The 61,121-nt window shown below is 64.8% G+C and overlaps 1 protein-coding gene across 5 annotated transcripts; it reads left to right on the forward strand.

Moving 5' to 3' along the window:
- Positions 1–19,975: 19,975 nt before the first annotated feature.
- On the forward strand, positions 19,976–60,089 carry SLC12A7 (solute carrier family 12 member 7). 5 transcript variants are annotated; one of them, XM_081522239.1, is made up of 25 exons: positions 20,634–20,850; positions 35,768–35,862; positions 36,203–36,325; positions 38,433–38,579; positions 39,961–40,015; positions 41,408–41,538; positions 41,805–42,046; positions 42,565–42,776; positions 43,463–43,630; positions 45,036–45,134; positions 45,672–45,729; positions 46,000–46,174; positions 46,651–46,769; positions 46,917–47,015; positions 47,351–47,470; positions 48,145–48,249; positions 48,582–48,750; positions 52,391–52,586; positions 52,754–52,923; positions 53,167–53,298; positions 53,781–53,888; positions 54,261–54,439; positions 54,975–54,989; positions 57,963–58,096; positions 58,369–60,089. In XM_081522239.1, the coding sequence occupies exons 1-25, from the start codon at positions 20,727–20,729 to the stop codon at positions 58,458–58,460; spliced, it is 3,267 nt and encodes a 1,088-aa protein (XP_081378365.1). In that variant the 5' UTR covers positions 20,634–20,726; the 3' UTR covers positions 58,461–60,089. The 5 variants fall into 5 exon arrangements, with proteins under 5 accessions (XP_081378369.1, XP_081378365.1, XP_081378366.1 ...); XM_081522243.1 differs by lacking the exons at positions 20,634–20,850; positions 54,975–54,989 and adding an exon at positions 19,976–20,255; XM_081522240.1 differs by lacking the exon at positions 54,975–54,989.
- The last annotated feature ends 1,032 nt before the right edge of the window (positions 60,090–61,121 follow it).

Here is a 61,121-nt window from a genome sequence, read left to right on the forward strand (position 1 = left end):
TGTGTAGGAAGGGCACTGCCCAGCGTCCTCGATGCTGCAGAGGGGAGAAAGGGGACCCCCGACCCCAGGACTGCGCCCACCCACCTCTTCTTGTGGGGCAGCTGTCTGGGCTCAGGCTCTCCTCCCCACCGTGCTGGGGTTTGGACCACCCCGCCCGTTCAGCGTCCAGCCCTCGGGGGTGGAAACCGCGCTGAGCCCGGGGCCACTGCCTGGCCGATGGACAGCCAGGCTCCAGTGGTGCGGGAGTTCACGGGCACAGCGCCTGCCGAGGATCAATGCAACGATTTTCTGTCGTTCCCACTGGAGGAGAACAAAGGCCCTATTATTTGACGCTGCCATTAAGAAGACAACGCAAACTAAGTGAAAACGGCAAGTGCGGGTCTCACCGGTGTGCCCGAGGCCGGAGCCAGGAAGTGCGGAGGGCACCTGTCCTGAGCCGCCCTTCGCCCACAGGTGGTGGGGTGACCCACGGGCGCCTCCTCACGGTAGGGCCCGGGCCCAGGCTGTGTCGGGACCCCTCCCTGGCCTCCTGGCCACTGAAGCCAGAGGAGCCACTGGCCGGTCCGGTCACTGACTTGGCCCCGCACGCAGGGCGGGGGAGGCGGCCACGCAGCTCGTCCGGGAGGGGCTGGCTGGCAGCAAGCAAGGGGACTTCCGGGAGACGGGTGCCGCGGAGAGACCCCGGGGCAGGCCCTCTAGGTTTCCCGGCCCCCCGCCCCCCACCCTCCTCTGCGTGTCCCCACCCTGAGGGCCACACCACTCAGAGGTCATGCCTCTCAGAGACCAGACTGCCCCTCGGCCACCTCCGTGTCTCTGTGGCCTGGGGCAGGCTGCCCTCGAAACAGGCCCTGTGCGGAAGGTTCCAGAAGCGGGGGCCAGCCCCTGCCTCTCAGGGCCAGTGGACAGCGGCCTGTCACTGCCGTCACTTCCAGGAGGGGCCTCCCCTGGGCTGGCAGGGCCTGCCTGGCCAAGGGGACTTGAGGACCACCCTCCAGCCTGTAATCTGGGCAGCGGGAGCTGACGGACGTGGCCTGGTCGGGCCCACCCCGGGCCTGGGGAGGCGGGCACCGCAGTGTCAGCCGCACGGCTGCCCTGGGAGGAGGTGGGTGAGGGCGTGGCAAGGCCTCTGCCGGGGTCTCAGCGGTGCCCATGCGCGGGCTCGGCCTCTGCCTGCCTGCTCTGGGCCCCTGGCCCTCCTGCTGCTGGCCTGGGCGGGTGTGCAGGCCTGGGGGTGGGAGGTGCACAGGGGCCTGAGGCTGAGGGGCTCCGGGGAGGTCAGCCCCCTTGTCCGCTCCCCTCGTGGGTGGCTCTGCCCTGTGCCCTTGGAGAGGCTGGGGTGGGGCGAGGAGACTGGCTTTCCCGGTCAGGGGACCGTCCCCCCAGCATCGCCCCACCTCCAGCCTGATTGGGGGTGTGGCCCTCCGGGTCCTTTTGGAGCCAGGGTTGTTATGCTGGTGGGACCCAAGTCCTGCAGGCACCCAGGGTTACGCCTGGAGGAGTGTAGTGCAGGCCTCTCACTCTGAACACTCGAGGGAGTGTGTTTTGTGCTGTTTCTGTGTGTGTGTGTGTGTGTCTGTGTATTCATGCATATCTCATATTTGTGTGTGTCAGTGTCTGTGTGTGTCTGTGTATCAGTGTGTGTCTAACGTCTATGTGTGTGTTTGAGTGTGTCTAGTGTGTGTGTGTGTATCTGAGTATGTCTAGTGTGTGTGTGTTTTGTCTGTGTGTCTGAGGATGTCTAGTGTGTGTCTGTCTAGTGTGTGTGTGTTGTCTGTGTGTGCGTCGTCTAGTGTGTGTGTGTGTGTGTGTGTCGTGTGTGTGTGTCGTGTGTGTGTGTGTGGCTCAGTGTCCACTAATGAGAAGGTGAGGGCTGGGCACCTGCCTTGGGAGTGACTCCGGCTGGAGGACAGTCGTGCGCGTGAAGGCACGGCTTGGGGCGCAGAGCGGAAGGCCTGATGCTCCAGCGTGAGCTGGGACCAGGGCGCCCAGTGGCAGGAGGGGTACAGGGCGGAGCTGAGGTTGGGCTCCGCCCGCCCCGCCCCCTCTCCAGGTGCCGACGTGCGACGTGTGTAGGGGGCTGGCCCCCCGTCACCCTCTGTAGCGGGCGGAGCCCCCGCCTGCCTGACACACGCCTGTGCCTCTACGTGGCTGTGTGTGGGGCTCACGCCTTCGTGCGGGAAGTCAGCGTAGTCTCTGCTTGAGGTCGCGCGTCTCTGGCTGAATCGGGGCTTTCCTGGGGGGCGTGAGGCTCTGGGCTCCTGCCCGGGTGGGAGGCGGGCGCTGCCCCCCAGGACAGAGGCAGCGGGTGTGGGGGAGCCCGCGGCTGACAGGCACGCTCCACCCCCCGCCCCTTAACCGGCTCCCGGAGTGGCAGCCGTGTGTAAGCGTGTAAGTGCCCGGCGCCCAGGCTCGCAGGTGTGCAGTTGTGTGTGTCGTCTCTGTGTGTGTGTTGTGTGTGGGCCCCTGTGGGAGCTGGGGGAGATTCCCGCTGTGGCTTAAACCACCCCAGGTGCGTCCCTGGCTTCCCTTCTTAGCTACTGAACATTCGTCTTGGCTTCTTTTCCGGGAGTGGGGCTGAGGAGGGGCATTGTGGGTTCTGAGGCACCCGCTCCCTTTACACATCAAACTTTTCTTTAAATAGAAGCTTAAGCTCCGGAGAGCCAGGGCCTGGTGTCAGGCGGCAGGCCGGTGCCTTGGCCCCCGACGCCCTGGGTGGGTCCTCGCTGCCCTCCCGGCATGTGCTGGTTCACGCTGCAAATAAGCACCTGGGGGTCCCTGGCAGCGGCCACGCAACGCCCTTCACCCACTGGAGGCTGCGAGCACAGGCCAGCTCCCCAGGCTGCCCTCCTGCGCCCCGTGGGCAGTGCCCCTGGCCTCTGTCCCTGTGAGCAGGGCTGTGGCTGCAAACAGGCCTGGGCTGGCACTCCAGAGGTGTGTCCATGGGGTTGACTCTTGGACCAGTATAGTGATTAAAGGGGTAACTGTGAACACAGGGCATCAAAGGACACTGTCGAAAGACAACCCATAGATGGGTGGAAATGATTGCAACACATACATCTGATGAGGGATTAATATCCACAATACATAAAGAATTCCCACAACTCAACAACAGCAACAAAATCCAACCATTAAAAAATGGGCAAAGTCTGAAATAGTCATCTCTCCGAAGAAGACATATGAATGGCCAGTAAGCATGTGGAAAGATGCTCAGCTGCACTGGTTATCAGGGAAACATAAATCAAAACCACAAGAGATGCCACTTCTTACCCATCTGAATGGCTGTTAAAAAAAAACCCAGACAATCACAAGTGTTGGCGAGGATGTGGAAACAGCAGCACTTGTGCACTGCTGATGAAAACGGAAAATGTGCAGCCCTTGTGGAAAACAGCCTGGCGATTCCTCAACAAATTAAACAGAGCGGCTGCCTGGCTCAGAGGTTCCACTCCTGGCTGTGGACCCAAAGGAACTGAAAGCAGAAACCTGAACAGGCATCTGGGCACCTGCATTCACAGTGGCATCGTGGAAACAGCCCAGGTGCCATCGCCGGACGAGCGGGTCCACAGACCATGGTGTGCACGTGGGAGAGAGTGTGATTCCACCTTAAGCGGGAGGGACGCTCTGACCTCTGTGACAGCGTGGGTGAGCCTTGAGGACTTTGTGCTCAGTGCACTGAGCCAGACATAAAAGGGCACCTCCTGCCGGATTCTGCTTCTGTGAGGTCCCCAGAGCAGTCCGTACCCGGAGGCAGAAAGCAGCAAGGTGGGCCGGGGGCTGCAGGGGGAGAGAGGAGTCAGCGATGGTGAGGACAGAGTTTCCCTTGGGAAGACAGAGTTCTGGGGGTGGTGGCGCGGGGTCCACACAACAGTGTTGGTGTCCTTAACGCTGCTGAGCTGTGCATTTTAAAATGGCTGAAAATGTTGTTTTACGCCGTATAGATTTTACCACAATACAAAAAAAATCACCCCAAAATGGAAACACAGGAGAAGGGCCGGGCAGACAGGAAAACAAGTTCTTCCCCGGGCTCCAAGTTCCACCCACAGAACCCTGGTCTCCCGTCTTCCATCTTCCGGGAGAGGCCCGATTGGTTAAATCAATTCACACCGCAAGGCCCTCCCAGGAGTGGTCCTTTTTAATCTAAATTGCTCTCTGCAGGTGTGGGTTCAGGCCTCTCACAAAAGTGTGTTTGTCCATGGGCCTTCCTGTCTCAAAGGACTACCTGTGAGGCCCTTCCCATCCTGGAGGGGCGGGCACAGGTCAGCATGGCCCTGGCGCTGCCCGTGGCCCGAGCCACCCAGCAGGAAGGGGCGGTGTCCCCCCGAGCCTCCCTGCCCACCCAGGGCCCTCCTCTCTGGATGTGCAGGGATCTTGACACCGCCCCTAGCCGGGGGCACAGATCGGACTCCCCCTCCCCGCACCCTCACCCCCGCCAGCTGTCCCCAACCACAGACGGGGCGGGAGGTCAGATCTGTCAGAGGGAAGGGGGGGCGGCCACTGGGCGCTCATGGCCTCTCGGCTTCTGCGCCCGTCCTCGCAGCCTCTGCTGGCGTCTGTCCTCTGCTCAGAGTGGGGCGGGGTGGGGCCTGGTCCAGAAACGGGGAAGGCGCAGCCGCCTGCACTTCCGCCCTGGACGCAGCAAACCTCCCGGGTCAGAGCCGGCCTGAGGGGTGGGCTGAGCCTCGCGCCCTAAAGGGGCCTGGGTGCAGGCGCTCAAGATGGGACCCAGCAGGCAGACAGGGCCCAGCGCTGACCTCTGTGCTGTGTCTTGGCCACAGGCAGGGAGTGTGCCTGGGTGTGTGCTTGGGTGTGCACCTTTGTGTGCACACACATCTGTGTGTGCCTGTGTGTCTGTGTGCACATGTGTGCATGTGCGTGTACATCTGTGTGTGCGTGTGCACTGTGTGTGTGCACTGCATCTGTGTGCACATGTCTGTGGGCACATGCGTCTCTGTGCATGTGTCCGTGTGTGCACATGTGTGTGGCAGCCAGGGCTCTGTGATGGGCTCGGAGACAGGCAGCCTTCCCCTCCCGCCGTCCGGCCACCCTCTGTCCTGCTGTCTGTGGGGCTGACGCGGGAGTGTGGTGCCAGCCTCCCTGACTCCCTGCCCTGAGCTCAGGGAGCAGGGGGGCCCTAGGGTAGAACAGCAGGACCTGGACGAGAGTCGGGGAGGTTCACACACCACACAGCTCAGGGCTTCTCTGGCTTTGAGGGGGTGCCGGGACGTTCTGGGGTCCTGTGGGCTCACCTCCTGGGCTGTGCGGTCCGCCCCCTTCCAGAGGGACTTCTTGGGGTCTGGAGGCTCCCCAGCCCTGCCCCTGCACAGGCGGGTCACATCCCCAGGCCTCAGGGGAGCCAGCACAGAGCCACAGCCTCCTCGGACCCAGTTGGCCTCGCAAGCAAGCGCCCAGGACCCGGCGGCCACCCGCCATGGGGGGAATGGGCGGGTAAAGTCCATTCTCCTGTCTCGTCATTCAGCTGGTTTGTCTGCACTGAGCTCCACACACATCCAAAGGGCAGAGTGTGGGCTGTGGAGGGAGGGGGCTCGTGGGGGTGGGGGACAGAGAGAGAGAGACGGAGAGAAACAGGAAGATAGAGAGACAGGGAGATGCGGACAGAGAGGGGGGGTGGGGAAGGTGCCCGCTGACCACTTGAAATGTGGCTGGTGCAACCCAGGAACAGGATTTAGTTTTTAAAATTTTAATTAGTTTAACTTGAAACTTAACTGACCGCGTGTGCTCCGAACGGCCCGGGTGCAGGGGGCACAGTGGGGGAGGGACCAGGCAGGGCCCGGGGCGACAGGCGGAGGAGCGGGCGGCGGACACACCGGGACTCTGTGATGACGGACGACCGTGCTGGCCTGTCTGGTGTCTCTAGCGTTCCTCCACCCGGGTCCTGACGCCCCAGGACCTCAGAACGTGACAGCCTTTGGAGACAGGCCTGAAACAGGCGATCAAGGTGGATGCGGTCACTAGGGTGGCCTTCGTCCCAACTGTCCTTATGAGAAGGGGAGCTCGGGACGCAGACACACAGGGGCGACCTCCCCGCGGACCCTGCACGTGCCCCCGGCTCTGCGGCGCCCTCAGCCCCCAGGCGGCCCCCCACTTCCCGACAGGACACTCTGGCGGCCACAGGGAGCGGGGTCACCGCGGCCAGGTGTCCATGGACCGCCTCACCTGCACCGAGGCTCCCGCCCCTCCCCCCGGCCACCTGAGCCCTCCCTGGGCCGGGTCCTGTCCTCGTTGCCTGGAGACCCGCGCGCTCCTGTCCCCCTGGATTAACTGGAGACCCGCGCGCTCCTGTCCCCCTGGATTAACGAGCAGAGCAGGCGGCGCTGTGACGCTGAGCTGGGCTGTGCTGGGCACACCAGGCCCGCGCCCCCTCTTTACAGAAGGACGCCTCCCTGGGGGTGCGGGGGGGCCATGGAGCCTGCAGGTCATGCCAGTCACCCGCCTCCAGCCCGACTGCCTGTGCCCACCTGCCCAGGGCTGTTAGTGAGCTGACGGCGACCACCCACAGATGTGGCCGCTACCTAGACGGCGTTCAGGGGGGCCCCAGTGCTGGGGGAGCCGGCCAACGCCAGGGCCGCCTTCCTCAGGGAGCCCCGTCCGGGCCTGCGCAACTCGGGGGCTGCAGGGTCCTAGGGGCCTGGGTCCCACCCTGCAGCCTGCACGAGGAGCGACCCCGCCCTCCCATGGACAAGGGCCCTCCACTGGCCTGCAGGGAGAGGGCCCCAGGCCCCTGGATCCTGCTCCACCGCACACCCTGCTTGGAGTCCTGGCCTGCGAACCTGGCCTGGGCCTCGTGGCCCTACAGCGTTTCTCAGTCTGACGGGCGTGGGGGCCCCGTGGGTCTTGGGAGGGTGCTGACCACCGCAGGGGAGCCATGAGGCCCTCAGCCTGAACCAGCCTGGCTGTGGGGGGCGGTCTGTGCCCACCGACCACGATGCACCGAGGCGAGGACATTCCGGGCCACAGTGCAGCATCTGGAGGCCTGGAGCGTGCATCCAGCTGCCCCTGGAAATGCTGTTTTAGGGCAAGCTGTGAGGGCATCAGAACATGGGGGGCTAGGACGACGGGGTGGGAGGCTCACGGACGTTCGTAAGACACGCAGGCCTGGAGTCGGGTTGCAGAGGTGGAGCCTGGCTGCCCAGGCGTCCGGCAAGGCCACGTGGCCCGTCTGGGAGGAAGACCACCTCGCGGGGCAGCCTCGTCTGCCGGGTGGGCCAGGCCTCGCCGTGCAGGGCCTCCGCGGGCTGTGTGTCCTTGGTGGGGGGCTGGGGGCTGGGGGCTCGGGGCGCCGTGTCCTGCACTGCCCACCCCGCATGCGTGGCCCGCAGCCCCTGCTCTGGTCGTGTGGTGGTGGTGGGGGCCCAGGTTTGATGCCACTAGTGGGCTGAATGGTGATCCCCAAAGATACATCTGTGCGCTGACCCCCGGTACCTTACTGGGAAAAGGCTCTCTGCGGACATGATTCAGGGTCTGGAGATTACGAGGTTGTCCTGGCTTCGCTGAGGGTGCTGGCTCCAAGATGAGTATCCTGAAGAGACAGGCACACGGAAGATGGAGGCAGAGGCTGCCCGCCTGCAGCCTCAGAAGCTGGTCAAGGCAGGACGCACGCTCCCCCGAGCCCCTGGAAGGAGCGGCCCGGCCCCACGCGGGCCTCCAGCCCCAGAGCTGAGCGGACCAGTTTCTGAGTCAGGCCACCCGCCCGTGGTTACAGGTCTCAGCACCCACAGGACCCCCACTCAGGCTCTCGAGGGGCGCCGGTGGGGCCGGGTGGGTTTGTCTGGAGGTGCCCCCTGGCCCTGGAGGGTGGGTGCAGAGGAGACTGGGTGCACGACACCGGCCTCGCTGGTCCCGCCAGGGCCTCCCCGCCGGACGGCATCATCGGGGCCGCCCCCCTGGAGGTCTTACGGCGTGCCGCGGTTCAGTACGCGTGGCTGGGCCTGGGGGGCACCACCCACTGCAAGTACAGGGCTGGAGGGTCCCGTGGGGCAGCAGGCCCAGCCCAGACCCCGTCCCCGTCCCCTCCTGAGCACCCACTTGCTGCCCAGGAGCCCGCATGTCCTCTCCGGACCCGCCTTCCCTGGGGCTTCACAGCGTGGTCCCAGCGTTACCCCAAAACCAGGTCCACCTCTTGGTGTTCAGGTCAGTTCAGTCACTCAGTCGTGTCCGACTCTTTGTGACCTCATGGACTGCAGCACGCCAGGCCTCCCTGTCCATCACCAACTCCCAGAGCTTGCTCAAACTCATGTCCATCAAGTTGGTGATGCCATCCAACCATCTCATCCTCTGTGGTCCCCTTCTCCTCCCACCCTCAATCTTTCCCAGCATCAGGGTCTTTTCAAATGAGTCAGCTCTTCACATCAGGTGGCCAAAGTATTGGAGTTTCAGCTTCAACATCAGTCCTTCCAATGAACACCCAGGGCTGATCTCCTTTAGGATGGACTGGTTGGATCTCCTTGCAGTCCAAGGGACTCTCAAGAGTCTTCTCCAAACCACAGTTCAAAAGCATCAGTTCTTCAGCGCTCAGCTTTCTTTATAGTCCAACTCTCACATCCATACATGACCACTGGAAAAACCATAGCTTTGACTAGATGGACATTTATCAGTAAAGTAATGTCTCTGCTTTTTAATATTCTGTCTAGGTTGGTCATAGCTTTTCTTCCAAGGAGCAAGCATCTTTTAATTTCATGACAGCTTTCACCATCTGCAGTGATTCTGGAGCCCCCCAAAATAAAGTCTGTCACTGTTTCCATTGTTTCCCCATCTATTTGCCATGAAGTGATGGGACTGGATGCCATGATCTTTGTTTTCTGAATGTTGAGCTTTAAGCCAACTTTTTCACTCTCCTCTTTCACTTTCATCAAGAGGCTCTTTAGTTCTTCTTCACTTTCTGCCGTAAGGGTGGTGTCATCTACATATCTGAGGTTACTGATACAGCCGGCATTTTGCGTGATGTACTCTGCATATAAGCTAAGTAAGCAAGGTGACAATATACAGCCTTGACATACTCCTTTCCCTATTTGGAACCAGTCTGTTTTTCCATGTCCAGTTCTAACTGTTGATTATTGATCTGCATACAGATTTGTCAGGAGGCAGGTCAGGTGGTCTGGTATTCCCATCTCTTGAAGAATTTTCCACAGTTAGTTGTGATCCCCAGTCAAAGGCTTTGGCACAGTCAATAAAGCAGAAGTGTTTTTTTCTGGAACTCTCTTGCTTTTTCTATGATCCAATGGATGTTGGCAATTTGCTGTCCGGTTCCTCTGCCTTTTCTAAATCCAACTTGAACATCTGGAACCTCTTGGTGGGTGTGAGCCAAAAGTCACAGGGCGGGAGAGGAAGGATATAGTGTTACAGCAAGTGAGGAGAACCCCAGGGGTCTCCCCGAAACAACAAGACTGGGGGTGCTTTAAACTAAGGGCACAGGCACGTTCATGAAGGGGCCCGAGCAGAGGACTCATCCTAGAACTGGGGCAGAGTCCACAGAACCCAGGCTGGAGCTGACTGAAGTCACCAGCGGCAACACCGCGCTTCCCTCCCCGCTGGGTGGGCCCTCGGGAGGGTCTCGGCTTTAGGCTGAACCATTGTTTCTTTCCTTTGTTCTATTCTCTCACTTCCCAGAAGAGCACTGAATACTGAGACCCGCCCAAGGGCAAGACCACCTTCAGGTTTCTATGACAAAGGAGCTCAGGCCCAGAATGGCTCCTCTTCTGTCACTAGAGCCTGGTTCTCTGTCTCTGGGGACCCCTCCCACCCTACCCACTTAACCCAGGAGGAGACCTGCGCCAAGTGGCCCTGGACCCCCGCGGAGGGGATGGCCGTGTCCTGTTGTGGACTGAGGGGTGACCAAGGAGCCCACGGAAACGGGGACCTGAATCGGGACCCGCCGCCCGGAGCAGACCTGACTCCAGAGTGTGGGCCGTGAGTGGCTGGGCTCCTCCCCTCCACCACCCCTGCTCCCGTGGGGCTAGGGGCTGGTTGTAGGAGAGCCCCCCTTGAAGGCCCTCGAATCAAGAGAACCCCGCACGAGAGAGTGGCCCTGCTGCAGCTTGCAGGCCTCGAGGGGCCCCACACATCCAGGAGCTGGTGATGGACAGGGAGGCCTGGTGCGCTGCAGTCCGTGGGGTCACAAAGAGGCAGACATGACTCAGCAACTGAACTGAACTGGTTGACCCTGGGGACGATGTCACTGGCCCCAGAGGCCGGGAGGGGTCACTGAAGGTCCAAAGGGGTCAGGCAGGACCAGGGGACACGAGCAAGGTGGGCGAGGGTGGCAGGAGCGCCTCGGACTGGCCAAGGCAGCAGAGGTGCCCAGCACCACGGAGCCACCACGCGGAGAAGGGCACCCCGGCTTCTCCCCGGAGCGGTGTCTGCCTGGACCTCATAAGCCTCAACCTGGGGATCATCCCGACCTAAAGGCGGGGCGGGTGATGTGAGGGGTGGGAAATGTTGCTGGTCTCAGAAATGTGGCCGGGGGTGGGTTGCCTACTGTGTGCGGGGTCCTGGTTCAGGCGCGGGGGCCACGACTCAGATCTCAGGGCCCGGCCGCCTCTCCCTGCCCCAGACCGGGGGTCCTGAGGATGCTCTCGAAAGGATGGGGGTGGGAGGCGGGGCTTGGCTGCAAGGGCCGCTTGCAGGAAGAGGGGCCTCGGCGGCCACTGTCCACCAAACACAGCGGTGCAGAGGCCTTGCTGTGGACAGGACTGAGGACCTCCCGGGGGCGAGGGGGTCGGCCCCGCCGTGGCACTCCTTTGGGAGGCTGGGAGGGGAGAGGTCACCCCAGCTGAGGGGGGCGCAGGTGTCCTGACCGAGCTGCAGCTGGGGAAACCAAGGGGGCTGGGAGGGGGCGTCCCCCCAGGTTGGCGAGAGGAGCTCTGGGCCCCCTGTGGTTGGTCCTGAGCTGGAAGGCGCATCACTGACTGTCGGGGCCTGTCGCTGCTGAGCTGTGGTTTGGCATCTGGGCTGGCAGCGGCAGAGGCCATGGACCGAGCATCCGTGGTCGCCTGTGAGCTGGCCACCCTGCCCTCGGTGTCTCCGGGCTGGTGATGGGGCTCCATGCAGAGCGGGACTGGAATGTTTCAGTTGTTGGCTTGTTTTTAGGTTTCCGGAGGGGAGCACGTGGCCCCCACAGCTGTGTGGGGTGGACAGCCCCGTGGTAGAGGCAGAGTGAGCTCCACGGTGGCCTAGGAGGATGGAACCTCATGGTGACCCGGGGACAGTCTCTGGCCCCACTGAGTGGCACTTAGTCCAGAGCAAAGTCCCCGCAGCTGCAGGCACCGGGGCAGGAGCTGCAGGGTGACGCCTAGGCCTGGGGTGTCAGCCCCCGTGGGAGACCCCACCTAACAGAGAGCAAGGGAGCCAGGCCGGCCGCCAGCCCTGTGGCCACACGCGGGCTTCTCACCCAGCAGACCCGACCCCTTCCTGCCTCTGTATATGAGGCTTGCTTCCTGTTTGTGCTGAGATGCACGCGACCCGGCGTTTACCACCCGAGATGTGCTCAGCGCACAGCCCAGTCACATCACCCTCCGTGTGACTCTGCGTCCTGTGAGGCTGGAGCACTGTCCCCGTGAGCACTGACTCCCTGCCCCCGCCCCCCGTCCTCCGGGAGCCCGACTCCTCTGGGTCCCCGTGTGAGCGAGTCCCGCAGCGTCTGTCCTCCCGTGACTTGTGCACATCGCTGAGCACCGGGTCCTCAAAGCTCACTCATGTGTGTGAGCTGGTGTGTGTCCTGGGCCTGGCGAGAGGGGGAGTGAGTTTCCAGAACCTTCCACGTGTGGGGCCAACACTGGCCTCCTCTTCAGTCCTCCAGTGGGGCCGCGGCGCTGGAGGGCAGCGTCCAGGCCCCGTGGCCTCCCAGTGACTGTCGGGCAAGTAACAGACAGCCAGTAGGGGCGGGGAGGACACCGAGGGGGCCCCAGGCTGTACCCGGTCCTGCTGCCCCAGCTCTGCCTCCGGCCCATGTCCTCAGGAGCTGCCTTGTCCGTGGGCCTCCTGGGCCTCTGCCCAGCGTGCCAGGCTCTGCCGCTCATCCTGGCTCCTCTCAGATCCTGCCAGGGGGCCAGAAGGCAGAGGAGTTCCAGGAGGTTCCAACCCCTCTGCGCACCCTCACGCCCCAGACCCATCTGGCTGGCCCCCGCTCAGCTCAGGGTGTGTCCCCACTTCCACGTCAGTGCCCTGCACCTGCCCTGCCCCCCAGACCACCCTCCCTGGACAGATTTCCTCCAGGTCCGTGGCGCCTGCCCTCAGGCTCCCTCGGCTGCCCCCGTCAGACTGGCCTGGGGGCTCCCCTTGGTTCGGGGTCCTTCTGAGCTCCGCCCCGCCCCAAGGCTGAGCCGCAAGCCCCCTCCTGTCCCCTCCCCAGCCTCCTCCCCAGGGGCCTCTGCTGTCTGAGGTCCACTTGTGTCGGAGGCTGCAGCTTCGGGGCAAGTGGAAGTTCTCCCCTCCTCCCACCTGACTCGGGGGCACCAGGCAGAAGGCTGGGTAGGTTTGGGGCCAGGCGTGTCCGCTCCTGGGTGTGGGAGCCCTGAGCGGAGCCCTCCCGACCTCCCTCTCCCCCCCACCCCCTCTCCTACCCCGTGAAGCTCCCCCGGCGCCCACTCTGGTGCTCGGTGAGGGGGCACCTCCCGCAGTCAGCCTCGCCCAGAGGCCCTGCCGGTCACCTAGCTGGAGCCAGCGCCGGGGCCTCTGCAGGGTTCTGGAGCTGCTGCATTGGCCACCTCGGTGGGGCAGCAAAGAGTCACCAGACGAGACTCCTGTAAACCAAACTGGTGCACTTTTGAGTGACTTTCACTCTATTTTCTGAATCACATCTGGAAAGGAAGTCATGAAGTAACACCAGAGGCTTCTTGGGTTTATAACACCCATTTTCAGGGGAGAGCGGAGTCCTGTGCCCTGGGCTGCCCCAGTGAGCACGTCCTTCCCCGGCGGAGGGCTGAGCCCCGCCCGCAGGCCCACAGCCCAGGGGTCGGGTGACAGGGTGCAGCCCAGGTCCCCGACCTCTGACGACAGCAGCTGGCGTCTTTGCCTCTGAATCACCTGGTTTCAGGGCAGAGGAATAATGCAGGCCTTGGAAGCAGGTGTCCCTGGCTTCTGTGAGTGTAATGCCAGCCGACATCCTTTATTTCCTTGCAGCTTCATCACGTCAGTCCCACCCCACCCGTCAGGCTGTAACTTTCCCCGAGACAGTGACTGCTGGGTCTGCGCGTTTATTCCCTTTATTCAGTAGCGTGTCTGTTAATCCTCAGCTCCTGATGTATCCCTACCCCCTTTCCCCTCTGGTAACCGTCAGTTTGTTTCCTTTGGAGGAGGGGAGTTGTCTTTCTGTTTCGTAAATAAGTTCATTTGTGTCTTTTTTTTAGATTCACAGGTAAGGGATATATTTTCTCTTACTTCCTACACTAGTATGATCATCTCTAGGTCCGTCCGCGTTGCTGCAAATGGCATTATTTCGTCTGCTTTTACGGCTGAGCAATATTCCATTGTATTACGGGCCACATCTTGATCCATTCTTCTGTCGACAGACACTTAGGTTCTTTCCATGTCTGGCTGCTGTGGGCAGCGCTGCAGTGAACACTGGGGCGTGAGCAGCTTTCCTTTTTGATGTCCGTGCTTGCTGGCGTGGGAGCCCGGAGGAGCTGCTGTCCTTGGGTGCCTGAAACTCCCTTTCCATCCGCTCTGGCCTCTCCCCTTGTGTGACCCCGTCCCCTCCGGTCTGGCCCCTCCCGTGACCCCTCCCAAGCTGAAGTCACGCGGCTTTTCTGGTTCTGCTTTCCTGACGTGCGTCCCTGTTCTCCTAGGGGAGCCGAGTGTAGCCATTAGACAGTCTGGTTCTGGGTTTGGTTTTCCTCTGGGCTCGGCGTTCGTTCGTATCACAGGGTCTGACCCGCCGAGCTCGTCTCTCAAAGGACCTGGCTCTTGTGTTGGGGCACAGCCTGAGCTGGTGGATTCTGAGTCTGAGGCCCGTGTGACCTTGGCAAACTTCAGCAGCAATCAGAGCTTATTTTTAAAATGTATTTTTAACTCATTGCCGTGAGAAAATAGAAATTAATGGCTTGCAGTTTGTATACAAAAAGCCGTTCTCTGTAGACAGAGGCGGGGTGTACGTGCTGGCACAGCCCTCTCCGTGCTCACGTGATTCGAGCCCCATGTTTAAGGTTTGAATGAGGTCATTAAGCCGAGAGATAGCCGTCCAACCCAGAGACTGTGCATCAAACACACTTCCCTTCTCTCTCTCCTCATGGAATCAAAGAAAGCCAAGAAGAGAGGTGGGTTTGGTTCAATTTGCCAAAGCAGATTTGAAGTTTAGAACTCGGGGTGACGGCTCAGCCCGTGTGGGGAACGTTTAGTAGAATTGGCCACAGCCGGGTCTGTGTGTGTCCCCGCCCCTGTGACACTCACAAGTGTCCCTCAGAGGTTCACGCCCGGAGTCTCAGCCGGAGCCACGTGCGGCCCCAGCCTGGGTGCAGACCTCTCCCTGGGCCCCGGGACGGATGGCATGACCTTGGGGCAGGTCCTGGTCTCACTATCTGTGCTGTGGGTAATAATAGGGTAGAAATCACCACCCTAGGCACTCGAGGGTGGCCCGCTTATCTGCGGGCTGCAGCAGCTGTTTCGTTTAAAAGATTGTGAAGTATTTTTGTCTCCACTAGGCTGGCACGTGTCACCAGACGTAGCAGGTCCAGAGAAGCATCCCATGGAGAGTTGGTACCCCCGTCTGTCGGTCAGAGTCGCCCATGAGATGCCTCCTGTCTCCTCCCAGGGGGTAGGTGTGCACCTCTGCGTGATTCCTTACACGCGGGGGTGTGCACGTGTGTGCACGTCTGTGTGACTCCTCACCCACGGGCAGCATAGTTTAAATGCTCATGTTTCTTGCTTGATAGAGACCCTGGAAAGTGTTCCCCACAACTCTGTACAGGGGAACACGGAGTAAAGTGAGTGATTAAGATGTGGAAGGAACCCAGGTGTCCATCAATGGCTGATGGATAAACACAATGCGGTCCATCCAGACGATGGAATGGGATTCCGCCTTCAAAGGAAGGACGTCTGAGGCTTCCCTGGTGGTCCAGTAACTGAGACTCTGAGCTCCCAATGCAGGGGGCCTGGGTTTGATCCCTGGTCGGGGAACTAGATCCCATATACTGCAGCTAAGACCCAGAGCAGCCAAATAAATAGATAAATATTATTTTTTAAAAAGGCCCCAGCATGGAAGGCTCTCAAGGCTCTGCTTTCAGGGAAGGACAGACACGGAGCGAGTCTCCGTGTAAAGGCCTGGATGGTCAGATCCACAGGGGTGGAGTCTAGGGTGGTGGGTCCCTGGGTGAGTCTCCCATGAGGGCCTGGAGGGTCAGACTCACAGAGCCTAGGGCGGTGGGTCCCTGGGGGCAGGGAAGGGGGTGGGGACTTCATGTTTAAGGGGAACAAGTTTCAGTTTTGCAGTATGACAAAGTCCCAGATATGGAGGTGGTTGTAGTGGCTGCTTAACCACGAGTTTATGTGAATGAACACGGCAGAGTATTTGTGGGTGCCCTGCCCAGCCGGGGGCTTCCCTGGTGGCTCAGATGGTAAAGAGTCTGATGGTCTTTCTCCGGTGAGGGCTGCTCACCCCAGTCCACGCCTGGAGCCCCATCCAGCCCCGTCCAGCTCAAGGAGCCGCTCCTGTTTGCCTGTTGCTGTTGGCGGGCTCATGCGTTGCTTGCAGTGGGCCGACCCACAGCATTCTGAGGGGTGAGACGGAGCCTGGCCACCGCGTCCACAGAGGGGTCCCCAGGGGACCGCAGTGCCGTGCGTGGAACCCGACGACCTTTAGGAGGACTGCAGGGCTGGGATCCGCCTGCATGCGGTGGCCAGGGTGGACAGGGCTTCAGAGGGAGGACCGAGCAGCAAAGGGGAGCCGTTGGGCCTGAAGGGAGGTCAGGGGCTCCAGAGTGTGAAGCTGACACTCCTGTCAACCCAGCCTTGCACCCCGTCCTGGCCCAGGAGGCTGCTGCGGGCCCACCCAGGAACTCCCCGGGAAGCCCAGTGGGGGTGGCCGTGCCTGCCCACACACTGAGCCATCCCAGGCCTGGGCTGGGGGTGGGTGGGAGTGCAGGGGCTGGGGGCTGCCTGGAGATGGCAGTGGGGGGCAGAGTGGGCGAGAGACTGGGCTGTGAGCCCTGGCCCTGAGCGTTGCGTCGGTTCCTGGCTGCCTGGCTGCTGGGCACTTGGCCAAGGATGAGACGAGACGGGAGCATGCGGACAGGAGTGGACGGGAGGCGGGACACACAGGCATGGCCGAGGGCGGGGGGGGGCTCCCAGGGTCTCTGCGGGGCTGACAGCCCTCAGGGGGTCGGGGTCGGGGTAATGAGGGCCCCAGGACAGGGTTGGGAGGGGCCTGCAGTGACCGCAGGACTGGCCTTTGCACCCCGGGGTCCTGCTGCTTGAAAAACGCAGTGTTGTCAGAGGTGTGTCCCTCAGCGTCGGAGGTGAGACTTGGAGCATCCTGTGGATCAGGGGAGGACTTCTCCCAGCTTGCCTGGGACGTCTTAGCTCCTGTATGCGGTCTGAGGTCTAGACCAGCATCTGTGCTTTCCCAGGGTGGGTCTCACGGGCCGGATCTGGTTTCACAAAAGTGCGGGGGCCTCCCTGCTGGACCAGGTGTTACGTGCGGCCCCGCCCTCCCGGGACCCTCCCTCAGGCGGGCAGGGCTGGGTACCCCCTCTGAGAACGCTGTGGCCACTCTCCTTTCTGGAGAATTACAGCCGTGGGGGCCATGGTCCCTGGGGCTCCAGGCAGCTGCGCCCCCTCTCTTCCTGCCCTTCCTACAGATCTGGGCCCTGACCCTCTTCCTGATAAACCCGCTGGAACGACCCCCAGAAACGTCGGTGTCTTCGGGGGTTTCAGCTCAGTTCAGCCCCTCCCTGGCCTGTTCTGGGCCATGTCCGCCCGGTCCCACCTCCACCCAGGCCCACCCTCCCTCTCCCGGTGGGGCGAACCCCGTCTCAGGGTCCGTCACGCCCAGAGCGGCCTTCCTCGGCCCTGGCTGGCAGCTGAGCTTGTCCAGTCGTCCAAACGTCCTGTGGGCCGAGGGCCAAGAATCCAGCGGGGCCCGGCTGGTTCCAGTGTTTCTCTTCGCCGCCCCCGATCCCTTCTCTGCAGGGTTTGGAAAGCTCTTTGCAAAGTCCTCAGATTACAGGGCCGAGTTTCTCAGGGGGTGGACGCCGCTCTCTCATCAGGGGCTCTGGGTCCTCCTGGTGGAACTTGGGCAGGAAACGGGAACCGAGGCTGTGCCCTCCCCTCCCCCCGGGAGAATCTGAACCATTCGGACGCCAGTGAGGACTGTTCCCATAGCTGACAGCGAACGTTTGTTCGAGCTTCATTGAAAAGAGGTTACTTGTGAAGGTAGAGGGCAGGATGTGTCTCGAACTTTAAAGCGAGGGGGAAGCCCTCGGTTGTTCTAACTCGGGAGTCCTGGGGGTGAGGGCGCAATACGGGCCCCCTGGCCTCGGGGGCGGGGGCTGAGACGCCCAGCCAGCCCAGCGGGGTCTCCCGGTCTGCCCTGCGACTGGCTCCCAGCCCTCCAGCGCTCAGGCCCTGGGCTCGCTCAGCCTGTGTTCTTTTGATGTCGCTTCCTTTCCTCAGCCCTGCCAGCTCTTGGGGGTCTGCTGGTCTTCAGCACCACCCGACAGGGACTTTGCAGGGAGGTGCCGCCCACTCCTGTGTGTGCCCTGCTGCCGGAGGCTGAGGGGCAGGGTGGGCGGGCCTGGGACATCCAGGCACCAGGATGAGCTGGCCACTCAGCCAGCAGGCAGCTGACGTCCTCAGCTGGGACAGGCGGGCCGGGCCTCCCCGGGGAGCACAGAGGGTGTGGAGACAGCGTCCAAGATACTGCGGAGCGGCTCAGAAAAGAGGCACTTCTGTTGTTTGTTCTGTTCTTTCACTTGACATCTAGCTGATTTACAAAGTCATGTTGGTTTCAGGTGTCCAGCAAAGTGATTCAGTTACACGTACACATTCTTTCTCAGATTTTTTCCATTATAGTGTATTAAGAGACGCTGAGCAGAGTTCCCTGCGCTATATAAGTAGGTCCTTGATGTTTGTCTCTTTTATATATAGTGAAAAAAGGAAATTTATTTACCTAGAGCTATAAAACGTTTTTAATTTGAAAAATCCCAAAACTACAGGAAAGTGCAAGGACCCGCATGTCCCCTACGGAGTCCTTGCCTGCTGCACCCCCCCCCCCCCCGCCCTTTCACCTGGAAAGGGCTGGGTTTTGTTTGCTTCTCAGGTGGCAACGACGTGATTCAGGAGCCAGGCATTGTTCCACGGGACCCAGAGCCAGCTGAGGCCTGGGCGGGCGGCCTGGCTTCAACCTGCAGGGCTCCTGAGTGGGCAGGACTTGGGTTCCTAAGGGGGAGCCCCTGGGTGGGGGGCCTGGACTTGGGGTCAAAGTGTGTGTGGGGGGCTGGATGCAGGGTCAGCAACAAAGGCTTCTGCAGACTCAGCACCGACTGCCACCCTGAGTTACTGCCGCCTGTGGGCGCGGTTGGGAGGGAGGTTTATTGGCAGGGCCCTGAGGGCAGGAGGGCCGCCAGCCTCCTCAGCCCGGGCGGGTCTCAGCTCCTGGTGGCCCCGGGAGCTTGCCAGGAGGTCCACCCCTCGGCTTTGCAGATGAGGAAACTGGAGCCAGAGGTGAAGGGTCGCTGGCAGGGGCTGGGGTCGGCCCTTGGCTTTGCTGCTCTCTGCGGGCTGGGGGCTTGCTGTATGGAGGAGGCCCCGGGCTGGCTTGTGTGTGTGTTGGGGGGGGGGGTCCCAGGCCTGGGGCAGGGGCGACAGCCCCTCTCTGAGCCGTGGCGTGTGGGGTCCTTGTGGGTGACAGGAGAGGGTCTCTGCCCCCACCCCTCAGCCCCGCATCCGTGGTGTCATTTTCCCCAGGGAGCTGGCCCTTCCCAGAGAATGTCTGGGGCCCTCCCCGACCTGTAGAGGGGTGGACAGCCACCCAGCACCATCCGCAGCCCAGAGCTTGAGCCTCGGCCTGGCTTTTTCATGGTGAATCCTTTCCTTCTCCTCGATCGCTAAATACTTCGAAGGCCACCTCTAGGAGTTAACGGCCTTTGTGTTTGGAGGCGTCATTGTAACTGAGTGTTTGCCTAGATTCAGAGGCAGACTGGCTGACCGTATTGTCCCAGTAGGGACTGATCCTGGGAGCAGAGAGGAACGAGGAAGTGCATTTAGAAGCCAGTTGACACTGAGAAAGGCCAACCTCTGCCATCTGACACACCGGCCCTTCCACAGGCCTGCAGAGCCCCCTCCGCACAGGCTGGGCTGCGGGGGTGGCCCGGGCCAGCTGCACCCTCTCCCCAGAAGGCTGGTGCCGAGTAGGGGTGGGAGACAGGGGAGCCTTTCTGGTGGGCCCAGGAATCCGGGGCCGGATGGGAGTCTAGACTGCCTCACTGCTTCTTTTGTCAGTTTTTCTGGGCCTGGCTCTCTGCGGTTTGGTTGCTGACAAGAACCCAAGGCAGGGGAATCCACGGCCAGATCCCTGAACAGGGATCAAGATAAAGCCTCCTGCCTAAGGCCCGTAGCAACCCCAGGCCCAGACAGTAAACAATCAGCCTGCAGTGCAGGAGACCCACATTCAACCCCAGGGTCAGAAGGTCCCCTGCAGGAGGGCATGGCAACCCACCCCGGCCTGGAGGAGAATCCCGGAGGAGAATCCCGTAAGGTCCGTAAGGTCCGTAGCAAAGAGTCAGAGAAGACTGAGGGGCTAACACTTTCACTTTCCTGCCCGAGGCCAGGAGCAACCCCAGGCCTTTCCAAACGGGATCTGGGCCTGCTGGTCCCACTGCAGTGCCCTGACCTCGCTGCCCACACCACCTACGGTTCACCTCATTTTTATAAAAACGTTTCCTGGGTGACCCACTGCACCCAGCTGCTGCAACTCTTTGAACTCATTTCTCTTGGATGGACTTTCGGCCGTTGCCAGATTTCCTGTGTCTTTAAGAGACTCCGGGGTGCTTGGAGGCCGCCTGGCAGGTGGCACCCTGGCTCTGGTGGCCCACTTGTGCCTTCCATGGTCTAGCTCCCCTTTCCCAGGGGCCTCCCCAGACCAGACCGACAGGGTGGGGCAGGGCGGGCTCCCTGAGCCGTCAGGGATGGGCCTAGGGGCCCCGGTGGGCGGGGGCCCAGTGGCAGACCGCCTGGCTATCTGTCCGGCTTCTGTCCCTTGAGGACTGAGCCCTCAGCTCGCTGGAGAAGCGCTTCCCTAAACCGAGCTCCGGGTGAGTCGGGCAGGGGGAGGGGAGACGCGAGGGGTGGGCAGTCGCCCTCTCGCCCTCTCGGGTGAGGGGGCAGTGAGGCCGGAAGGGGTCCAGTTGCGGGCAGCGGGCTGGCAGTGAGGGCGCTGAGCGGGCAGAGGCCTGCGCCGGACATTGGCAGAGCGGGCAGCGCCGGAACCGAAAGTCAGCCGCTGGGGCGGGGCGGGCCGGGGGTCCGGAGGCGGCGGCGGCCCCGGCGCGGGCCGGGGGAGGATCCTCGGCGGAAGGCGCTCGGCGCGGCCCCGGGCGCACAAACTTCGCCCGGGCCGGCGGGGCCGGCAGGTGCGGTCACGTGGGGCGGGCGGGCCGGGGGCGGGCCGCGCGGACCCCGCCCCTGCGCCCTGGTCCGGCCGCGTCGGCGGGAGCGGGCGGAGCCGCGCCCGGGCGCGCGGAGCCGAGCGGGGAACACAGAGTGGCCGGCGCTCTGGGCTCGCCATGCCCACCAACTTCACCGTGGTGCCCGTGGAGGCGCGGGCGGACGGCGGCCAGGAGGAGGCGGCGGAGCCGAGCGGGGCGCCAGGCCCGCCCGAGGGCGGCGAGCCCGACCGCCCGAGCCTGGGTGAGCGCGGCCGCACCTGCCCGCGGGACAAAGGCGGAGGCCCGGCTGCGCGGGGCGGCGGGCGGGTCGGGGAGGCCGGGGCCGGAGGGGAGGGCGCCTCGGGAGGAGGGGGCGGCCGCGGGGCGGGGAGGCGGACGGCGCGCCGAGAAGGGCTGTGGGGCTGCTCTCCGCCCCCCTGCCGGCCCCGCCGGTTCCTCTCACTGCTCGCTAGTTCCACCACTTTGCCCGCCCCTGCGGCTCCCCTCTCGCCACCCCGTCTCCTGCCTGCCGCGGCGCCCTCCCGGAGCTTCGTGGTGGGGGCGCAGAGCGAAGGCTTCAGGGGCGGTGGGCTGGCATATGCTGCGCCCCCATGTCCCTCACCCCCCCGCCGCCCCACCTCGGGACCCAGGAAGCACCTTTCCCCAACTCGGGGTGGGGTCGTGGGGAGGTGCGAGTCGCCCTGGGTAGCTATGGAGACGGAGGAGGGCCTCTCCGAGAGCGTCCTAGGCCCCCCAGGTAACCTGGGGTGACCTCCACCCCCGGAGAGGCCGAGGGGGGCGGAGTGCCTGCTTACTTCCTTCCCGGCCGCCTCTGCTCCAGTGCGCTCTGCTCCACTCGCTTTGGGGCAAAGGGCCGCCAAGCAGATAAGTTGCCTGCGAGGACCAGCCCACTGCCCTGTGGGGTCCTGGGCTGGAAGGACAGCAGGTCCCTGCCGGGCGGGGAAAGGCCTCCTCCGCCCCCTACAGAGCTGTGCTCAGACCAGGTCCTCCTGCCCCTGTGCTTCTGGAACCAGGAGGTCTCTGGCACTTTCACTTTCTCTTGGTGGGGGGCGGCGGGGATCCCCTGGACTGCTTCTCCATCACCCCGGCTCCAGGCCCCAACTTCCCTGCAGCTGGTGGGTGGGTCACCCGAGGGCGCTGCCTCATCTCCGGGCTCAGTGCCCCGTCGAAGTTGGGGTCACTGCCGCATGGGGGAGCGGGTGACCCGGCAGGAAAGACGTGGATGCCAGGCAGGCGACAGGTCCTTCAGAGCCGCCTCCAGGCTGGAGAGGCCGGGTCCCTCCTGGGGCTGTGCACCATCCCGGTCCGCAGGGTCCTGCCCCCTATCTCCGGGCCCGCCTGCTCTCCTATGCACAGAGGTGTGGGACTGGGCAGGGCTCCAGCTGGCTGCCCGGTGGAAAGCCGGCGGGACTTGCAGGTAGCGTCCCTGAGCCCAGCCCTCCCCACTGTGGCTCCGGCTAGCGGGCCAGTGGCCTTCCCAGGTGAGCCGCGCCTCCCTGGCCCCCAGGAGCCATCGGGTCCTCAGGGGACCCTCGCCGCCCCCGAGGAGCCCCCCCCGCCCAAGGAGGCCTCCCCCTCCCCCGCTGGCCCCTTCTCTTGCTGGCCTCAGTGGCTGCCTGCAGACCTGGACACGGCTGCAGGGGGGCCGCGAGCCCCCGCCCGCTTCAGTCTGAGGCTTCTGCTATCTGTGCCCCGAGCCCACTTCAGCCTCTGCCTTGGGCTTGTCTAGAATCCCGTTTGCTTGCGTGTTCAGAGGTAGGGGCCCCGGCGAACGCCGCATGTGGGCATCTCGCGTGCCTGTCGACAAGCTCTCCGGGGTCTGAGCTGAGCCTGGCACTTGAACGAGCTGGCACAGTACTAGAACCTGGGACTTCTCTGTCCTTCACTCGCATTGCCTTAGAGAAATGGCAGCAGAGGCCTTGGATTGCTGGGCAGAGCCCCCGTGGGGTCTCAGGAAGGCGTGCTGTTGACTTTTGAGTCTGCCTGAAGCCGTCAGACCACAGCGGTGCCCAGAGAGGCCTTGTGATGGCCAAGGCATTGCCAGTGTGATGGGGGCGCTGGGAAGCAGCTCATGTCCTGCTTGTTGAGGAGCCAACCCTGCAGGAGGGAACCACGTGGAGTCCCTCGCAGACCCATGTGCAGGGTCCTTGCCCCCCGGCCCAGCTTGGGGCCGTGCCTACTCGTCACAGGGTCACTGAAGCTCCTTCCCGACTCTGTGGCTGGCCCTTGAACCCCTGGGGAGGCGCCTGGCTTTCCGGGTGGGCCTCCTGATGGTGCTGGTGAGACAAGCCCAGGGAGGCCCTCCCGAGCTGGACCAGGCTGGAAATAGGCCGGGGGGCGGGGCTCACCTCTGCAGCCTACTTGGCTGACCCGGAGCTCCGCGGGACCATCCTGAGCCTGCCCACCTGAGTCCGCAGGTGTGGCTCGCGAGCCCGTGACACGTGGAGGCCGCCTGGGCTCCCCTGAGCTCCGGGCCAGGCCCGCGTGGAGCCCTGTGGTCAGCGTGCAAAGCCAGGGTCCACTTCCTGTCCGTCCGAGGCCTGGGCCTCCACCCCCACCGGGGTGCAGTGGCTGACACCCGAGTCTTGACCTTGCACCGCTGCTGCTGTTTTGACCTTGGCTGAGTCGGGTTGGCAGGCCTGGGCTTTAGAGCTTGGGGGGAGGCCTGCAGGCAGTGCTGGGGCGGTGGGGGGGGGGCGTCCAATGTTTGGAAGGTGTTGTGTGCGCCCCCAGGGTGGTCGCCGGACCCCGCCAGCGCCAGCACAGGGGGTGCCGCCCGTCTCCCCCCAGACTCTCCCCTCCCCCAGCTCCGCTCTCACTTCCCCTTCCTTCCTGCCTCTTCCTCTTTGGATGCCTTTCCTGTCATTTTCTGCTGTGCGGCTCAGGCTCTGAGGGTCACCTTGGGGCTTCCTTGACCTCTGAGAAGGGGACCAATCGCCCAGGAAGCCCTGGGGGCATCCTCTTGGATCCTGCTGGGACTTTGGGGTCCTGGGGAGCAGGCCCTGTGCTGCCCGTTGCCCGGTGTGGCTGCGGCCCTCGAGGGGCCAGAATGCGGAGCGGGGCACTGGGCGAAGGACGTGAGCGTGGCCGCAGGGGCCCAGGACGACACTGCGGGTCCTGTCCCGCGGGTCAGGCGTGCAGCGCTGCCCCGTCGCGGGGCTCCAGGAGGAAGGGCTGCGGACGCTGAGCAGGAAGGGCTGACCCGGGCCAGTGTCCGGAACCCCCGCCGTGGGAATCTCTGTGGGCGGTCTGGGCTGCGGATCTCGCTCGAGACCTTGCGCTCGGGGTGAGTCGTGATGCTGGATGGAGTCAGGAGAGCCAGATTCCATCTTTAAAGGCACAGGACAGCCCAGGCCTGGACGCTCATGGGACGGGCGGCCTGCGGTCTGGCCTTCCCGTGCCTGTCGAGGCTCTGGGGCCACCTCCAGGCCACGGGTCCTTTTCTTGGAAACTGGGAGAAGCGTTCTGAGTTCCCCTGCCGAGCAGACCTGTGTGTGTGCATGTTTGCAGGCGTGTGCGGGCCTCGGGTGGAGGTTCCCGAGGTCGGGTCATGTGTGCTGGGGTGTCTGCGTCCGGTCGGGGGGCTGGAGGTGCTGCCTCCTGGGGGAGCCCGACCCTGTGGGCCGTGCTGGCCCTGCTCAGACGCCTGTGCCCGGATCCAAGTCTGCTCTCCGCTCACGTGCCCTCGGTTCCTGTGAGGAGCCTTAGACCCCTCCCTGTGGTCTTTTCCTCTGGAACGCCCCAGGACCCCCAGTCTCAACGCTGGGCTGGGTGGGCGTCTGAGCTGTGGACACCAGTGGTGCTGGCCGCCTGAGTCTGGGTGTGAAGGATACTCCCGAGGGTCTGTCTCTGACAGCAGCCCCCCAAGGGGCTGGGCGGGCCCGGGGCCGCTGGGCACTAGTTTCTAGCAGCTGCAGTTTGTTCAGTGAAGGCTGTGGAGCATCCACCCTGGTCCGTCGTGGTCCAGGGGTGTCAGTGAGTGAGCAGGGCTTCTCTGCCCTGTCCTGGTGGAGGGCGGCTGTAGGAACCAGCTCGTGACTTAGGGTTCAGGGGGAGATGGGGGCTTCAGGAGCCGCTGGGCGGCATGGTGGCCTCTCAGGGGACGCTTGCACAACGGCAGGGAGCCGCCGCCCTCGGCCCCGCCCACATAGAGCCCAGGGCTGCCCCGGCCTCCTGGCGGTCCCGCCCGGGGCCCTCCGAGCTGCAGGCCCCTGCCCTGGGAGCTGCTCCTTCCAGGGGAAGCCGGCACCCAGCTGCCTCCCTCGCAGGTGGGCTGTGGCATCGAGCCGGGAGCGGCTGGCCCTGCAGACAGACCTCTGCGTGCGCGGCTCCCTTCGGCGACAGGGGCATGTGTGTCTGTGCTGGGCCTGGCTGCCTGAAGAGACCAGCAGTCTGCCCTCCAGAAATTCAGCTCCCTGAGATGCAGCCCCTGGGTGGGGGGCGGGGGAGCCTGGCCTGAGACCAGCACCTCAGGGTGATGACTCAGGGCCTGAAGCCACGGGACACTGAGCTGACCCAGGGGGATTCCATGGAGAGGCGGCCTGCAGCCGGCAGGGCGCCCCAGCCTGTTGGGGTGACGCGTGTGTGTGTGTGTGCATGTCTGCGTGTCTGTGTGTCTGTGCATGTCTGTGTGTGTGTCTGCGTATCTGCGTATGTGTCTGCATGTCTGTGTGTGTGTCTGTGTGTCTGCGTGTGTCCATGTCTGTGTGTCTTTGTGTGTCTGTCCGTGTGTGTGTGTGTCTCTGTGTGTCTGTGCATGTCTGTGTGTGTGTGTCTGTGTGTGTCTGTGCGTGTGTGTCTGTCCATGTCTGTGTGTGTGTCTGTCCATGTCTGTGTCTGTCCATGTCTGTGTGGGTGTCTGTGCGTGTCTGTGTGTCTGTGTCTGTGCGTGTCTGTGTGTGTCTGTGCGTGTCTGTGTCTCTGTGCATGTCTGTGTGTGTCTGGGGTGCTGGCAGGAGCGCTGCCCTGTCTGTCTGTGCGTGTCTGTGTGTCTGTCTGTGTCTGTGCGTGTCTGTGTCTGTCCATGTCTGTGTGTGTGCGTGTCTGTGTCTCTGTGCGTGTCTGTGTGTGTGTCTGTGTTTGTGTGTCTGTCCATGTTCGTGTGTGTCTGTGTGTGTGTCTGTGTGTTTGTGTGTCTGTCCATGTCTGTGTGTGTGTCTGTGCGTGTCTGTGTGTCTGTGCGTGTCTGTCTGTATGTCTGTGCGTGTCTGTGTGTCTGTCTGTGTGCGTGTCTGTGTGTGTCTGGGGTGCTGGCAGGAGTGCTGCCCTGTGTGTGGGTCCCTGGCAGCCCAGGCACAGAGGCGCCTGTGTGCTCCACGGGCTCCATCAGGGATGAAGGGGCCCCAGGGGCCAGCGGGGCCCACTCACCGCCCCTCTGCCCTGCGCCTCGGTGGGGCGGCGGGCTGGGCTGAAGGAATCACTGCTGCTCTAGCCCTGGGTAGGCCTGCTGCTTGGTGGTGCCCCGAGCCCTGCTGGAGAGCGGGGTCCCCTTCTCACCCTGGGACTGGAGGGGACCAGGAGCTGCGTGGATTATCAGGGTAATCGAGCAATTGACTCTAAACGTCCCCTGCTTTGGGCTTCCCAGGTGGTGCTAGTAGTGAAGGAAAGATAGAAAGAAAAGAAAGTGAAGTTGCTCAGTCGTGTCCTACTCTTTGCGACCCCGTGGGCTGTAGCCCGCCAGGCTCCTCCGTCTGTGGGATTTTCCAGGCAAGAATACTGGAGTGGGTTGCCACTTATTTCTCCAGGGGAGCTTCCTGACACAAGGATCAAACTCAGGTCTCCCACATTAGAGGCAGATTCTTTACTGTCTGAGCCACCAGCGAAGTTCAGTGGTAAAGGACCCACTTGCAGTGCAGGAAACACAAGAGACGCAGGTTCGATTCCTGGGTCGGGAAGATCCCCTGGAGGAGGGCATGGCAACCCACTCCAGTATTCTTGCCTGGAGAATCCCATGGACAGAGGAGTCTGGCAGGCTACGGTCCACAGGGTCGCAAAGAGTCAGGCATGACTGAGTGACTTAGCATACCACATCCCCTGTGTGGAGGTGGGTGGTGGGCTGGTAAGCTCTGCCTGGGGGAGGGGGGATGGGGGAGACTCTCTGGACCACTGGGGGCCGCCCAGAGACGGTGATGAGCTCGTGGACCCATCAGGGCCGTGGTCCCCCAGGGTCTTGATCTGCTGCAGCTCAGGGCGTCACAGGCTGTGCAGCGGCAGCCGGGTGGCCAGAGGTGTCTGCCAGGCTGGACACCGTGGGTCAGGAGGCTGCCCTCCGCTTCCTGCCCCCCGGAGAACCTGGCCGTGGGGACGGGGCTCTGCCCAGCGGCCGTACTCTCAAGCTGACCCCAGCAGGTCCTGGTGCCTGGCCGAGTGACCCCTGGGTCGGCCTGGACTGTTGCACCAGGGGATGGCGGCCTCTGGCGGGGGTACCTTCCCAGGGCCCGTGGTCGAGCTCGGGGTGGGAATTGGAGCCACAGGCTGTGGGTGGACGTGTGCTGCCGGCTGGCCACCTGGGGTCTCCATCCCCGGCCGCACGTGCGTGAGGCTGCAGGACAGAGGCTGATGATGTCCGGCGGTGAGTGTTGACAATCATCCCTGCAGCCACTGCCTTCAGGCTCGAGAGGGAAGCCCCTCCTGCCAGGGGGCCCGTGAGACGGAGGCCAGGGCGCTGGTCTGGGGCCTGGCGGGAGTCGACAGCACTCGGGCAGGGCAGCTGGGCCTGGGGCCTTGTGGACTGCGGTGGGCAGCCGCTGTGGGCTGCCTGCTCGGGGGGCCTGGGGCAGCGCTGCCCTTAGAGCAGAGCACGAAGAGTTAACACCTTTCTTTTATGAGAAAGCGGGCACTCCCGCTGAGAGCAGGCCTGGTCCGTGCAGATAAGCCGCGCTGCGGTGGGACCAGCCCAGGAATGAGACGCCCTGGCTCTCCCATCCATGGCTGCTCCCCCGTCCAAGGCAGCCCGCGCTGTGTTGGGCCCGGAGCCTGCTGCCAGGAGCCCCAGTGAGTGCCCCGTCCAGGTGCCCTTGGGGCTGGGGGTGGGGGTCTGCAGCCGTGCCCCCGGTGGGTGGATGGGAGCTGTTGGTGCGGGGTCTTGCCTGGGGCCTCGGGTGTCTGCACGGGGCCAGCTGCCCGCGCCTCTGCTCAGGGCCCAGAGGCGGGGCACTGGCCTGCGTTTGTTTCCTCTTTTTGGGGTGCTTTCTTTTTGAGAACAGAGCCGGGGTGGCTGTGAGTCCCGTTTCTGAGCTTTGCGCGGCCGGGGTGGGGCCCGTGACCCTGTGCGAGTTCCCTGGGCTCAGGTTGCGCTCGGGCCGTGTGCTCGGGGTGGGGGGAGCCAGACGGGCCTGCGTTTGCCCCTCGCAGCCAGAAGCACTCCCTTCTGCCTGGCCTGCAGCTGCTCTGCAGCCAAGCCTGTCTGGGGTCTGCACGTGGTCAGCGTACGGCTGTCCCCCAAGGCTCCGTGCCCAGGTGTCCCCCGGAGCGGGCTGTCCCCCTGGGGGCAGGAGGCCCTTCAGAGACCCCGTGCCTTGCTGAGGCTCTTCACCCTGCCTTTTTTCCTCCGCTGGAGCCGGCCTGTCCCAGAGGTGACCCTTGGGTCAGGCCCGGTTCTTGGGAGGCTCCCGGACGGGACGTTCCCTGGGGAGGGATCGCGTGGAGCCGGCATCAGAGGAGAGGAGCACTAGGTGGTTCTTGGGTTTCCTTCTCTCTCTGAGCGGGGTCTCGACCACGGCCAGATGGAGCCTGAGCCGGTAACGGGAGCCATCCCAGGAGACCGCTGGGGTGCCCGCCTCCCGCCTTTGGCCCTGGCTGGGCCGGCCCTGCGCCCCACCTAGGCTGGCATCACAGCCGCAGGTCCTTGAGAAAGGAGTGGCCGCGGCACCCACGTGACTGAGGGGTGGCAGGGAGCCAGGTTCCCTGAGTCTAGCGGCCGCCCTCACCGCCTGGCGTGGGGTCGTGTCCAAACGGGAGGAAAGTCCCTGGAATACGCTCTGCTCTGGAGGAGCCAGCTCAGAGCCGAGGGCCCAGCTGTGCCCTGTGCCCACACGCGTGTGTTAACCTGTGCGTCTGTGTGCACCCTGGGTGTCCGGCTGCTCCTCTGTGTTGGCGCCTCTCGGTAGCCGAGACCCCCGGAGCCTTCCCGTCTCAGCAGGTGGTGTCTTTGGCCCGACTGTTGGGGTGGCCGTGGCCTCGGTCCTGGTTGAAGGGCAGCTGTTCCCTCCCGCCCCGGAGCCTTCCCGAGTCCTTCTCTGAGTCCACCTCGTCCTCGGTGTTTTGCAGGAGCACCTTTGTCCCTGGGCTTTGTGGGACAGCGTGGGAGGCGGTGGCGGTGGGTTAGCGGGCGGTGAGCGGGACACACCTGGACCGGGTGGGCCTTACCACTGTTAGATTCAGCTCATTCCTGGTCACGCCAGGGTGCTGGTGGCGGGATGCCCCTGGGAGTGAGGGACGTGCCCTTTCATGAGGGCCTTTCAGAGGTGCCATAAGCAGGCCCTGCCTGCCTCTCCACGCTGAGCTCACCCGCCCGCCGGGCGCTGGCTCCGGGCGGCCAGCCAGACGCACGCGTGTGGAAGGCACTCCCGGGTGGGGGCGGGGTGCCGGGCCTGCTTCCAGCCCTGCGCCCGTGGTCCAGGGGTGGGACGATGCTGCCTGTAGCTCTGGCAGGGGGGCTTTGGTGGTGGTGGGGTCAGCTCGGGGCGGGGCAGAAGGGCTGGGTGCACAGGACAGAGATGAAGTTTGCCAACTCGGGGGTCACCCGGCCAGGCTCCTGGCACGTGGAGTCTCGCATCTGCTCCTCCTTGAGACGGCAGGGGGCCTCCCAGGCCGAGAGCTAGGGTCAGGCAGACCCGCGGAGGCTGGGGGGCCCGGGGCTCGTCCACCTGCCACCCCCTCGCAGCTCCCAGCTGTGGGCTGGTGCGTCCGTCTCCCGCCAGAGCCCCGGGTGGGAGGGCTGGCCCTCCAGGAGCGGACGCGGTGTCGGCTGGAGGGGCCGTGGGTGGCTCCTGTCCTCTGCTTTCCTCTCAGTGTTTGCTCTGTCTTCGCTGCAGAACAAGTTACCGTTTCAGCCCCAGACTTGCTGTGAGACCTTAGGAGCCCCGGGCTCGAGCGGTTCTGTTCTCTGGCCTGATCGCAGGTGCTCCTTCTCGGCCCGTGCCCCTCGGGGCGTGCGCTCGTGGCCAGGCCCTGGATGTCAGATCCAGCGTCGATCCTGGCCGCAGAGCATGGAGGGCAGGGGGCGCTCGTTAACTCTGGGTGTCGTGGGACCTGAAACTCCTGGTCCCAGCCACGGGTGACCTGGAGGGGAGCCCAGGGAGTGGCTGGTCGGGCTCACCACGAGGGCGGCAGGTGGGGCTGCTGTACTGGAGGCGCCCTGCGCCCCCCGAGAGGACTGGGTGCCCCCCACCGCCCGCAACCCCGTGCAGGCTGCCCACACCTGGGGGTGGGAAGGGGCCATGGCCCCGCTGACCCTCGGGAGTGCCTCTGGCCCTGAGCCTGGGGGCCTTTCCCGAGACACGTGCTGAACCCCAAACACAGGCCCGGAGGAGGGGGAGGAGGCCGCTGTCCTTGGGGCCTCGGTGGGCAGGGCTCTGACCGGGGCTCTGCCCCTGCCTGGTCCAGGCCACCCCCCACACCCTGCAGAAGGCCCTGCCGTGTTCATGACAGGGATGCGCAGTCTTCTCGGGGGAGCAGGAGCCAGAGCGCCATGCGGACTTCCTGCCCTGAGTCCAGAGCCATGCGTTCCACACGTCCCTGGTCCCTACTCAGGTTTACTGACTTGGGACTCAGTTTGCATCTCGTGGAGCCATCAGTGGGGCATCAAAACTACTGTGGGGAAACCGGGTGCAGGGCAAGTGAAAAGGGCGGAGGCTGCGGGGGTGGGTCAGCGTGCAGGGTGAGCCCCACCCGTGGCACCTTGGGGGCTTCTGAGGGGACCCCGCCTGTGAACCGAGGCAGGCTGTGCGGGCGAGTGGGGAACGGACGCACGGAAGGGCTGGCTCTGCTGGCGGCGGCAGGGGTCCGCCCTGCGGCCTCCAGGCCGTTGTGTGATAGACATCGACCCAGAGCCTGGGCTGCCCGTTACAGCGGGTTAACCCGAGGGACCGCCTGTCCTGAGCGCCCCGGCCTGGGGACGGCAGGGTGGGGCCTGCCCTCCCGGCCGGCCTGGCCCCGGACGCCTGATCTGCATCGAAGGCGGCCTCGTCACGTGGCCTGAAGGCCGCTGGGCCCTCGGGGGTACCGGGGGGACCCGCCCCAGGAGGGTGGATGCTTCGGGGCCCCCGGGATTCCCTCTGCTCGGGCTGGTCCTGGGTCCCCGTCATCACGAACAAGCAGAGTGAGCACAGGGCTGCAAGCCCGGAGTGGGGTCTGGGCCCCAGGAGGACCCCGGCCCTTCAGAGCCCCATGTGAGTGGAGGGCTCAGGCCTGGGGACGCCTCTGTGCGGACGGGAGTTGGGACCTGCTGCTCCCTTGAGAGGTGAAAGCCGATGCTGTGTGTTCTCCGGAGGTGAGAGCGGTTAAGGGTGACAGGTGTTCTGTGGAAACACAGGTGAGCCGCTCTGGTGGAAACATTGAATTTTTCCTTTAATTGCGACCCTGATCTCTGTGCGTGGGTGTTTTGTGTTTTTTATTTTGGCCGCGCTGGGTCTTTATTGCTGCCCAGGCCTTCTCTGTTGCAGCGAGCGGGCTGCTCATTGCGGCGGCTTCTCTTGCTGCGGACCACAGGCTCCGGGGCCATGGGCTTAGCTGCTCCAGGGCACATGGGGTCTCCCCAGGTCTCCCTAGCCCAGGGCTGGAACCCATGTCTCCTGCTTGGCAGGAGCTCCTCACCGCGGGCCACCAGGGGAGCCCAAGAAGCACTTGCTCTTTGATCTTCAGCCAGGGGTCTCAGCTGGAGCGGATTGGGGAGGAGAAGGCTGCCCCTGGCCCGGTCCAGGCCGCCCGCCCGTGGCCGCACCCCTGCTTGGGAAGGCGCTTGTTCCGGCGTGCGAGTCTCCGTGGTGCTGGGCCCGAGCCCTGGGGAAGCCTCGAGGGCTGACTCTCTGGCAGGCTTCTCCAGCAGGGGAGGGAGGCGTGTCCTGATGGAAGGATGAGCGGTGGAGACGGTGGTCCCCCGTGGGAAGCGAGCTCGAGGTGTGATGGGGGCAGCCTCCAGGCCCACGGGGTTTAGGGAGACGCTGGGGGTGCGGGGGTGCTGCTGTGTCTCTGGTGCTTTGTGTGTGTGTATCCCGCGTCCTCTGTGCTCGTTGCACGTGGTGTCAACACTGTGGTCAGAAGCAGTGAGGTGGGAAGGCGGAGGCCCCCCGTGGGTGCCGGGCTCCCTGTGTGCACGCGCCTGCCACACTTGCCCGCCTGCAGCTTGTGGCCCGTCCTGGCCTCGGTGTGGGGGGGCGGGGCGTTCGCGGCGCTGTCTCCCAGTCTCCACAGTCGTCCTGTGTGCGGACGAGCTACAACATCCTCCCAACCTGGCTCCGTGCACCCTGGTGGTGGCCTGTCCCGTGTCCTGGCCCCTTCTGTTCCCTTCCGGCCTCTGGTCTCAGAGCTCCCTCAGTCGTGGGGACTGGCGGGCTGTCCCAGCTCCCAGCTGAGGTCGCCGCTTGCTTTCCCAGCCGTTCCTGGGGGTTAGACTTGTTGTAGGTGCCCAGCCGCCCCGTGCCTGAGGGCGCTCAGGCCGACCTGCCGGAGCCCCCCCTACAGGATGTGCTTCCAGGCGGGGCTGTGGTGAGCGCCCCAGGAGCGGAGGCCCTGCCCGCGTCAGCCACTCCTCCCGGATGAGAAATACAAGACCCAGGCAGAGGCCGTGACTTTGTGCAAGGTCGGGCAGAGGGGGAACCCGACACCCCTCCAGGGGCGGCCGGCGCCCTGGCTGGCGTGGCTGGAGCCGGCTCTCGGGGCTGGGCAGGCCTGCGTGTCCTCCAGCATCCGGTCCACAGACAGCTCTCTGCAGCTTCCGTTTACGCCAGAGACCAGTCGGAAACACTGGCCTCTCGTTACCAGAAAAAGGATTGTTGTTACCAGAAAAGCCCGGTTGTGGGGACCGGGAAAGGATGCTGAGTGACTGGCGGGAAGCGGGAAGGAGACAGGGAGGGGCCGGCGCTGCGCTGAGACGCCCGCCGAGCAGGGAGGGGATGTTCAGGCACAAATTCTCGCCTAGTTGAGGGCAATTGTATTTCTTAAAGGGTTTCCCAGGTGGCGCGAGTGGCAGAGAGCCCACCTGCCAGTGCAGGAGACTAAGAGATGCAGGTCCCACCCCTGGGTCGGGAAGACCCCCTAGAGGAGGAAACGGGGTCTGGAGGGGTGTACTGCGGGCTTTGTTTTGACCTGACGTCAGAATTTCGGCTTCGGAGAACACACTCGGGCGCAAGAGTGCGTGTCCCCCCTGGCGCTGGCCCTCCTGTCCCATGCCCCCCGTGCCCCCTCCTCGCGTGCTGGTCCCGTCTCCCGAGAGCAGGCGGCTGGTGCTGTGCCCTCTGCGTCTCCCAGAACAGGCACCTTTCCTCTCACGAGCCCTGCGGTCCAGTCACCAGCATCAGGACCTCAGTGACTGTGGGTCTTGGGTTTCGCCCTCAGCCCGACAACATCTTCCGTGGAAAGTACCCGGCTGTGCTCTGCACCCTGACAACCTGCCTCTGTCTTCTCCTTCCGGAGCCGGCCTGTGTCCCCCGCGGCCTCTCTCCCAAGGAGGCCCTGGCCTGTGGGTGGTCCTCGCTTGGCTTTCCGCTCCTCATGTTGAGGCTCAGGAGCCCTGCCAGGCGTGTCCTCTCCTGGGTATCGTCAGCCCGTGACCCTCACGTTCAGCTGACCTTGGTTTGCTGGGTGGTCGGCTCGTCCGGGGACCACCCCTGCTAAGTGGGCAGCTGGAGTGGTCATGGGCAGCCCTGTCCCTGCCTCCAGCTCTCACTACTGCTCCCAGCATCTGCTGGCGGTTCCCCCCTGCAAGCACTGACCCCAGCTCTGGGCCCCACGGGCCTGTTGCCCCTCACGGCAGTCCCCGGGGCTGGGCAGTGCGGGTCCAGCCAGAGGGGCTCTGTCTGCTGGGTGTTGCCACCGGCTGGGCCCTGGGCAGCTTCTGGGGAGGGACTGAGAGGTCTGGGTGGGGGGCCGTGGAGCTGAGTGGGGAGGGACTGAGAGGTCTGGGTGGGGGGCCGTGGAGCTGAGTGGGGCCTCTGGATTTGGGAGGGCTCTGCAGGGGGCAACCCCTGGGCCCCAGCGGCTCCTGTTTGTCTCGTGGCGAGGTGTGGGGACGTGGACGGACAGAACACGCTTGCCCTGTGTGTCTGGGCTGGGCTTTTTCTGGGGACTCGGAGGTCACCCATGAGTCACCCCCACCCAACAGGACCTGGTGAGTGGGTGATTCTCTGCCACGGCCATGCTCAGGGCTGGCCCGGGGCCCTGAGAGAAGCCAGCTTGGGTGCCTTTTCCCGTGTCCTAGCTCAGCCCTTTCTGTAGGGGCCGCGACGGCCACAGAAGGCCCGTGGGTGGTGCTGACGTGCAGGGGGCCCCGGCGCTCCCTGAGCTCAGCTGTGTCCCCAGGCGGCTCCGGGGACGGCATTGACCCTGAGCCGGGGCCGTGCTGAGAGCAGTGCCCAGCTGGTTTTTCTGCCCACGTTGCCCCTGGAGCACACGGTCAGGCCCGTGTCTGAGGGTCTGGACCCTTCATCGCTCTGGGAGTGATGCCAGTGGTCTCGATACGCTCGAGCTGGGGTTGGCGGCCCAGGCCTCCCCGACAGGAACAGCTGCAGAGACGGCAGGGCCGCAGTGGGCCGCCCGCCTGCGGGTGCTCCGTGTGGGCTCCGGGCCCCCTCACAGGGCGGGACTCCCAGCGGGTGGGGTCCCCAGGCCCGGGGGGCCAGAGACGCTGTCAGAGCAGAGCCTCCTTACAAAGGCCGGTCCCCGGGGACGCTCACGGCCAGGCTTGCGGGAGCCGCTGGTCGTGAGATGTTTGTCCGGCGGGACCCCAAGCTCCTGGACCCAGCGCTGCCCTCGGCCTCCTCTCTGCCTGACGCCCTTACCCGGACAGATCACCGAGGGCGTGGGGGCCAGGTCAAGAGGGGCCGGTTTCCTCGTCACCCACCGTGACTCCCACCGAGTCTGACCGAGCCCCGCCCTGTCTCACCAAGCCCCGCCCCGCCTCAGACTGGGCCCCGCCCCGTCTGACCGGGGCCCCTCCCCGTCTCACTGAGCCCCGCCCCGTCTGACCCAGCCCCGCCCTGTCTCACCGAGCCCCTCCTCCCACCAAGCCGCGCCCCGTCTCACCGAGCTCCGCCCCATCTCACCGAGCTCCTCCCCGTCTGACCCAGCCCCGCCCTGTCTCACTGAGCCCCTCCGCCTCTCACCAAGCTCCTCCCCGTCTCATTGAGCCCCTCCCAGTCTGGCCGGGCCCCGCCCCGTCTGATCCAGCCCCGCCCCACCTGACCCAGCCCCACCATGTCCTACCGAGCCCTTTCCCCTCTCACCAAGCCCCGCCCTGTCTCACCGAGCTCCTCCCCGTCTGACCCAGCCCCGCCCTGTCTCACTGAGCCCCTCCGCCTCTCACCAAGCTCCTCCCCGTCTCATCGAGCCCCTCCCAGTCTGGCCGGGCCCCGCCCCGTCTGATCCAGCCCCGCCCCACCTGACCCAGCCCCACCATGTCCTACCGAGCCCTTTCCCCTCTCACCAAGCCCCGCCCTGTCTCACCGAGCTCCTCCCCGTCTGACCCAGCCCCGCCCTGTCTCACTGAGCCCCTCCGCCTCTCACCAAGCTCCTCCCCGTCTCATCGAGCCCCTCCCAGTCTGGCCGGGCCCCGCCCCGTCTGATCCAGCCCCGCCCCACCTGACCCAGCCCCGCCCTGTCTCACCGAGCCCTTCCCCCTCTCACCAAGCCCCGCCCCGTCTCATCGAGCCCCTCCCAGTCTGGCCGGGCCCCGCCCCGTCTCACCGAGCTCCTCCCCGTCTGACGGAGCCCCGCCCTGTCTGATCCAGCCCCGCCCCATCGCACTGAGCCCCTCCACGTCTCACCGAGCCCCTCCCTGTCTGATCCACCCCCGTCTCGTCTGACCCAGCCCCGCTCCGTCTCACCGAGCCCTTAGCCCTTTCACCAAGCCCCACCCCGTCTTACCAAGCTCCTCCCCGCCTGACGGAGCCCCGCCCTGTCTGATCCAGCCCCGCCCCGTCTCACCGGGCCCCTCCCCGCAGGAGACGGACACGCCAGGGAGAGCAGCCCGTTCATCAGCCATGGGGAGGCGGACAGAGAGAGCGTCTACGAAGGGAGGAACATGGCGCTCTTTGAGGTGAACCTCACTCCGTCTCTAAGCGGGAGGTGGCGGGAGGAGCCGTCTTACGCACAAGAGAAGAGGCCCACCCCCGGCCTCACGGTGCACTGAGGGTCCCGGCCGAGGCCTCAGGGAGCCCCTTCGGAGGGGTGGACCCAGGCCACGTGGGAGCCCTGGAGCTCTGACCTCGAAGCCCTGACCCCTGGGCTGTGTCCAGAGCCTCCTGATCACTTTGGACCCGTTCGTTGGCCTCAGGGCAGCCAGAGCGAGGATGCTTCCAGGTGGTTGATCTGGTCAGTTGGGTGGTGTCTCCGGGGTGGGGATGTGTAACTGACTGCACGTCTTGGCCCCAAAACAGGAGGAGATGGACAGTAACCCCATGGTGTCCTCACTGCTCAACAAGCTGGCCAACTACACCAACCTGAGCCAGGGCGTGGTGGAGCACGAGGAGGCAGAGGACAGCCGGCGGCGCCAGGCCAAGGTGCTCCTCCGCCCCGCAACCGCCCCCCGGGGCCCCTGGCCAAGGTGCCCCCCGCCCCGCGACCTCCCCGCCGGGGCCCCTGGCCAAGGTGCCCCCCACCCCGCGACCGCCCCCCGGAGCCCCACACCCTGCCCCCTGGCCAAGGTGCTCCCCACCCCACAACCACCCCCCGGGGTCCCCTGCCCTGCCCCCTGGCCAAGGTGACCCCCACCCCGCAACCGCCCCCCGGGGCCCCTGGCCAAGGTGCCCCCCGCCCCGCGACCTCCCCGCCGGAGCCCCTGGCCAAGGTGCCCCCCACCCCACGACTGCCCCCCGGAGCCCCACACTCTGCCCCCTGGCCAAGGTGCTCCCCACCCCACAACCACCCCCCGGGGTCCCCTGCCCTGCCCCCTGGCCAAGGTGACCCCCACCCTGCAACCGCCCCCCAGGGCCCCTGGCCAAGATGCCCCCCATCCCGCGACCACCCCCCAGGGTCCCCTGCCCTGGCCAAGGTGCTCTCACCCCAGGCCCCCCACTCCCTGGACCCCCCGGGTCCCCTCACTTTGTCGTCGCTGGCCCTGTGCTGCCCCCATCTTCCTGAGGGCCTTATTTCTGAGCGTTTTCTCTGGGACACTCTCCCAAGATGAGTCAAGCTGCCTGCAGGTCCTCACGGAGGCCTCGGGGAGGCTCTGTATGCGCAGGGGAGATTGTGGACTCGCGGCCCCGGCCTTCGTCTCCCGGGGGCAGGGAGCAGGTGCTGCAGGCCAACGCAGGCCGCCTGGGACCCTCGGCATAACATGTGGCCGGGTGGGCGGGTTTGCCGGATGGCTCAGCCGCCTCACCAAGAACTGAGCGTGGTCGCTCCGAGGGACACAGAGGCAGGGCGTCCATCCCCTGAAGGCGCCTTCTCCAGGGTCCAGGCGCCTCTCATGTCCTGTATCTGGGGACCGCTCGGGTTGACCCTTCAAAGTGGCGTCTTTTGCAGTGCTGGGGGCCTTGCGTGGCCTTTCAGGACGGGGCTCACCTCGGCCACTGGCCCACTGCCTCTCAGCCAGAGGGCTGGCTCCGCGCCACCCTCTCGTTTGCCGCCAGGCCCTCAGCCCCCAGTTCCACCCACCTTCCCCCCCAAACCCCGTGATTGCCTTGATCGTCACATGCTGGCACTCAAGGTCTAGGCTGAGGGGCCATCCCGGCCTCAGGCTGAACCCGCCCAGCTTCTGACCCACCTCCACAGCCATCGGTGTCCCCCGGAGTCACCTCCTGGGGCATCTGTTCCAGTGCAGGTGTTCCTGTGTCACCCACCCAGTCTCCCCCAGAAGCCCCTCCCCTGGCTTCCTTTGAGGGGGCATCTGTGGGCTGGGTCTCCCCAGCCTCCACCGGATGCCCTGTTTCAGGCAGCCTGAACACTTTCGTGGGAAGTGTTTTTGCAAGGCGGTCCTCCAGCTTTTTTTCTCTTGCTCACCTGAGTTCAAGCCGTTTCTTCCTGTTAAGTGTTCTCTTGTCTTCTTGGCCAGGTGACCCCAGATCCCGAGTGGACCACCTGCAGGACGGGCTGGCTTCTTTGGCATGGTCCATCTGGGGTCCTGGGCCGTTTCCATCACGCGCCCTCCCGTGGTTACCCCGCGGCGGGGCAGCCCCTCTCCCAGGCCGTGTCTGCCCCGTGCGGGCGGGACCCTTGGGAAGGGGTGACCCGCAGGCAGCATATGCCCTGTGCACCCTCGCGGGTCGCCCCCTTGCGGGACGTCCACCTCGTGGTCAGGATACGGCGGGTGTCTCTGTGCCCGTCGTGGTTTAGGGAATGGCGGCCGGTCCCCGGTCCCTCCCCTGGCCTCTCTTTCCCCGAGTTGCGGTCTGCTGAGGACCAGGGTGCAGGCGTGCTGGGCAGTTGGCTCCAACTCCCCACCTTCTCACGACGCCCCTGGGGGAGGAGGGTGCAGCCTGCCCCTGCCCCTGGTGGGGGGTCCTGCTCTGGGTTCTGCCCGAGCCCTCGGTGTCCTCCGCGTCCCTGGGGCTTGCGACCTTGGCCAGCCTCTGCTTGCCTTCCTGTCCCCTGGCCTCTCTGCGGTCCCGGGTCCCGGGGCGTGGAAGCAGCTCCCGCCCGGCCCTGGCAGCACCTGCTCTCTTGCAGAGCCCCGGGATGGGCACTTTCATCGGCGTCTACCTGCCCTGCTTGCAGAACATCCTGGGTGTCATCCTCTTTCTGCGCCTCACGTGGATCGTGGGGGCGGCCGGCGTGCTCGAGTCCTTCCTCATCGTGTCCATGTGCTGCACCTGTGTGAGTGGGGGGGCATCAGAGCCCTGTGAGGGTGCCCCCAGTTTCATCTGTGTGTGGGGCAGGGGGCTGGCTGTTGGGGTCCCCCTGTCGGGACCCCAACACTTGCCCGTGAGTGAAGGGGGCGTCAGGGCCCCGTCAGGGCCCATATCCTTGCCTGTGAGTGGGGCTGGCTGTCGGGGTCCCCCTGTCAGGACCCCTACCCTCACCCATGAGTGGGGGCACTGGCCATCGGGACCCCCACCCTCACCCTGGGCAGGTCAGCCCTTGGCTGCGGATGGGCCAGCAGGGATGGGGGCCTGGTGGGGCGCCTCCACAGAAATGGGGTGAGTGAGGGTCCCTGGACAGTCACCACTCCTGGCCGGCCGACTGTCCTGCACTTCCAGCAGCTCCCCTGCCCACTGGGAGCATCTGGGTGTTTCCCGGGGCTCCCATTGGAAGGAGGGGACACCCACTGGTGACGTGTTCAGACCTGGGTGCACCAGGCCCCCTCCCAAGTGGCCCCCAGCAACTGCCCCGCCCCTCCTTCCATTCCTATTGTGAGGAGGGCCATTCATGTACCCTGACCGCGAGTGCCACCGGCCTGAGAGGACCCAGCAGGGCGGGTGACCAGGGCCCCCGCAGACGTCCCGCCTGTCCCCCGGCCACCCTGTGGGCCTCCCCTAGGTCCTGGCCGCCCCGCGGCTGTGGGGTCGCGGTGGGGTCTTGCCGTGCTTTTCTGCACAGGCTGCTTTCACTCAGTGTGCCTGGGAGCATCTTTGGAAGAATCTCCCCCAAAACCAATGAAAGCAGGAAACAGAGCAGGGCCTTGTTAAGCTGGAATCGAGCCCAGCAGGACCCAGCCAGCTGTTCACTGAGGCCTCACGCCTCCCTGGGGCCCTTCCATCTGGTTCTCAGGTTGTGCAGTGATTGCCCTGCAGCCCGTAGGTGTGGCCACTTCCTTGCGCAGGTGGTGGGGGCTGGAGGCAGCCCACCCTGCACAGGCTCCAGTGATCCTCCGCCCCAGGGTGTGGGGTGCGCAGACGGGATCCTGGGTGCCTCATTGGAGGTGTGCCTCCACGGTGTTCCCCTGCGTCCCCCAAGAAGACGGACATCTAGATGGGGCCCCTTGCATCCCACAGAGAGTGGGCACCCACTAGAAGCCAGCCCTTCAGTGTAGAAGGGCCTGGAGCTGGGGTCCCCCTGGGTGATCCCAGGAGCACGTCGTTGGGGGTCAAGTGGCCGAGGTCCTGAATGCTCCGTCTATGCAGCTGGCGCCCAGCCCCTCTGTGATCAAAAGCTGGGAGCTGGCCTGCAGTGGCCCTGCCCCGGGCCTGGCGCCATCTGCATGCTGAGGTGGCTCTTGGAAACCCTTTCTCCTGAGAAGCCCCCTCTCTGTCCACAGACAATGCTGACCGCCATCTCCATGAGCGCGATCGCAACCAACGGCGTGGTCCCAGGTAGGGGAGCCGGGCATGGTGGGGAGGGGCCGCGTGGGTGGACGGTGCTGTGTGGCCACTTCCTATGACCTTTGCCCTGCACCCTGGGTGACCTCGGGCTTCCCAGGTGGCTCAGTGGTGAAGAATCCATCTGCAGTGCAGGAGACCTGGGTTGGATCGCTGGGTTGGGAAGATCCCTGGAGAAGGGAATGGCAGCCCACTCCAGTATTGTTGCCTGGAGAATCCCATGGACAGAGGAGCCTGGTGGGCTGCAGTCCACAGGGTTGCAAAGTGTCAGACACGACTGAGCGACTGAAGCGCCCCCAACACCAGGTGGCCTCAGGGCAGCAGAGAGCGGTCCCGGGGCAGGAGGGAGCCCGCATCCGGGGGGGCAGATGGCAGGAGGCTCACCCTGCGGCACAGCCAGGCGCTGCCCTCCAGGGGCCCCATAGGCAGTGACCCTGCGGTTAAACAGGGAGCCCCCTGCCCACTGTGTCCCCACCCCCAGGGTGCAGGGGCAGGAGGGAGCCCGCATCCGGAGGAGCAGATGGCAGGAGGCTCACCCTGCGGCACAGCCAGGCGCTGCCCTCCAGGGGCCCCGTAGGCAGTGACCCTGCGGTTAAACAGGGAGCCCCCTGCCCACTGTGTCCCCACCCCCAGGGTGCAGCGGGGCTTCTGTGAGGCCAGCGTGGGGTGCGTGGGGTGAGCCCATGCACTCAGGGTCGCCGTGAAACCGGGTTTCTCCTCTGAAATGCCTCCGAGGCGTTTCCTGTCACATTCACGCTGCCGCCCCTGGGTGGGGCTGGCGTCTCTTTGGTTCTGGATTCTGGTTTCCCACAGGTTGTGATTCTGTTCCCAAGGCGAGTCATTGCCAGGACTAAGCTACACTAAAGCACTGGAGGGGCTGGGGAGGCGGCCTGGGGGTCCCGGGAGGGCCTTGTGGTCAGCCCCCTGAGGGGTCAGCTGTTCTTCAGGAGGGTGTGTGCCCTCAGGTGTCCTCCAGATGCCCCTTGCCATACATGGTCCCTGGTCGGTGTCCGAGTGGGGTCTCAGCCCACCAGCAGGAGGACCAGGGACGGGCCGGCAAGCTGGGTACCCGTAGATGAGATATGGAGCAGGTGACTCAGTTTCCTAAATGTTCTCAGGCGAAGTTAAGAGAATGCAGGTGCCAGCCATTGTGGTCTCGGCCCTGGGTCCTGGCCTCCTGCTTGGGGCTGCACCTCCTTCAGTCACGGCGTCCGAAGTCGGCTGCCTGCGGGGAGGAGGTCCCTGTGGATGCCAGGCGGGTTCCCTGCCTGCCGCCTCGCGGCCGGGTTCCCCATTCCGGGATGAGCCCGTCTGCTCCAGGAGGCCCGTATTCACGGTCGGTGGCGCGTGCGTAACCTCCCATGTCCTGTTTGGCGTGTCTTGCAGCGGGTGGCTCTTACTACATGATATCGCGGTCTCTGGGGCCGGAGTTCGGGGGAGCCGTGGGCCTCTGCTTCTACCTGGGAACCACGTTTGCGGGGGCCATGTACATTTTGGGGACCATTGAGATTTTTTTGGTAAGTGCTTTGTTTCGAGCCGGGCTCCTTTGTCCAGCACAGACATGCGCCCCGTCGGTGGCCATCCGATGCCCCTGTTTGGTGACCCGAGGGTCTGTCCCAGCGGCATCTGCGGGCATGGGGGCTCATGGGGAGGTGGGGGGACACCCAGCACCGAGCCCCTGAGGAGGCCCTCTGGGAGGCGCTGGCGCCCTGGCCCCTTCCTGCTCCCGGGGGTGCCCCTGGGAGTGCAGGCGGCCCTCCCGACTCCTCTCTGCACCCTGCAGACCTACATCTCCCCCGGCGCGGCCATTGTGCACCCCGAGGGCGCGGGGGGTGAGGCCGCAGCCCTGCTGCATAATATGCGCGTGTACGGGACCTGCACGCTGGCCCTCATGGCCACGGTGGTCTTCGTGGGCGTCAAGTACGTCAACAAGCTGGCCCTGGTGTTCCTGGCCTGCGTGGTGCTGTCCATCCTCGCCATCTACGCCGGCGTCATCAAGACTGCCTTTGACCCGCCCGACATCCCGTGAGTCCTCCACTGGGGTTGGGGGCTGCACCCGCTGTGCGTGTTGGCCGGGCTGTGTCCACAGCCATCGGCGCTCTGGCCGGGTTGAGGATGGGCTGGCAGGCCTGGGGCCCATCTGGCAGCACCATGCTGTTCCCGGCCGAGGCCTGTCCTCACCGGAGCCCCTGAGCAGGGTCCTTCCTTGTCCCCTTCAGGATTGAAGGAGGCGGCCCCGGTCACAGAGCAAGCGAACCCCAGCTCAGTCCACATGGGGCAGGTCTAGGGGGCTCTTCGTGGGGGAGGCGCTGGCCCTGAGTTCCCCATCCCCGGCTCCTGTGCACCCGTGGGTGAGCCACGGGCCATTCGCACCACATCAGACGCCTCAGAGCAGAGGTGGCGGGACAGACAGCGGCGTCCCGCCCTTGGACGCCCCTGTAGCCGAGTGGAGAGTGTCAGCAGCCCCTCCCCACAGACCCCTGAGCCGCGCTCGGTTACGGAGGGGCGGTGGGCTGAGGCTTTTCTCTGCCCGCCCCCACCAGGGTCTGTCTGCTGGGGAACCGCACGCTGTCCCGACGTGGCTTCGACATCTGTGCCAAAGTCCACACCGTGAACAATAGCTCAGCGACCACTGCGCTCTGGGGCATCTTCTGCAATGGTTCTGCGGACAGCACTTCCTGTGACCAGTACTTCCTCCACAACAACGTCACCCAGATCCAGGGCATCCCGGGCGTGGCCAGCGGTGTCCTCCTGGGTGAGTGTCCCCCCCTGATGAGTGTCCCCTCCTGGTGTGTCCCCCCCGTGGGTGAGTGTCCCTTTCTGAGTGTGTGTCCCTCTGAGTGTCCCCCCCGGTGAATGTCCCCTCCTGGGTGAGTGTCCTCCTAGGTGAGTGTCCACCCCTGGTGACTGTCACTCTCTGAATGTCCCCTCCTGGGTGAGGGTCCCCCCCGATGAGCGTCCCCCTCATGGGTGGAAGCCCCCTCCAGGTGAGTGTCCATCCCCTGGGTGAATGTCCAGCAAGTCTCTGCCGGCTGGGCCATCCACGCCCGCTCCTTGGGGCCCTGTCCGTCTGTCCTGCTGGTGGCCGTGTGACTGCGTCCCTGGTTGCTGACCCTCTGGGGCCCCCCGGGCTAGTGCTCCCCAGAGCTTAGATGGCTGGTGCGCCCTGGAGGGGGCAGGTCAGGCCCCGGCATCACGCCCTCAGCTTTGGGCTTGCGGAGCAGCAGTTGGGATTAATGAGGAGGTGACGGGTAGGCGGCCCGGCTGTCGTCCACGATGGGTGTTTTCTTCAGGTTGAAGCCTTTGCTTCGGCCGTCAGGAGACTTAATTTCCTCAGGGCTTGGTTGCTTCAAGTCCGCGTCCCTGTCCAGGTGGGGTCGGCGTTGGGGGCTGAGCCCTAGGCGGGTACTGGGGTCTCGTGAGCCACCCTTGCCCCCGCAGACAACCTGTGGAACGCGTATGCGGACAAGGGGGCGTTTGTGGAGAAGAAGGGGGTGCCCTCGGTGGCCGTGCCAGAGGAGGCCCGCGCCCATGGGCTGCCCTACGTGCTCACCGACATCATGACCTACTTCACCATGCTGGTCGGCATCTACTTCCCGTCTGTGACCGGTGAGGCCCGGGTCCTGGCGGGTCCAGCACACGCCCCCCCGTCCCCATCCCTGTTTCTGCTCCCGCGGGTCAGGGCCCCCCAGCTCCCACACACGCCCCTGCCCCCGTCCCTGTTTCTGCTCCTTTTGGCTCAAGAAATGAGCCCAAGGGTCTCTGCTCCCCGTCTGTCCCGAGTGGGAGGCCTGGGAAGCTGCATGCCGTCAGGCAGGTTCGTCCACGCTCTCTTGAGAGGCCGGGTTACTCAGAGAAGCCCTGTGACCTTGGTGTTAGCAGTGGACACAATGCTGTCAGAGGCCGCTGTCCATGTGCTTATGAGCGAGTCTGCTGACTTTCCTGGAGGGACTTGGGTGCAGGCCAGTCCCCATCCCCACACACACGCACACATTCTTGTCCATAGGCTCCCATGTGTGCGTACACGCACGCACACCTCCTCCTGGGAACTCCTCAGCCTGGCCCGGGTCCCCTGGCTGACCGAGCAGCCTGTGGTTGAGCGTTGGTCCCTCTCTGCTCCAGGCCCCCCTGGAGCCTGTCCACACACGCTTGGGAGGCCAGCCTGCCGGGGGCCGCTCCCCTCCTGCCTGCGGCTCAGAGCTGGGGGGCAGGCGGACCTGTCTCTGTAGCCTCTCCGTGGAAGTGGGTCACATGTCACTTAGGCGGCAGTTGGGGGTGGGGTCCGGCCCCCCCGGGGGTCTTCTCCTGTATTCCTGACCCCCACCTGTCGGTGATGAGGACGTGGAAGCCTCTCCTGTGGGTGTGGGTGTCTCCACGTCCCGTGGCACCGTGCCCATGGGCTCTACTCAGGCCACACCAAGGACAGACCATGGGCACTGACAGACATGCCGCCGTGTGGTTGTGCGCTGAGCCCAGATGGACTCACTTCGAGTTTATGTGCTGGATGGAGCGCGACGGGGTGGAGGCGGAGGCTGTTCCCTGCGAGGGACGGGGGGCAGAGGCTGGGTCAGGCGCTGACCCAGACCTGGCCCGGGGGTGAGTCAGCGTTTGGCAGCGGTCTCCCGGGACTTTCTGACTCCTGGCCACGGGGATTAACCGAGTCCATGGGACGAGGTCTGAGCTGGGTGCTCACAGAGGCTGGGGCTGGTGTTGGCGCCCGGGGCTGAGTCTGGGCTGAGCCATGCCCTGGTCTCTGCCGTGACTTGGTTCCTGCAGACAGTGTGGGGGACCTCGGGTTGCCCACCCATGTTTCCTGCAGTCCCGCGGTGTGTGGTGAGGTCCAGCCGGGTCTATGAGGCGCAGCGTGCGGACAGCGGCCCCGTGCAGCTTGGGGTCTCTCCCGTGCATTGTGAGGAAGCCCCCCCGCCCCGTCCTCGGACTCTGCCCGACGGGGCTGGGTGGGCGGCATCTCCCAGGTGTGCCTGGAGAGCATCGCCACCCTCTGTTTCCACAGGCATCATGGCGGGCTCAAACCGGTCTGGCGACCTCAGGGATGCACAGAAGTCCATCCCCACCGGGACCATCCTGGCCATCGTGACCACGTCTTTCATCTGTATCCTTGGGGGCCCGGTATGGGAGGGTGGGCGGCCGTGCCCTCTGCTTGTGGCCACGCCCTCCGCGGCTCCTCCAGCTGCCCCCCCACCTCTGGGCGGCCTCGGGTGGCCCTGACCACACTCCCGCCCTCAGAGGGGCCGGGCCGGCCGCGCCCTGACTGGGATGCCCTGTCTCCAGCCTGGGTTGGTCGGAGAGCGTGGTTTTGTCTGGGAACTGCATGTAGTGAACACACAGCTCCATGATACATGATCATGTGCAGCCACGTGTGCCCGCACCACGATTTTGTCGAGCGGGGGGGTCCCTGGCTTCACCGTGCCGGTGGGGCCGCTTCTCTCCGAGTTCAGCCCTTTCCAGCCGGCGAGGGTTCCCGCTTGGTCCCAGCAGTGGTCACGCCAAGGGCCAGGCCCATCCCGACTGACCCGAGGTTCCGTCCAGGGGGGCCGCGACCCAAGATGGGGTGGGCAGGCAGGGGGCTGGTCCAGGCCTACCTGTGGCCAGCGTGTGGCGCCCGCTGCATCCTTGACCCAGGTTGCAGACCTCTCCTGCATCGTGCTTTTCGGGGCCTGCATCGAAGGCGTGATCTTACGAGATAAGTATGTTTCGTTCATGGCTTCCGGGAGCTCCTGGGCCAGCGCTGGTTTCCTTGGGGACTAGCGTTGAGACTGGGGAGGGCAGGGTGTCCAGCCTCGCGTGTCAGGCTGTCCCGGCGGCCGGCGTGCTGGAGCCAGGAGCCCGCACCGCGACCCTGGGCCCCGGGAGAGCTGGGTGCAGGGGCTCCGGCGGTGGGGGGCTGTCACTGCCTGTCGGGAGGTGGGAGGTGGTGTCTGTCCTCAGCCGCCCTCTGGAAGCTTGCGCCCCTCCAGGTTCGGGGAGGCCCTGCAGGGGAACCTTGTCATCGGTATGCTGGCCTGGCCGTCGCCCTGGGTCATCGTCATCGGCTCCTTCTTCTCCACCTGCGGGGCCGGCCTGCAGAGCCTGACGGGGGCTCCACGCCTGCTGCAGGCCATTGCCCGGGACTCCATCGTCCCCTTCCTGCAGGTGAGCACCCCCGCTGCTGCCCCGTGTGAGACCCCCGGTAAGCCCACCTCTGAGGGCCCGGGGTCTGCCCCCGAGCGTGAGCGTCGTGGTCAAAGGCGGGGGGACGCGGGTCCCCACCTGCAGCCTGGCTGCCCCACCCTGGGCCTGTGTTCTCATCTCACTCTGCGTCTGCCCTGGGCTCTGGGTTTCCCATCCTGGACCGCGTGTGGGAAGGAGGCAGGGAGTAAAGCTTCCTCCCAGGAACCACGGTCCCCACGGGGCCCTCCCAGCCTGTGCCCCGGGGTGTCGCCCTGTGCCCCCAGCCGGCACTCGATGGGAGCCCCGGGCTCCGCGTTCCGGCCTCTCCTCCTGGCTGTGGCTGGTGAGATCTGTCCTTGTGTTGCCGCCCCAAGGCCTTCTTTGAGGTGCACGTGAGTGTCTCAGCCTTTTGCCCGCGTGTGAGTGTTCTTCCTGCGCCCGCCCCCTTCTCCCGGCAGGTGTTCGGCCACGGGAAGGCCAACGGGGAGCCCACGTGGGCCCTGCTGCTCACAGCCCTCATCTGTGAGACTGGCATCCTCATCGCCTCCCTGGACAGCGTGGCCCCCATCCTGTCCATGTGAGTGGCCGCCGGGGGCACCTGCTCGGCATGCGGATGAGGCTAGGAGGACCCCGGGACCCGGCCCATCTTTCATAGGGCCGGTGGCCGCAGCTGGGAGGACCCCTGGGACCTGGCCCGGCCCTCACGCTGCTGCTTACGCTCCAGGTTTTTCCTCATGTGCTACATGTTCGTGAACCTGGCCTGCGCCCTGCAGACACTGCTGCGCACACCCAGCTGGCGCCCGCGCTTCAAGTACTACCACTGGTGAGCGTGCAGAGCAGCCCCTGCCTTCGCGGGGGCACGTAGGGGGCAGCCTCCCCAGGGCCCGGCCGTCCTTCCTGGACCGACCGTCTCCCGGCCCTGGGGCCATTTCAGCCCTCGGGATGGCCGTCTCCCAGCCCCTGGCTGCCCTTCCTGGACCGGCCGTCTCCCAGCCCCGGGGCTGCTTCAGCCCTTGGGACGGCCCGGGTGGACAAGCCTCAGCTGGCACCAAGGCCCAGGTCCTTCCGCTGGGGTGGGGTGAGGCCTCCAGGGCGGCTGCTCGGGCGCTGGCTCGGGATCCGGGTGGCGAGTGTGGCCCTGGACTGCCGCCCCCCCAGGACCCTGTCCTTCCTGGGCATGAGCCTGTGCTTCGCCCTGATGTTCATCTGCTCCTGGTACTACGCGCTGTGCGCCATGCTCATCGCCGGCTGCATCTACAAGTACATTGAGTACCACGGGTGAGTTGGTGGCCACGTGCACCCTTTCTGGTCCGCTCGTGTTTGTTACGATGTGTCTCTGGGTTTGTCTGTGTCCGAGTGTAGAAACCGCGCTATTTTAGCAGTGTGTCTGTAAGCTGTGAGATCCATCTAATGACGGAGGATCGTAATGATTCTAAAGGGTTCCCCATAAAACCCTAAGCGATGGGTGGGTCATCTGCATCTCAGAGCCCCAGGTCCGTCATGGGGGTGTTTTCCCTGGATACCCTGGCCCCCTCCAGGAGCAGAGGCCTTGCGGGGGAGGGACCTGGCGGCTTCTTGGGCTTGGGGCGATGAGAGGCCTCCTGGGGTGCAGCCTGAAGGTCCCGTGCAGCTCTTCCAAGCTTGGAGGGGGGGTCTGGGGGCCTCGACCGCTCCTGCAGCCCCCATCAGCCCCGCCTGGAGCCCCCTCCCCTGTCTGCCTTGTTGGGGGCCCCGGGCGGTCCCACGCGGGCACTGGTGCTGCCTGCACCCCCCCACCCCGATTCTACACAAGTCCCCCCAGTGTCCTGCTGCCCCGTTCCTGCCCAGCCCGGGAAGCCCCCCTTTGTCACAGAAGCACCGAGAGACCCCCACGGCCCCGGGCTGGCTGCCTGCAGGTCCAGCCAAGTGTGCTGGGAGCCGGGCCTCATGCCTGTGCCCCCCTCACCCCGCAGGGCCGAGAAGGAGTGGGGTGATGGCATCCGGGGGCTGTCGCTGAACGCTGCCCGCTACGCCCTGCTGCACGTGGAGCACGGCCCGCTGCACACCAAGAACTGGAGGTGAGCCGGCCCCACACCTGCTGCTCACCCGACCCCTCACCTCGTCCTGAGGTCAGGCCTCACGGAGAGAAGGGGTGCCCTCCCCATTAGGGGCAGTGGGACTGGGAGTGGGGACCACTGTGGTCCCCGAGCACCTGCCGGCCGCTCAGTTCGGGTCTGATCTCTAGTCGCGGTGTCGGGTGCAGGGGGTGAGCGGACCTAGTTGGGGCCCTGCTGTAGATGGAGGGTGCCTGTCCGCATCCCCACTCCTGGGAGGGGCTGCCCCCCGTAGAACCTGGGCTTTCCCTGGGGGTGGTGCCAAGTTGCCATGGTAACAGCCCCCCACCCCGCAGGCCCCAGGTGCTCGTGATGCTGAACCTGGACGCGGAGCAGCGTGTGAAGCACCCCCGCCTGCTCTCCTTCACCTCGCAGCTCAAGGCCGGCAAGGGCCTGACCATCGTGGGCTCCGTGCTGGAGGGCACCTTCCTGGACAAGCACGTGGAGGCCCGGCAGGCCGAGGAGGTGGGCTGGCCTGGGGTCTGGGGGTTGGGGGGAGCCGGCACGCCCACCACTGTCCGTGGGATGCGCTGCATCCTCTTCTTGTTTCCGAGCGGATGTGGTTTCTGAGTTTGAACAGGCAGGGAGTTGGAGTGCACGCCCTGAGGCCTTGGGCGGGCTGGGGCCCTGAGGCCTGGGCAGGGCGGTGAGCCAGCGGTGAGCGCTGCCCGCAGGGCAGGACTCCCAGTGGGTGGGACCGGCTCCTGTTCCGCCTGCTCCGCCTGCTCCGCTTCAGGCCCGGTCCAGAGGGGCCACGGGGGCCGGCTAGCACTCGTCCTCTGACTCGGATGCTCTGCTGGCGGGGCCATGGCCTCTGACTTGGTTCTGGGGCAGCCCAGGTGCCCTGCCGTCCGGAACCCTCAAACCCCACCTTGTGGACAGACAGTTCAGGCTCACAGCAAGGGCGCCGCGTGGCCCTCCCCGCGTGGCCTGTGTCCCATCACCTCCGTCCACCCGCCCAGGGCACTTCCAGGCAGGTCTGCCGCCGGCTGTCTCTATTCCCTGGCTGTGTGTCTGTCTCTGAGACGGTAGGCATTTGTGACAGCAGCCCCATGGCCCCCCATGCCCTTCCCAAGCCCCATCCAGCCTCCCCGCTCACCTCCAGCCTGGCTGTGGGGCGCGGGCCACTGTCCGGCCAGCCGCGGTGTGTGTCTTGAGTCCTGGGTGGGCGCCCTTGTCTGCTGTACCCGCGTGTGGGCTGCCTGGTGTGTCTGGCTCAGCCCTGCTGTCTGTGTGTTTGTAAACCAGGCTGCACCTGGGGCAGGCCCGGCCTCTCGGACGGAGGGTCACGGCCCGTGTATCTCGAGGCGTCCACCCTTGTCCTCGGTGGCGGAATAGCCAGCCCCGGGGGCCCGCCCAGGGGCCAGTGCCTCTGATGCAGCTTGTTGGGGATGTGCCATGGCCTTTTCCTCGTCTGCAGGGCCTCCAGCCATCCTCTCTGGGGTCGTCGTGACCCAGGGGTTTGACATGGCAGCTGTTGGTGTGAGCCGTGCGTGTAGACGCTGGGGTCATCGCCGTGACCCTGGGCATACATGCCGAGATCATGGCCATGAGCCTGGGTTGTGGCTGTGGGCCATGGGTGTAGACACCAGGGTTGTGTCTGACTTTGGGTGTGGACACCAAGGTTGTGGCCATGACCCTGGGTGTAGACACTGAGGCCGTGGCCATGAGCCATGGATGTAGACGCCTGGGTCATGGCCTTGGGTGTAGACACCGGGGTTGTGGCCATGACCGTGGGTGCAGACACCAGGGTTGTGGCTGTGACCGTGGGTGCAGACTCCGGAGCGTGGCCGTGGGCTTGACCCCAGGGTTGTCTGTGGCCGTGGCCGCGATCCTGGTGCGGATGCTGTGTGTCGTCCTTGCCGGCAGCGCGGCCTCCGTGTGTTGGCGCTGTCTTCTGGACAGCCCCTGCGTCTGGTGTGAGACACTCCAGACCCGACCCCCACGCCCAGGTGGGGGTTGGCTCTGTGCTCAGAGTGCCGGGGTGGCCTCCAGCTGCACTTGTGTGGGGCCGTGTGCCAAAGAGCATCTCCTCTGTCTGTGATCGTGGCCCCTTTGTCCCCTCAGCGTCTCTGGGGACGGGTGGGGAGGTGGGCGTCTGGCCCAGCACTGCGTGGGTGGGGGGGTCAGAGCTCAGTGCCGCCGGAAATGGCACGCACACAGCTACATTCACGGCGCCCCTTCCAGACCCAAGCGCTGTCACCCAGCGCATGTCCCTCCAGCCCTTCCCCTGCTGCTGTTTTTAAACAGACGACTCTGGGGAAATGCTGCTCCGCAGACTCATTTTACTTTTAACCGTCGCTCTCCCAGTAGGCAGGTCCTCGTGGCGTTTCAGTGGCCGCACAGGGCTCCTTTCATGGAGGAGCTCTGAGTTTTGTTCATGAAATCCACCATCCTTGGTGTGGGGGTGGTTCCAGATGCCCCTGAGACCGGTCAGAGAGGGGGTTCTGGTCTCCGTGATGGTTTATGAAGAGGCGGGTCTCAGCTGCGGTTCTGGTCTCCGTGATGGTTTACGGAGAGGCGGGTCTCAGGTGCGGTTCCGGTCTCCGTGATGGTTTACGGAGAGGCGGGTCTCAGGTGTGGTTCTGGTCTCCCTGATGGTTTATGGAGAGGCGGGTCTCAGGTGCGGTTCTGGTCTCCCTGATGGTTTATGGAGAGGCGGGTCTCAGGTGTGGTTCTGGTCTCTCTGATGGTTTATGGAGAGGCAGGCCTCCCAACTCGGGTGCTCTTCCATCTCTTCCTCAAGGGCCCCATTCCATCCCAAGCCGGTGGCTGGATGCTGGGGCTGCTGAGGGAAGCAGAAGCCCCACTGGGGATTGCCCCAGGTGTCCAGCAGGCGTGGTCAGGTGCCCAGGTTTGCTGTGCTGGACATGCCTGCTGGGTGCACCCACGCAGCTTTGCAGGCAGAATCCTGGGCAGTGTTCTTGGGTCTGCCTTGACACGTTGTATGTCAGCCCTTCGTGGAAGCGACAGCCTAGTTGGAGGGGGGGACCCTGCTGGTTCCTGGGGGACTTGGGGGATGGAGGGGCCCACGTCAGATGATCTGGTGAGCGCAGGGCCAGCTGGGGTGTGGGGGGAGTGTGGGTGAGGCCCGTCTCCTGGGGCAGAAGGGCTCACCGTGGACCCTCGGGCTCGGCGTGGGGCTGCTCTCTGAGGCCCCGGGGCGCTGCTGCTCGGGACACCACGGGGGCTCCTCGAAGCCACAGTGTCAGGTCCACACTCCCGCCTGTGACCTGAGCAGCCATCGGTCTCCGAGCTGGAATGTGTGGCCTTTGAGCCCTTCAAGCAGTGCAGCCGGACCCCTGGGCGGGTCTCTGGGAGTGCATGTCCAGGGATCCTGAGCGGTGGTGCGGCTGCACCGAGGCGGCCCTGGGCCATGTCCCAGCTGCTGGGACCCTCACAGGTGGCCGCTTACATCTGGGTGGTCGAGGGGGGCGTGCTGTCAAGGGGAGACTTTTCGGTGTGAGTTCCCCGGGTGTCTGTCACAAGTGCCCACAGCAGGGGCTCAGGACAAGGGAGGTTGGCTGTCTCAGCTCTGATGCCAGAGGCCCAGCGTCCAGGCCTCGCGGGGCCGTGCTCCTGCTTGGGCGGGGCCCACGCCAGGCCCCCGAGGGCCAGTCAGCATGGCCGGGAGGCAGCTGGCGGGCGCAGGCCGTGCCGTCTGGATGGAAGGCCTCCCATGGTCCCTGCACATGTGGCCTCACTGGGCATCGAGCTGCCCCTGTCGGGGTCTGGCGTGCGGTCTGGGAGGCCGGCCTGTCCCTCCTGAACTGCCAGCTCCGCAGGCTTCCAGGAGGAGCCATTGGGCCCGATGTGTGCTGGCCAGGCCTCCAAGGAGCAGGAGCTGGGGCAGGGTGTCCATGCACAGTGGTTGGAGCCGTGACCACATGGTCCCAGTGATGACCTTCGCCCCTGTGCTCCTGTGGACACGTGCCCACAGGCAGCCCCGAGTGCGCCGAGCCCTGGCCTGGACTCCGGCCACTCAGCCTCCGGCCTCCGCGTGTGAGGCTGTGACGTCCACGTGGAACCTGCCCGGTGCCCGGGGTGGGGGTGATGGGGCCCCGCCAGCCCCCTGCTGACCCCTGCCCGCCCTCCCGTGTCGCAGAACATCCGGGCCCTGATGAGCACCGAGAAGACCAAGGGCTTCTGCCAGCTGGTGGTGTCGTCCAGCCTGCGGGACGGCATGTCGCACCTGATCCAGTCGGCTGGCCTGGGGGCCATGAAGCACAACACTGTGCTCGTGGGCTGGCCCAGGGCCTGGAAGCGGGAGGACAACCCCTCCTCCTGGAGGAACTTTGTTGGTGGGTCCGCGGGCCCCGCCCCACTCGGAGGGGGGCTCACGGTTCCCAGGGGGCGGCTCCAGACCTCAAGCCCACCACCCCAGCCCTCCACCGTCCGGCTGCTCCCCGGCAGCCCCAGAGGGCTTGGTCTCGCGGCCCTGTGACCCGTGACCCGCCCCTCCCTGCAGACACCGTGCGCGACACCACGGCCGCACAGCAGGCCCTGCTGGTGGCCAAGAACGTGGACCTGTTCCCACACAACCAGGAGCGCTTCAGCGATGGGCACATCGACGTCTGGTGGATCGTCCACGATGGGGGCCTGCTGATGCTGCTGCCCTTCCTGCTACGGCAGCACAAGGTGAGGGGGGTGCACACCGGGAGAGGGAGAATGTGGGGTCACCCGAGGGTGGGGTCGGGGGTCGGGGTCACCCCAGGGAGGGCTTGTGGGGGTGGGGTCACCCCAGGGAGGGGTCGGGGGTCGGGGTCACCCGAGGGTGGGGTTGGGGGATGGGGTCACCCCAGGGAGGGCTCGTGGGGGTGGGGTCACCCGAGGGTGGGGTCGGGGGTGGCAGCAGGCAGAAGTGACGGCCCCGCCCCCTAGGTGTGGAGGAGGTGTCAGATGCGCATCTTCACGGTGGCCCAGGTGGACGACAACAGCATCCAGATGAAGAAGGACCTGCAGACCTTCCTGTACCACCTGCGGATCAGCGCTGAGGTGGAGGTGGTGGAGATGGTGAGGGCCGGCGGACATTGGGCGGGGTCCTCCGATCCCCACAGCCCAGGGTCGAGTCATCCTCAGAGTCCGTCTTGTGCTCTGGGATGGCTGCGTCTCGGGCTTCTTCTGTCTCTGTGACCTTGGCTTCAAGGAGGGCTGGGCGGTTTGCAGCGAGTCCCTCAGTGTAGCTTTGCCTGAAGCTTTCCCTGTGGGTGACTGCGCTGTGAGTTCACGGTGGGCAGACTCAGCTGGACTGAACGTGACCATGGGACTGGCCACTAGTCAGGGGGTCCGAGCCCCGCGGCCAGTGAGAGGTTCCCCTCGGTCCTGTGTGGGTGGGCGGGCCTCTCACGTGTCCGCGACCACGGCCCCGGGAGGGGCGAGGGAGTTCAGTCGTGACTGCACGCTCACGGCCACACGTCCTGGGGTGGGCACACCAGGGCCAGGCTCTGTGCCCACTGTCAGGGGACAGGGGTCAGCCTCGTGCTTCGGGCCCGCAGGTGGAGAACGACATCTCGGCCTTCACCTACGAGAGGACGCTGATGATGGAGCAGCGGTCGCAGATGCTGAAGCAGATGCAGCTGTCCAAGACGGAGCGGGAGCGGGAGGTGTGTGGGGCCCGCGGGCGCCCAGACAACGTGCGCTGCGTCTACCCCGCCACACGGGCCGGTCCTTCTGGACCCCGGGAACCCCTCAGGCCGGGGGTTTCAAGGTCACCTGGGCGTTTTGCCTCCACACCTGGTCCTCCCCCTCCCCTCTCGGCCGTGGTCGAGGTCACGCTCTCGTGGGCCTGGGCTCAGGGGCCGTGTCGCCATGTCTGTCTGGGGTTGGTGGGGCCAGCCGGCTTCTCTTCCCACGAGGGGTTGGCTCCTGTCCTGGAGGGCATTGTGGCCCCGGGCCAGCCCTGCGCTCTCGGGAGCCGTGTGTGCCCGCGATCGTGCGGGCCGGTGAGTGAGGCTGCGCTTCCCCACCCCTGCCAGGCTCAGCTGATCCACGACAGGAACACGGCTTCCCACTCAGCCATGGCCGCCAGGACCCAGGCCCCGTCCACGCCCGACAGGGTGCAGATGACCTGGACGAAGGAGAAGCTGGTTGCTGAGAAGCATCGGAACAAGGACGCCACCGTGTCTGGGTTCAAGGACCTCTTCAGCCTGAAGCCGTGAGTGTCATGCTGCCCCAACCGCAGCTAGGGGGTGCTGGGGGGCCCCCTGCTGTCCATCAGGATCCGTAGCCCACATGGCCCCTGAGTTGGGGGCTGCCAGCCCAGGGTGCAGTTAGTGGGGACGTGGGTGAGGAGGCCAGGGAGGCTGCCGTTGGTGTTCCTGGCGGGGGTCCCAGCACCCAGAGGTCAGGGTCAGACCCCAGCGGGGACACTCCGGCTGCCCTTCCACCTGGGGCCCACGCCCTGCTTGGCTCACGGCTGTGGCGTTGAGCTGAGAGGCCTGGGGCTGGCCCGGTGTCAGTGCGCGGTGTGGCTGGATCTGGGGGGTGCAGGGTCCTGGGTGGGAGGCCAGGACAGCGTCTCCAGAGTCTTGGGCGGTGGAGCTGAGCCATGGAGCCCTAGGGTCTGAGGGGCCCGTCCCGTCAAGAAGGACACTGTCAGCTGAGAAAGGGCAGCCTGGGGGAGCGGGGAGCTGGGTGACGTATGCTGTGTGTCCTGAAGTAACACGCTCTCTGTTTTCTCTCCCGTGTAGAGAATGGGGAAACCTGTAAGTTACCCCCTTACCCCGGACCTCGTAGACATGGTTGCCTGGCATGCGCTGCACGCACAACCCCCATGAACCGCGTGTGCATGCCCGAGTGTGTACACAGCTCCGTGTGTGTGTGCAGGGCCCAGGGTGTGGGTGTTCCCGTGAGTATGTGTGTGTGCCTGGCCTTGTGCGTGCATGTGTCCCTGCGTATTTACCTGGCCCCATGTGTGGGTGTGCTCAAATACATGTGTGTGCTCGGTCCTGTGTGTGTGCATGTCTGTGTATATGTGCTTAGCCTGTGTGCACGTCTGTGTATGTGCATCCATGTACACATGCCTGTCCTGTGTGCTTGTCCGTGTGAGTGTACGTGTGTCTTTGGATATGTGCCTGGCCTGTGTGTGTGTCCGTGTGTGTGTGTGTATGTACGTGTCCATGATGTATACATATATGCCTGACCTGTGTGCGTGCATGTCCATGTACATGTGCCTGGTCTGTGTGTGTGCGTGAATGTGTCCGTTATGTACTTGTGCCCGGCCTGTGTGCATGTCCTTGTGTGTGTTTGTGTGCACGTCTGTGTGTGTGCGTGTGCATGTCCGTGTCCATGTGCCTGGCCTGTGTGCATATGTGTGTGTGTGTATCTGCCTGTCCGTGTACATGCATCTGATCTGTATGTGCGTGTCTGTGTGCTCCCCCGCCCTGGCTTTCGGTAATTCCCTGTTTAGTTTGCTCCCTCTGTGCAGAGCCGCTCAGGGCGCATACCCGAGATTCCTTCTCTGGGTAGCGCATGAGGACCGAGACGGGGCGGCCCTGAGCGGCTCTGCAGCAGAGCAGAGGCTGGCTGTGCCCGAAACTGCAGGGATTGTTCACCCACGTCCCTTGGGGCCAGGGGTTCAGGCTCCGCATTCCGGCTCGGCCTGGATAGCATGTCCTCCCGTCTGCCTGGCGCCGGGCACCCCTTGCTCCCAGGAAGCGGCTGCCTTTAGTCTCGTGGGCAGGGTTGTGGGTGAACCTCTGGAGCCAGAGCTCCAGGCTGGGGGTTGCTGTCTGTCTGTGTCTCTGTCTGCCCTGGGTCCCCTGTGACTTCCAGGCTGTTTTCCCTCCCTTGGGAGCCCCAGCCGCGTGCCCTGGAGAGCCACTGGGTTCAGGACTGCACTTCCAGCCCCTAAACCCGAGCAAGTTGCACTGAGGGGCCAGGACACGCAGATGAGCCGGGAACACAGGGGCTGAGCATTGCTGCCTGCTGTTTTCTCGTAAATTTAAAGTGCCCTCCATGTAAAGCCTCCTGACTGAAAGACAAAAACAAGTCTGTGGACACAGGAGCGGGCGTCCCCGCAAAAGGCGGTGTGAGCCTTGGGCCTGCGCCCCGTGTGTGCCCGGTGGGGTCAGCAGGATGCATGGGAGGCGGGCTCAGGGACAGGGCCTCCCCCAGGCGCCTCCTTGGAGTCGGCTGGAGGGACTCCTAGAAAGTGGGCGGTTAGCCCGCTGATGACACGTGACCGCCCCAAGGGGGCTCCCCGGGCCCCATGAACCAGGTGTGTGGGTCACCAGTGTCCTCTGGGCCACCATCCAGAGCGGGGATCTGATTTCCAGCTCCACGGCCACACTGGCCCCGAGTCCTCCGTGTGTCCAGCCGCCCCCCACCCGAGCCACAGCCGCAGCCTGAGTGCCCCCCCCGCCAGGCTTAGCTCCCGGCCGCCTGTCCCCGTCCGTGGCCTCACAGCTGGTCTCTGTTTGCGTCCTGGACACTCAAGGGCCGCCCGGCCTCCGCCCTCCACGGGGCCTGTCATCTTGGAGGCGCGGGTCTGTCCAGACCCAGCCTCCTGATTTTTAGATTATATGTGTTTTCAGACCCTTAACCCAGAGAGACCCTTTAATAGCACATGCACATTCCTGGGGTCACTGCCCCCAAACACACTGGTAATTGTGGTCCATCCCAGCAACTAATTCATGGTTCTTATAACAAAAGACCCCCGACTGCTGTGGACAGAGGCCCGGCCTGTAATTTTATCAGACAAAATTGGAGAGAGGAGACCAAGGGCTCCATTTCCCTGCGTCCCTCCTGGTAATTGGCAGCTGTAATTGGCTTTATTTGGCCAAAGGGCTGTGTTGATCAAAGGCTGTGGTCCACGATTCCTCCGCGGGCCTTTCCCTGACCCCTCTTGGGGTGGCCTCTGTCTGCCCGTCCCTCTCAGTTCAGGGCCACAGGTGACCTTTGAGCCGCGTCTCCCGTGTGTGGCCCTGGAGTTGGCAGAGGTGCTCAAGCACCCAGCACGCAGGGAGCTGAAAGCGCCGTGAGGCGAGTGGTCGCTCCGTGCATCCTGGAAGGCAGCTCTCTGGGGAGGGGCCCAGGAGGGCGGGGGGCACCCCCAGGCCCATTCCCCTGGGGACCCTCCCTTAGGGCTGCCCAGGACCCTTAGGTGCCCTGTGGCTGCTCTGCCTGCTCCTGGGAGTGGAGATGGAAGGCCAGGAGGACACGGGCACGGGGTCCAGTCACGGCGGGCGAAAGCTCGTCCCTCAGCGGTCGGCTGAGAGTGGCGGCATCTGGGTGGGCCTCCCGTGGCTGCGCTCTGCGCCTGAGTCAGTGGCCCTGTTCCCAGGCCTCCGGCCTTGGGAGCAGGTGGAGGGCCAGACCTCCCCTTACTTGTCCTCTGCACAGTCCCCTGGACCCCAGCCCACGTCAGCAGGAGCGAGCGGCAGCCTTTAAGGCTGACCCGGCCCTGAGCAGGGGCCTCCACAGGAGACGCCCCGCGAGCTGGTGGGCTCCCCTGTGCGCTGGTGGGCTGCCCCGTGCCGCCCCGCGGCCACGCTTGGAGCATGGAGACCAGCTCCCCTGGGCGTCGTCACAGCCCCCCGTGGACTCACTGCCTCAGGGCCTCTCTGCACGGCGGGTCTGACCTGTGCCCACCCACCCTTTCTGATGGGAGCCAAGTGGGCCTGAGCCCGGGGCCCAGGACGTGGCTGGAGGTGGTGAGTGACCGTCTCCCTCCCCAGGAACCAGTCCAATGTGAGGAGGATGCACACGGCTGTGAGGCTCAATGGCGTCGTCCTCGACAAGTCCCAGGACGCCCAGCTGGTCCTGCTGAACATGCCAGGGCCCCCCAAGAACCGGCAGGGGGACGAGAATTGTATCCTTTGCTGGCAGGGTCACGCCCCACTGCCATGCTCAGCAGAGGCACCCTTGCTGTGGGCTGAGGATCGGCCTGGGCAGCCCGGGATGTGGGGTCCTGGCGGGCAGACAGGGCCCCTTCCCCTCCCCCAGTCTCCCGCCCCTGAAGGACCTGGGTCCCAGCTTCCTCCGCCTCTGGCCGAGTCCTGGCAACACGGCTCTTGGGAAGTCGGGTGTGCCCTTTGCATGCGTGGTGAGGTCGGCTGTGTCCTTAACTCGGCCCCACTGCAGACATGGAGTTCCTTGAGGTCCTGACGGAGGGGCTGAACAGGGTGCTGTTGGTCAGGGGCAGCGGCCGGGAGGTGGTCACCATCTACTCCTAGTGCCCTGCGGGCCGCTGGGCAGGCATGCCAGTGGGGCCGCAGGGCTCTCTGACCAGCACTGAACCGCTGGGCAGCCGTGCCAGTGGGGCCGCAGGGCTCTCTGACCAGCACTGAACCACTGGGCGGCCATGCCGGTGGGGCCGCAGAGCTCTCTGACCAGCACTGACATCCCGTGGAAGTTTCTAGAATGCCACCGGGTACTCCTGTCCAGGCCGAGTGCCGGCGTGCACTCAAATTTTTCTTGTGTCCACCCCCAGGGGCCCTTCCCCCTAGGAGGCTGGCAGAGACTGGAATGCGGCGGCCGCCTCGTGTGGCCCAGCAAGGCATGAAGCCCCCAGACGGACTCTCAGAACTGACTCCCCAGGCTGTACCTTCGGGCTGTTGCGCAGTTAGGGCTACTCTGAGCCCCGCCCCCAGGCGCCCACGAGGAGCCGCACAGACCCAGGGTGGCCCTGGGCGCCGGGTCTCACCCAGCTGCAGCCCCGCCTGGGTTTAGGCTCCAGGAAACAGCAGGCGATGGTGGGGACACCTTCAGGACGTGGAGCCCTGCACGCACCAGCGTCTGACGCACACCTGCTCCCGCAAGCCCAGTTCCCACTCCTCACACTGGAGGCAGGACAGGCTGTAGCCGTGGCACCAAGCCACATTTGGGCCACTGACAGGTGGTCTGAGCCACGTTCAGAGCGCTGACAGGTGGTCCCAGCTGTGTTGAGGCCGCTGACACGACACCTTCCAATGACCTGGACTGTGTTTGCACTTTGCACACGTCATCACACCCACTGTATGTTGTTGGAGTAACTTGTGTGCCTCACTTTCCTTACGGCTTATTTATTTATTTAAACACTGAGGGGCAAGGGGTTCACTGACAAAAGCTGTCCGTACGGAGATCGCTTCGATGGAAGGGGCCCCAAACAGCCCAGCCTTGCTGTCACTGGCTTTTGTGGGCTCCCAAGGAATTGGCCTGGTCCGTGGATTTCAGGTCAGGCAGGGCTAAGCTTCCGGATGCACCGAGGGGTGGTTGGGCAGCGTGCAGCGGCCATGCTATGCTATGCTATGCTAAGTCGCTTCAGTCGTGTCCGACTCTGTGCAACCCCATAGACAGCAGCTCACCAGGCTCCACCGTCCCTAGGATTCTCCAGGCAAGAACACTGGAGTGGGTTGCCATTTCTTTCTCCAGTGCATGAAAGGGAAAAGTGAAAGTGAAGTCGCTCAGTCGTGTCTGACTCTTAGCGACCCCATGGACTGTAGCCTACCAGGCTCCTCCGTCCATGGGATTTTCCAGGCAAGAGTACTGGAGTGGGGTGCCATTGCCTTCTCCGGCCATAGCTAGTGCCAAATGCCGCGGGTGGGCAGGGGTCTGCTTCGGGGCGGAGTTTGGCAGTGAAACCCACCCCAGTGGCTTCCGGCCCCCCTCCTGCGTCTGGGGAGGGCCCACGGTCCCGCTCCTGAGTCACGTGACCCCGGCTGGCATGCAGCAGGTGCATGCAGCCCCCTGCCCTGTCTTCACCGGCAGCCTTTCCATAGTCAGCCTTGGAACCACAAGCCATTTAAAGTTGATTTCTTGTTTCCCTTTTTTAGGTTCTTTGTATCATTTTGTTAGCAGAAGAATAAAATTGTATAGAATCCAAATGTGTTGAAGGATCTCACGTGACTTGTTCAGCCTAGAAATGAAACACTCAGAGCTACCCCCTGCTTCTCTTGGAATTGACTTTAGGTCTGATCAGCAGGGCAAACCCAGGTGCTGGAAGAGTAACCGTGTGAACTGGCTGAAAGAAGTAAAGAGACCAGAGTAACCACGGCAGATTACAGGGTGCTGTCCCGTGTCCCCAGACCCGGGTGGGCAGCCCGGCCGTGAGGTCCTGCTGACCCTTGGGGTGACTCCGCCCATAATCCCCCGGGAGAATCGGGAGAGAACAGTGATGAGGGGCCCTCTGTTCAGACACGCGGGCTGGGGCTGCGGTGGCCCTCCTGCCCGAGAGGGGGACCCGAGACAGGGAGAGCAGCAGGTGCTGCCCGAACGCGGAGAGACTGCTGGGGCTGCTGTTGCTGCTTCTCAGGGTTAAGCCGGGTGACCCAGCAGGTTCATTGCTGGACACAATAGCCAGTGGACACAGACTCCACGAAGGCGTGTCTGAGCGTGTTGCTCCCTGCTCAGCTGTCCCCACGTGGGAGCACGGGTGGGCAGGGTGCACGTGTTCTTGATGGCGCCGGTCAGTCCTGAGATGGTGCGGTGCTGAGCTGCCCGCGGGGAGCCCAGAGCATCCCGCTGCGAGAGACAGGCATCACGGTCAGCTGCCCCTCGGGCCACAGAGCCGGCAGTGCCAGAGACATGTGTGGGTGATGGGGCAGCGACGGGGTAATGTAGTGAGAAGCTGGGCGGGCGCAGTCTGCTCAGGTCACAGAAAATGCTCCGAGTAGGACGTGACCCCTCAGCCTCCCGGGTGCCTCCCCTGCTGGCCAGCACCCCGCCTCCGCACTGAGAACCCTGCCTCCCTGGTTTCTGTGGTGATGTCCGACTCTTCCCTCGCCCATGGATGCAGCACTGGCTGTAACCTCGGCCGCCTGTCCGTGTCCCTGCCTGGCTGTTTGCTGAGTCTCTGGGGAGGCCCTGAGTTCCCAGCCCCTGGCCGTGGTGCCTGTGGACCGTGGTCCTCTCAGCAC

Source organism: Giraffa tippelskirchi, chromosome 8 (assembly GCF_054371585.1).
Source record: "Giraffa tippelskirchi isolate mGirTip1 chromosome 8, T2T-mGirTip1v1.2.pri, whole genome shotgun sequence".
Lineage (NCBI taxonomy): Eukaryota > Metazoa > Chordata > Mammalia > Artiodactyla > Giraffidae > Giraffa > Giraffa tippelskirchi.

What these genes read in the sequence shown, in the direction of transcription:
- SLC12A7 (XM_081522239.1), top strand. Translation starts at nt 20,727, where the DNA reads ATGCCCACCAACTTCACCGTGGTGCCCGTGGAGGCGCGGGCGGACGGC. An exon ending in AGGCCCGGCAGGCCGAGGAG is followed by an intron (nt 48,751 to 52,390) that starts GTGGGCTGGCCT and finishes CCCGTGTCGCAG; the next exon opens with AACATCCGGGCCCTGATGAG. An exon ending in CTCCTGGAGGAACTTTGTTG is followed by an intron (nt 52,587 to 52,753) that starts GTGGGTCCGCGG and finishes CCCTCCCTGCAG; the next exon opens with ACACCGTGCGCGACACCACG.